Source organism: Manacus candei, unplaced genomic scaffold, assembly GCF_025592945.1.
Source record: "Manacus candei isolate 608988 ecotype Guabito, Panama unplaced genomic scaffold, ASM2559294v1 h1tg000112l, whole genome shotgun sequence".
Taxonomy (NCBI): Eukaryota; Metazoa; Chordata; class Aves; order Passeriformes; family Pipridae; genus Manacus; species Manacus candei.
The window spans coordinates 1,202,927-1,273,685 of NW_026138160.1; the positions used below are offsets into that span (position 1 = coordinate 1,202,927).

At 47.4% G+C, this 70,759-nt stretch overlaps 3 protein-coding genes across 3 annotated transcripts in view; all 3 read left to right on the forward strand.

Moving 5' to 3' along the window:
• The first annotated feature begins 5,908 nt into the window (after positions 1-5,908).
• On the forward strand, positions 5,909-27,645 carry LOC127461775 (ubiquitin carboxyl-terminal hydrolase 42-like). The gene is made up of 13 exons (XM_051769816.1): positions 5,909-6,682; positions 7,262-7,371; positions 22,603-22,803; positions 23,189-23,299; positions 23,375-23,477; positions 23,604-23,671; positions 23,832-23,902; positions 24,451-24,533; positions 24,843-24,954; positions 25,288-25,428; positions 25,637-25,737; positions 26,497-26,635; positions 26,938-27,645. Exons 2-13 carry the CDS (start codon positions 7,347-7,349, stop codon positions 27,643-27,645), a joined length of 1,863 nt encoding a protein of 620 aa, XP_051625776.1. The 5' UTR covers positions 5,909-6,682; positions 7,262-7,346.
• Positions 19,823-56,989, forward strand: LOC127461776 (ubiquitin carboxyl-terminal hydrolase 42-like). The gene is made up of 14 exons (XM_051769817.1): positions 19,823-20,548; positions 20,598-21,330; positions 51,254-51,363; positions 51,947-52,147; positions 52,533-52,643; positions 52,719-52,821; positions 52,948-53,015; positions 53,176-53,246; positions 53,795-53,877; positions 54,187-54,298; positions 54,632-54,772; positions 54,981-55,081; positions 55,841-55,979; positions 56,282-56,989. The coding sequence occupies exons 3-14, from the start codon at positions 51,339-51,341 to the stop codon at positions 56,987-56,989; spliced, it is 1,863 nt and encodes a 620-aa protein (XP_051625777.1). The 5' UTR covers positions 19,823-20,548; positions 20,598-21,330; positions 51,254-51,338.
• A 13,480-nt stretch (positions 56,990-70,469) lies between these two features.
• Positions 70,470-70,759, forward strand: part of LOC127461665 (acrosin-like) — a 2,840-nt gene continuing 2,550 nt past the window's right edge. The window contains exon 1 of the mRNA XM_051769680.1: positions 70,470-70,663. Within this exon, the coding sequence (XP_051625640.1) occupies positions 70,578-70,663 (86 nt within the window). The 5' untranslated portion in view covers positions 70,470-70,577. The remainder of the gene's footprint in view (positions 70,664-70,759) is intronic.

The window sequence follows — 70,759 nt, forward strand, 5'->3', positions numbered from 1 at the left end:
GGACAATCACCTTCAGGATCTGCAGCACAGCTTTCGGGTCTGCACCGGAGGCACTGGATCCCTCCATGCCAGGGAGGGGAGACATCAGAGATGAGCAGACTTTGGAAATCCCTCACCTCTCACTCCGGCCCATTTTTGCGCATTTTATGGGATGGAAGAATACATACCCAAGAATACATACCCCTCCCAGTGTCCTCACTGGAAATCCCCTGAGCTTTGATTCCTTTGCTGACATGCTGCTTCCTCTGGGAAAAGCAGCCAGAAAACCCAAGGCCATTGCTTTGAGTGAAGGTCTTTCTTAGAACACTTTTCCTGAAGTGCACCCAGGAAGGCTGGGCTGCAGCAGCACGTGGCCCCCATGGCTTTGCTTCATCTCATCCAGAACACCTGGAAGCCCTTCTCTCACCATCCAGCCGCTCCCCTGCCCTGTCTTCCCCACCCCACAGGGATGCTGCAGAGGAGTTAACAAACTTCACAGTTCAATCCTGATATCCCACTGCTGACTGGGATGGAGTGAGACCAGGGGCAGTTTTGGCCCCCATCAGCACCAGCTCTTGGGACAGCCAGGCTCTCTCCTGACATGGGGGCTCATCTCTGCAGCTTTGCTGTCCTCCACAGGGCGTTTGCTGAAAAAAACCGTCTTCTAGAAAAGATATAGACACGAGCCCGGGGGTCAGCAGCACCACACGAGAGCTTGGCAAGATGCCCTGAGGACAGCCAGGCCAGGCAGAGAGAGGTGGAAGGACCACAGGGGCTCTCTGAAGCAGCCACATTGTACAACATAGACAATGAGGCTAAATGAACACTGGGATGAAAGATGATAGTGCTCTTACAAGGGAAATTTACAGCTGCTGTACAGGCCTGGGGCTCTTGCCGGAAAGCTTCAGTCTCTGGGCTCCCGGTGCCCAAAGGCATTGCAGATAACTCCTTCACAAGCAATAGCAGGGAGCAGGGTGGAGAAGTCAAGGATGAGGCAGATCAGAAAGACTGGGGCAGCACAGAGAGATCTACAAGGGAGAGAGGCAGCATCTGAAAGGCACTCCTTGCTGACCTATGAGCTGGTGCCGTGGGCTCTACAACTGCTGCCTGCAGTCAGCTTGGAAGCTCTGGCAGTTTTAACAGGAGGTTTGTCTGCAAACAAGATGGAGAGACATTACGATGATGGATGCGGGTATATTCCTGACCTGGGCTCTCCAGAGGGAGATTTGCTGTCTCCTCATGGGCCATAGAGGCTTTTAATATGGGATGAACCTCACTTTGTCTCCCCAAGCTCATGTCCAACCTGTTCCATGGCCTCTGACTGCGATCTGCTGCCCACCTAGCTTCATCCCCCCTCACAACCCTGGGGACTCCTTGGAGATGAATGGCTGCTGTGCCAGCACCTACTGCTCCAGGAAGGGAGTGCAAGGTGAAGATGCTACACTCGCAGGTGCAAAGAAGGTTCGTTTTGCCATGGGATCCCAGGAGGTCACCATGCACATCGTCAATGGGGTCTGAAAAAAGAAAACTTACAGATGTTGAGGCAGCTGAGCTCATCAAGCACATGTAGAAAAGCTCCTGATTTCAGTATGGCTGGCTCTTTTGAAATGCCCCAGGAAGGAAGATTTGGTTTCAGGCCTCATCAGCCTCATTGGCCAGTCTAGAGAGAACTGCCTGGACTTGAATCAGAAGTTTGTGGATAAGAGATTTAGCTTCATTTAGCTAGAAATCTCTCTCCAGTGAGCCAGCTGCTTGCCATTCTGTTAGTCCCTGACCACAAGCAGCACTGAATCTGTGATCTCTCCCCCTCCAGTTTCTCAGAGTCACTGGGTAACCCTGAAAGCACTGCTTCAGTATCAGGTTCTGCAAGAGGCCTTCAAAAAAGCAGCTAGGGGATTAGGTGAGGGGAAGAACCAGAAGGTCGCACACATTCTTCCCTGGATTCGTGAAAGACAATAAGAAAGGAATACAAGACCCCCAAAAGCAAGTCCACTTGATGGGAGCAGCAGGTGAGCATCTCTGGTTCAGTAGTGATACGATGCACTCAACTGCAGCTTGCAGACAAGAATCCTGAAACATTCCTGTAGCCAAGATTGCCACCTGATCCCAAGGTCCCCTGTCCTCTGCCCCATGCATTTCCACGGGACCAAAGCCCCTATGCACAGCAAAAGGAAAGTATGTGAATGTACACACATGGTAACTTGCTCCTGGCTTTTTCAGCCTATGGAGGAAGACAACTTCCCTCATTAGAAAATGAAGCAGGTCTGACCTGGACTTTCTCAAAACACTCTAAAGCCAGAGGCCGGTTTCTCCCATAAGCGACAGCAAAGCCCTCCTCCTGCCCATGTTGTTTGGGAAATGGCACAAGAACCAGGAGAATCACAGAGAGATTCACACCTTCAGAGACACCAGTGAGTGCAGCCCCTCCTGACATCATCTGGGCAGAAGCCTCCAGCCCTTGGGATGACTTTGCCTCCTAACAGAGGTGCCAGAGCATCTGATCTGGATTTACCAGGCCTGCCTTAGTACCATGCCACAATAATTGTTGCAGCATCCCAGCCTTTCCTTGCTCGAGCCAGCCTGTTTATAGGTTGTTTGGATCTCCACCTCCACATTGCAGGGGGATTGAACACCACTGATCACATCCACTTCTACCTCTGACCTGAAGGGAGAGGAAGATTTCCCCGTTTGCTGTTGTGGCAAGTGGCGCCTCTCTGCAAGAGATTTCATCTCCTGCTCGGGGCCCCTCTGCACTGGCCAGGCTCACTCCATGCTGCTGGACCTCTCCCAGCCCCTCTAAGCAGGGCTCTGGTCAAGTCTTTGTAACAACTCCCCATTCCTCAAAATAGCTTGGCACTCCTGCAGCAGTTTGGGTGGGGAATGCCAAACTCACACCAACGAATGGCTCTGTCCAATCCCCTGAGGAGTAGCAGGTACCACCCAGTGCGGAGGTCGGCGCTTGAATAAAGACCTCCACAACTTTTCTGGGTGCAGCTGGTAAGGCGATTTTATTATAAAAGTAGCAGGGCAACTGAACTGCTTAAAGGGAGGAACAAAAGGGCACAAAAAGCACTGCGCAAAATGGCTCCAGCCTTAAATGAGGTGCAGAAAGCATACCTTCCTCCCCCATAGACACAGTTTCCCCTCAGATCAGGGGGATCACACCAAATCTCTGGTGGGAGCTGTTTTATTAAGCTTGTCAGACCTTGAACATCAGGGGAGCTGTGTACAGCTCGTGGCAGCAGGTGCTGGGGCCTTGGTCAGTGTCACCCGGAAGGGGAAAGGAGGAAAGGGGACCAGCACGGATCCCTGCTGCCCTGCATATCCCCTGAGCCAAGGGACACTTATGGACAGTTGTTCTGCACCTCCCCCTGTCCCCTTTTGGTCAGGGCTATCACCTGACACTGCGGTGACAGACGGGTTCATGAGGATAGCCTTGGCAGAATGATGATGGCACTGAGTCATAGTTACAATTAAAGCTTCATTTTTTTTAACGTCATGTTATGATCACTATAGCCCAGAATACCATGATTGGAGTAGCACAAGATTTCTATAAGCAGCACCAGCATAGCAAGATTTTGTAAGCCCTTTAGCACCGAATTGTAGAGCACAGCTCAGCTTATGATGCCTGATCACCTGGACCTGATCACTCTGCAGGCCAGGGCACATCCTAATCCTTGGTTTGTCATGTCAATATAACAATCTTAATCTAGCCTTGAAACACGTTAACAGAACATGAGTGGCCCTTTCAGGGGAGAAGAGTCTGTTTGGTATTAAGATGGGGCTCTGTGTGCTGCTGTGCTGCCCTGTGCTGCTGTGAGGCCATCACAACCTGGCAGGCAGGTGCCTGTGACCTGCAAGGCCTGTGAGGAGCAAAGGAGTCGGCCTGGTGCCTGGAAATGTGAAGGCTGATAGGGAGGGGGAGAAGGGGTCTTCCCGGCGCACTGGACCTTCAGGGACTGACGATGAGGGCAAAGGGGACTCATGTAGGACCCGCTTGGTCACAGAGCACAGCTGTTTACGTCCTAAAATGCCCCCATATGAGCAGGAGGCAGGAGCAGAGGCACTGTTCACGAGTGCCATTGTTGACTGTCTTCATCAGAGGGCTCCTGAAGTGCTACTGGGAGGACGGTAACACAGGACCTAGACATCAGGTTAGGGCAGGGGCATAAAACGTCACCTGAGAGGTGTAATGCAGGAGTAAATGCAGATACTTTGTCTGGGTAAGGGATACAAGGAGCCTCCCCAAGGATGACAGGGATAAAACCAGCGGCTGCAAGACGTGATGAAAAAAGCCATCCAAGCAAAGTCATGCCCTAGCTGGATGCCCCAAGTAGAAAAGAAGAAACACCTCGGAGTGCAGCAGGAGCCATATGAACTGTGCTGAGCTGGGCAGGAGTAAAACCACCTGTCCTGAGAAGAACTGAGTAAAACTGGATGCCCCATTCCAGGCAGGGGCCAAACCAGCCAGTTCAAGTGGTGTTAAATAACAACCAGCTGCATCCTTGGAGCATGAGAAACACTATCTGCCTGCTGAGCAGAGGTTACACCAGGTGTCCAGAGGACTGCCTGTTGCTAAACACCTCTGAAACTGTCGGGATAAATAGGACCCTCTAACAAATTGGCTTTTTAGTGTTAGAAAGCAAGTGATTACTTTTATTTGCAACCCTGGGTGTGCATGTGGCTGACAAAAATCCTGCCTCCATACTGACAGCAAGACATCGCTTTTCACCTATTTATACAGATTTGGCAAACAAAGAAATTAATGTTCATTGCTTCCAAATTACATCACTCACTCCCTTTCATTAATTAGTATTCTATGTGGTATTGGTTATTAATTTCTCACTTTCTACTGTAATAACTTCATATCTTTAATCTTTTTTGTATATTTTCCCTCCCCTAGGCATTTTCTGACACAAATGCTGAGCCTTTGTTAGTCTTCTTCTTTATCTGCTGGCTTCTGCAGAAGGTCCTTGTAGTCCATAAATCTTGTGTTCCAGATCTCCTCCTTCAACAGGACATCTTTCTCTGGCAGGCTTTCTCCACTGAAGCATAACAGGGTTAACTTCAACAAAACTTACAGTTTTAGTACTTTTCCCAGGCTGTGTTCTCACAAAGGAGCTTATGACAATTTTTACTCCATGCTGGCTAAAGTTGATTTAAGGCTGAACGCACCGCCTATGATGTGTGTTAAAAACAACTAATCAAAAAGTTAATCAGGAACACTAAAAAAATTAGAAAAGTTTTATGATTTCCAACAAGCCCAAAACAACATAGGCCAAGTGCAGCACGGACAAAACTGTCTCTATCCATTGATGCCAGGAAAAGGCAACAGCAGTAAAACTCAATAGCCACAGGTGCTATTAAGCTGGTATTTGTTTATTTCGGCGCCGGACGTGCGGGGGATAGCTCCGCCTAACACGCGCGTGCCCTCGCCCATCATAGCTTCCGTTTTATACAATTAGGTCATACAGATTCATTGCACATTTTTACATCTTCATGAACTACCCGAGAGTGGACAGTGTTCTATGTAAATCTCGGGACACGCCTCCTGGAGCCTGCGCGCTTCTCTCTGGTGGTTGTCTCGGGTGGTCGTAAGGGATGAAGGCTCAAAGTCTTCCTCTCTCTGAACTTCTCACCTCACTCAGTCCCTCAGCATCTTCCCCTGGCAACGGTTCCTCATGGGCTGCCCGTCCACTCGGTGTCCCATTGGTTGTCTACGGGTTACCCTTTGCTACACTGCACACTTTCCCACTGGCTGCCCCTTCGCACCATCACACAGCTTTCCCATTGGCTGCCTCTGGGTAACTCCCCATTGGCTGCTCACCAGCACATGGCTGCTGTCTTAGCGACAGCACACGAACCTTAAAATTTCACTTATTGGACTGTGCAGCTTAAAATTTTCCCTTATCAATAGCAGCGTAACATTTTCTCAATAGCAACTTAACATTTTCCCTTATCACCATCCAGAGTGGGAGTCTGGCTAAAGTTGCGGCTGATCAAAACCTAACCAACCCGAGCGGCAGGAGTAAATGTGAAGCTGCTAAAAAGCCATCCAGGAACGTTTTCAGAGCTTGAGGACAAGACAGCAGCTGGGTGGGGGCCAGCAGCCAGCCAAGGTCCTCCCAGCGCAGCCTCTGAAGGGTTCCTTTGGCAGTCCCAGTTCAGGGTCAGCCCACGGTTGTACCCTGGGGGCAGACGAAATTAATTGGAAATGAACCCATAAGAGTCCAGGTGCTTTGCTAAGAGTCTCACTGATAGAAGTGGAAGTGAAACCCTCAGCGTCTTGGGGGCCAGGAAAGCTGTGACCTGGCTCAGTTACAGCCCTGAGCAGGCTTTTACTCATCAGGCCGTGTGGCTCAGGGAAGGCGTGGGAGCTCTGTCAGAGGATGACTAGCCCTTTGCCACCAGCATGGGGGGAGGTCCAGTGGCTTCCACCTGGCGGACGTGCCATGTGGGTTCCTGTGCTCAAGAACCATGTGGTTCCATGAGGTTCCATGTGGTTCCATGGGACCCCATGTCACAAAGGGGCAGAGATGTGGCACCCATCCGGTATCCTGAGGAGCGCGCCAACGAAAATCAGTTGGACAGAGTTGGCCTTCGGGATAACTCAGCTCCTTCCTTTGCTACTTGTGTGCCTGCCTTTTTTGGGTGGTTTATTGTTTACTGACCATTTCTCCTCAACTTTCATCCTCTTTCAAAGGTAATGTTTTGACTTTTGGCACAGATCATAGAGCAGGGTATATGGGATAAAAGTATAGGCTGATTTATACCTTCCTAGCTGTAGGCTGAGCTATAAACGACTTTTATAGGCTGGCCAGGTATGACCTAGGTTAGAATTCCAGTTTGCTGATTCTTGGTTTTTTCCATAGCCTAGGATAGGTAAGCAGGGAGGTGACTGTAGTCTGAGGGGATGGGCTCAGCCCACCTTGATTGCTGTGGGAGGGAGGGAGGCAGAAAAAGGAGAGCAGCAAAGGTAGCAGTTAAAGTAGTGGCTGAAAGATGGTCACTCCTAGGAGGTGGGAAAGCCAGAGGGCTCTGCTGCTGAAGCAGTGTCAGGAGAGCAGCAGGGCCTCTTCAGAGAAGGTAACATACATTGGAGCATTTCAAAAGGGCCTTTGAACCTGCTGTGAGTTGGTGCCCCGCGACTGATCATAAGGGCGTGAGCTGCAGCTCAGCAGCAGTTACAGGCACCACTGAAAGACTTGGTGGTGGATGCCGTTCTGCGTTTATTTAGAGTTTTTATACTTTCGGTGAGCTACAGTAATTTCTTTGCAATTAGGTGACGGGATTGGTGCTGTTCTCTTTCTGGAGAGAAAGACATCCTTGGTCATCTAAAGCATTGCACTCTCTTCCTGAGAGAGGCAATGGCCACAGCAGGGAACGACTCCTGTGAGTAATAGCTTCACCAGCAGGTTTGGACTTTGTGAACTGCCACAGACAAGTGACATGGCTGGTGGTCAAATCCCAGAATGATGTGCTCACAACCTAGAGTGATCTCTGGGATGTTTCCTGAGAGCAGTCAAACTGACCCCCGTGTTTACAATTAGACCCAGGAAAACACCTTTTGTCACTCCTCTGACACTAGGTACAAGACTTTGAAAGCTGCCATTGCTCGTAGAGAGGTCTGCCATCCTTTGGGTTACCTTCCGTGCTCAGTATTTACTTGTTTTCAACAAGTTACAATCAGGAAAAGGGATGGCTTCACTGATAATCCACTCTAGAACTCTACTGAGAAAGGAAGGTAGCCTGCGGCCCAGAAATCAGATTGCGGGTTTGTTGGACTCTCAGCAACGTAAACAGGGGAATGGATTTTTCCAAAACAGTAAATTTAAATGGCACAGTTTAAGCTTCCCCCGATGTTGTTGGGTTGGCAGTTAAAGCAGATGGTCCTGAGTGCTCCTGTAGAGACCTCACTGTTTAAATATGCCTTTGTGCCTCATTTCATCTCTTTTCAAATGGAATTTCCCTGCAGTCATTGCCGAGGGAATGACTCCGCCACAAAGGATCCTCTTTCCCCCAGAGAAGATTTGCATGGTCTGGCAGCAAAGACAGAGTGCTGGAGCAGGACTCCGCAATGTGGGCAACACATGCTTCCTTAATGCTGTCCTGCAATGCCTGACATACACCCCGCCGCTGGCCAACTATCTGCTCTCCCGGGAGCACAGCCAGGCCTGTGAGTACTCTTAGGGACATCTCCTTGTAAATCTGTTAATCAAATCCCAAGGATTCCCAGAACCTGAAATTTGATTTAGGAGAAAAGCAGCCTTTTGCCAGCCCCAGAACTTGTGTTCTTTGTACACTCTGGAGCCACCTGTCCTATCCAGCTGTCTTATTCTTCATGAAGGCACATCTTTCTAGCTCTGGGTCTCTATTCCTGCAAGTTAAAACCTCAGTTTAGCATTCCTCTGAAGAACATTTTCTATGCACTAAAACGTCCCGTGCTTGTTGAAACACTGGGAGGAGTGGCATATTGCACTGGAGTGGGAGTGGAAGAAGAGGAGTATTCCACCATAGGGATATTTTGCTCACCAGAGGACCTTCTCTCCCTCCCTCCTCAGGTCGCCAACAAGGCTTCTGCATGATGTGCATCATGGAAGCGCATGTTAACAAGGTCCTGCATTCCTCAGTCAGTGCCATCCTGCCTTTGGCTGTTCTCCGGGGTTTCAGATGTATGTGATTTCAGGTTCTTTGACAGGTTTTCTTCCCTTCCTGTATGAGACAACTACTAACTTCCTGTTTCTTAGTCATAGGAGAACATTTTCAGCTTGGCAGGGAGGAAGATGCCCATGACTTCTTATGCTGTACTGTCAATGCCATGCAGAGAGCTTGTCTGAGTGCAAGCAACGAGTAAGCACAAGCAAGTTACCTTTACAAAGTTCTGAGCCCTTTGGACTCCTTGATGTGGCCTCATCAAGGAAAACCTACAGCCGGGGCTTGGAGGAAGTAATGCTCTGTCTTACTACTTGTTTCCAGCTTGGACATATCATCTCAATCTACTACCATTGTCCATCAAATATTTGGAGGCTTTCTGAGATCCAGAGGTATGTTTCTACAACTACTGCTCTCCTTGGCACTGCCTGTGCCCTTCTGTCTGCCTGTGCCCAACAGCTGGTCCTGGGACTAGCAGGACAGGTACAATGAACACAGAGCAGTACCATCGTTCAACTCACCATTGCTCGGCATTTTGATTTTTCCTTCCAGTCATCTGCTTCAGCTGCAAAGCCATTTCTGATTCCTATGAGGCCTTCCTGGATGTCCCTTTGGATATCAAAGTAAGAGGTTTTGCCGTTGTGCTTCAAGACATCGCAAGGCTTTTCAGAGTCAACACATTTGCCCCGAAAGCATATACTGCGAACACCAGAGGTCTTGGTCGTGGATGGGAAGGGGAACGGATGTTGTCCTCCTGCAGAGACCATGGCACTGGTCTCTCTGTAGGTGCTGGCTTGAAGCTGGACAAGCACCCATTATGTGCTCTGCACCCTTGACATATCCTCATCCTTCTTCCCTTTGCCCTCCTTCAACACCTGTCTGGCTTCCAGGCTGATGGGTTGGATTGTTTTCGCTGCTGGTGACCCTACACAACATCAGTAGCTCAATGGGAGGTGGTACAGAGAGGGAGCTCTTGATTGCCCCTGAGAACCTCTGGGACAGGGGAAATGTTCAACACCACACTCTCTTTCTGGCTCCTTCTGGATACAGCTTGTAGATTCATGGCGGGTCTCCTCAGCATCAGCTACAGGGGTTTTCTTGTCAGCTCCTGGAAAATGTTTGGGCGAGGGCATTTCCTGTAGCTCAGTGCACCGGTTTCTCAATTCTCCAGGCAGCCTCATCCCTCACTGCAGCTCTGGAGGACTTTGTAAGACCTGAGCGCCTGGATGGTGAAAACTGCTTTAAATGTAGCAAGTAAGATGATTACTATCAACATATTAACACTAGACTCTGTGTGAGGGGGCTACAAGTCATTGAGCAGAAGTCATCTTCTCGTGGAAGTTTACTGCACACTGATGAGACACAGTTTTGTTTGTCTGGGTTTTTTTTTTGGGGGGGGGGGTTGGGGTTTTTCCTTTGTTTGTTTGTTTGTTTGTTTGTTTTAAATATGGCACCAAATTGCCTTAAAATAGCATAAGGATGCACGAGACAAGAAAGGTTGTCTGACTGCCTTGGTGGAAGATAGGGTGCATTTCAGCGCTGTGCTCTGTGCTTGGTTTCAAGGTGTGAGAAGAATGTTGCCGCCACTAAGAGGTTCACTGTCCACTGTGCACCCAAGGTTCTCACTGTGTGTCTGAAGAGGTTTGACTGCTTCACTGGTGGGAAGATCAGCAAGGTTTGTACACTATTGGTGTGCAGCTTTCTCTTCAAGAAGCAGATTTCCTAAAGCAGGATGCTTGTCACAAGCTGCTTGTGTTGGGTTTTTTGTGGTCCCTTCTGGGGAGTGGAAAGTTCCTGTGGGAAGACAGGCAAGCACTGTGCTCTGATAGGGCTGCTTTGACTGAGAACGGTTTCCTGCCACCCAAACGATTATATGTTGCTTTATGAAAAACCAAGTGCTCATGAGCCCCAGAGATGTATTGATACACCTGGACTGGCCCCCGCACTTGGTAGGCTATTTCATGTCACAGACCAGGGTCATTTCTGAGCCCTCTTGGTCTCTCCATAGGTTGTAGAGTATCCGGAGTACTTGGATCTTCGCCCATACATGTCTCAGGCAGATGGAGAACCCCTCCTCTACTCCTTATATGCTGTCCTGGTGCACAGTGGTGTCAGCTGTCATGGAGGACACTATTTCTGCTACACAAAGGTAAAAGAGCAACTTCCTTCCCAATGGGGAAAAATGTGTGCTGGGGAAGATAAACTTTCCTGTCAGTGTTACTGACAGCCAAAGTTTTGGGGCAGAAGGCCTCCTTAGTGGCTGGACTGCATTTGTTTTGACATGCTCTCGGTTTGGCAGTTTTCTACCTGTGTTTTTGGAGAGAAACCATGGAGAGATCCTTGCCTTTTTTTTACAGGCCAGCAATGGATTGTGGTACCGGATGGACGATGAATCTGTGGAGCTGCGTTCCATTGACACAGTTCTCAGGCAGCAAGCCTACCTGCTGTTCTATGCCAGGTAATAACCAGGATTCAAATATGTTCAGAATACATTTCCTTTTCCTCATTTGCAGTTGTGCTTCTCACCTTCCTGAGTGTTTTTCTCATCAAATGAAATTACTACCTGCATCATTCAGTGCTGTCAAATCTGAACTACTCCGTGTCTGTCCTTTACTGGGCTTCAGGCTGCGGCCCGGATGTAATCTGCTACTTGCCTGGTCTCTGATGTTGACTCTTGTAGATAAGAGGACTTAAAGAGGACCTCCAGGAAAGATGGGGAGGCACCATTTGTCAGGGAATGTAGTGACAGGATGAAGGCTATCAGTTTTCAGCTAACAGAGGGCAGGTTTACATTAGATATTGGGAAGGAATTCTTTGCTGTAAGGGTGCTGAGACACTGGCACAGGTTGCCACAGCATCTGTGGGTGCCCCACCCCTGGAAGTGTTCAAGGCCAGGTTGGACAGGGCTTGGAGAAACCTTGGAATAGTGGAGGGTGTTCCTGCCCACCACAGCGGGGTGGAACAAGATAAAGTTAAAGGTCCCTTGCAACCCAAACAAATCTGTGAATTTATGAAATGGAGGCTGTGGGAGGTATAGAGATGAGGTTTTTGTTGGGACAGAGGCAAACTTGGTGGGAAGACCCTAGCTGAGTTTCCCATTAGTGTCCTTGGTTAAGTCTTCTCTCTGTCATAGAAACCTCTCTGAGAAAATGACTGAACCCCAGAGGAGGTTGCAACAACAGCTCTAAACTGAGATCACTCTTTTGTTTTTCTCCAGATGCTCTGATCTGAGAATTGGAGAAAGGACTTCTTCCTCACTGGCACCATCACATGCCCCTTCCTTCCTCAGTCAGTGTGTGGCCAGCAGCAAGCAGGCGGGCTCTGTTGGACCACAGGGTCTGACTGGTAGGACTAAGGTAACTTTGGGGTCGTGGGTCAGGGCATCAGAGGAATAGTGGATTTCTTTCTGGGATCTCAGCATTTCTCTTTTGTCCCTCACACACCGCACCTTTCTTCACAGCCACAACGCTGCTCCCTCTCAAAGCATCCCACCTGGATCCATCCCTTTTGTGCGCCTCTGGCCTTTTGGTCTTAGTAGCCCTCCAAAAGAGCCTTTTGGAGGCCCCAAACCGTCCTGTCCCAGAACTTGTAGGGGTTCCCCACTGCTCTGATCCTTTCAGGAGAAAAGGGCAGGAACTCTCCACAGCTCTCTTTGCAGGGCATGAAGTACACTGGCCGGAAGCGGTGCCGGAGCAGATCCCCTCTGTGGGGCAGGGATCTGCGCAGCTGGTCTGTGGACACCACAGACTATGATGACTCTTCAGAGAGAAGAACTGGTCCTCCAAGTCGTGACCGTGGTCCTAGGGATAGCACAGCTGCAAGGCCTTCCAAGAGGATCTGCCGGTGGGCTCCCGCTCCCAGGGCTGCTCAGGAGCAAACCTTGCTGAGGCAGAGGGAGCCAAGCAGATCTGTGCGGGGAACTTACAACCTTTGCAGCCGTTTTGTGCAGGACACAGACTATGACCGCTCACTGAGGAAGAGAAAGAGGGAGAGAACAAGTCCTCCATGTTGTGACCAAGTCTTAGTGAATACTGCAGTTCCAGGGCCCTCCAAAGCCAGCTCCAAGCAGGCTCTCATGCTCCAGGCTGCTCGGGAGCAAACCCGACAGAGGCAGAGAGAGCAGAGAAGATCAACATGGCGGGGCTATGATTGCCACAGCCAGTTTGTGCAGTACACAGACTACCACCCTTCAGAGAAGAAGAGGAGGGTTTCCATGCCCCAGAGATTCACGTCAGACAAGCATTCAGGGCACTCTGGCAATGATGGCGTTGGATTATGGCCCTGGCTCAAGCAGAACGGAAGACTAGCACTGCGTTTATTAGCAAAGGCATCCTTGTTTTCGACACGCCTTCTCAAACATGAGTGAATGATTTATCTAAGTAGATGATAGTTACAATAATATAGAAATATTATTAGAAATATAGAAATATATATAGAAATATAGAATATAGAGAGAGAGAAATATGGAAATATATATAGAAATATATAGAGAAGTAATATTTTTTAATACATTATTACATGTTTTATATATTCAGCAATAGATAGTAATGTTATAATAAATATTATTAAAATAATAAAATAGTAAATACTAAAATAGTTTAATCAGAGTTATCTATTCCACGTTGTAGATAATTATAGCTAGAAACATAGTGCAGTATTTGGAAGCAGTGTTGAAGCAATTATATTAAAGCTAACAAAACAAATATTAAGTAGAGATTGTGCAGTACACAGACTACCGCCCTTCAGAGAAGAAGAGGAGGGTTTCCATGCCCCAGAGATTCACGTCAGACAAGCATTCAGGGCACTCTGGCAATGATGGCGTTGGATTATGGCCCTGGCTCAAGCAGAACGGAAGACTAGCACTGCGTTTATTAGCGAAGGCATCCTTGTTTTTGACACGCCTTCTCAGACCTGAGTGAATGATTTATCTTAGATGATAGTTATAATAGTATAGAAATATTATTAGAAATATAGAAGTATAGATGGAAATATAGAATATATAGAGAGAGAAGTATATATAGAAATATAGAAATATATATAGAAATATAGAATATATATATGTAGAGATATATATAGAAATAAAGAAATATATATATAAATATATATAGAAATATATATAGAAGTAATATTTTATAATACATTATTACATGTTATATATATTCAGCAATAGATAGTAATGTTATAATAAATGTTATTAAAATAATAAAATAATAAATACTAAAATACTTTAGTCAGAATTATTTATTCCACGTTGTAGACAATTATAGCTACAAACATCTCAGCCTCGGCCATATCAATCAACATAACTGGTCTACTCTGGCCTCAAATCGGGAGGCCTGGAGACACACCATCTATAACGCTGCTGTTTCCTTTGAGAACGCACGCAGAATCACTCTCGAGGAGAAAAGACAAGGGAGAAAGAATCACGTCTTGCAGAATATACCACCTAGGGAGTCTTTCTGCTGTGCCTTTTGCAATCGGATATGTCTATCTCGCATTGGCCTCATAAGCCACCAGCCTGCTTGTAACAAATGTGGATAGAGCCTTCTTAAATCTTCGTTTGCGAAGCCTAGCCACGATGATGTGTTTAAGACGGGTGTTCCATAATTTAGTGTTCTCACTGAAACCATGCAAATCGTGCGCCACTCGCTCACTTCCCACTCCTCCTTCCCTTCCCACTCCCCCTCCATCCTGAGGCAGGCTGGACAGGAGAATTGCAGGCACAAAAGGTAAAGATCGCAGGCTGAGATAAGAACAATTTACTGGAAACGGCAATGAAAAAAGAAAACAGTACAGCAACAGAACAGTAACAGAAACAATACTAATAACAGAGTGTACAAGGGAGGCAAATGACTCACACATGATTGCTCACCTGTTGGTGCCCAACTTTGCCCCCACGCACACAACCTGGAAGAGACCCCTTCCCCCATCCTTGACAAAATGAGGAATAACCTCTATGTCCTGGCTGTGCCCCCTCCTGGATACTGCAAAAATTAACACTGTCCTGACCAGAAGCAGGACAATCACCTTCAGGATCTGCAGCACAGCTTTCGGGTCTGCACCGGAGGCACTGGATCCCTCCATGCCAGGGAGGGGAGACATCAGAGATGAGCAGACTTTGGAAATCCCTCACCTCTCACTCCGGCCCATTTTTGCGCATTTTATGGGATGGAAGAATACATACCCAAGAATACATACCCCTCCCAGTGTCCTCACTGGAAATCCCCTGAGCTTTGATTCCTTTGCTGACATGCTGCTTCCTCTGGGAAAAGCAGCCAGAAAACCCAAGGCCATTGCTTTGAGTGAAGGTCTTTCTTAGAACACTTTTCCTGAAGTGCACCCAGGAAGGCTGGGCTGCAGCAGCACGTGGCCCCCATGGCTTTGCTTCATCTCATCCAGAACACCTGGAAGCCCTTCTCTCACCATCCAGCCGCTCCCCTGCCCTGTCTTCCCCACCCCACAGGGATGCTGCAGAGGAGTTAACAAACTTCACAGTTCAATCCTGATATCCCACTGCTGACTGGGATGGAGTGAGACCAGGGGCAGTTTTGGCCCCCATCAGCACCAGCTCTTGGGACAGCCAGGCTCTCTCCTGACATGGGGGCTCATCTCTGCAGCTTTGCTGTCCTCCACAGGGCGTTTGCTGAAAAAAACCGTCTTCTAGAAAAGATATAGACACGAGCCCGGGGGTCAGCAGCACCACACGAGAGCTTGGCAAGATGCCCTGAGGACAGCCAGGCCAGGCAGAGAGAGGTGGAAGGACCACAGGGGCTCTCTGAAGCAGCCACATTGTACAACATAGACAATGAGGCTAAATGAACACTGGGATGAAAGATGATAGTGCTCTTACAAGGGAAATTTACAGCTGCTGTACAGGCCTGGGGCTCTTGCCGGAAAGCTTCAGTCTCTGGGCTCCCGGTGCCCAAAGGCATTGCAGATAACTCCTTCACAAGCAATAGCAGGGAGCAGGGTGGAGAAGTCAAGGATGAGGCAGATCAGAAAGACTGGGGCAGCACAGAGAGATCTACAAGGGAGAGAGGCAGCATCTGAAAGGCACTCCTTGCTGACCTATGAGCTGGTGCCGTGGGCTCTACAACTGCTGCCTGCAGTCAGCTTGGAAGCTCTGGCAGTTTTAACAGGAGGTTTGTCTGCAAACAAGATGGAGAGACATTACGATGATGGATGCGGGTATATTCCTGACCTGGGCTCTCCAGAGGGAGATTTGCTGTCTCCTCATGGGCCATAGAGGCTTTTAATATGGGATGAACCTCACTTTGTCTCCCCAAGCTCATGTCCAACCTGTTCCATGGCCTCTGACTGCGATCTGCTGCCCACCTAGCTTCATCCCCCCTCACAACCCTGGGGACTCCCTGGAGATGAATGGCTGCTGTGCCAGCACCTACTGCTCCAGGAAGGGAGTGCAAGGTGAAGATGCTACACTCGCAGGTGCAAAGAAGGTTCGTTTTGCCATGGGATCCCAGGAGGTCACCATGCACATCGTCAATGGGGTCTGAAAAAAGAAAACTTACAGATGTTGAGGCAGCTGAGCTCATCAAGCACATGTAGAAAAGCTCCTGATTTCAGTATGGCTGGCTCTTTTGAAATGCCCCAGGAAGGAAGATTTGGTTTCAGGCCTCATCAGCCTCATTGGCCAGTCTAGAGAGAACTGCCTGGACTTGAATCAGAAGTTTGTGGATAAGAGATTTAGCTTCATTTAGCTAGAAATCTCTCTCCAGTGAGCCAACTGCTTGCCATTCTGTTAGTCCCTGACCACAAGCAGCACTGAATCTGTGATCTCTCCCCCTCCAGTTTCTCAGAGTCACTGGGTAACCCTGAAAGCACTGCTTCAGTATCAGGTTCTGCAAGAGGCCTTCAAAAAAGCAGCTAGGGGATTAGGTGAGGGGAAGAACCAGAAGGTCGCACACATTCTTCCCTGGATTCGTGAAAGACAATAAGAAAGGAATACAAGACCCCCAAAAGCAAGTCCACTTGATGGGAGCGGCAGGTGAGCATCTCTGGTTCAGTAGTGATACGATGCACTCAACTGCAGCTTGCAGACAAGAATCCTGAAACATTCCTGTAGCCAAGATTGCCACCTGATCCCAAGGTCCCCTGTCCTCTGCCCCATGCATTTCCACGGGACCAAAGCCCCTATGCACAGCAAAAGGAAAGTATGTGAATGTACACACATGGTAACTTGCTCCTGGCTTTTTCAGCCTATGGAGGAAGACAACTTCCCTCATTAGAAAATGAAGCAGGTCTGACCTGGACTTTCTCAAAACACTCTAAAGCCAGAGGCCGGTTTCTCCCATAAGCGACAGCAAAGCCCTCCTCCTGCCCATGTTGTTTGGGAAATGGCACAAGAACCAGGAGAATCACAGAGAGATTCACACCTTCAGAGACACCAGTGAGTGCAGCCCCTCCTGACATCATCTGGGCAGAAGCCTCCAGCCCTTGGGATGACTTTGCCTCCTAACAGAGGTGCCAGAGCATCTGATCTGGATTTACCAGGCCTGCCTTAGTACCATGCCACAATAATTGTTGCAGCATCCCAGCCTTTCCTTGCTCGAGCCAGCCTGTTTATAGGTTGTTTGGATCTCCACCTCCACATTGCAGGGGGATTGAACACCACTGATCACATCCACTTCTACCTCTGACCTGAAGGGAGAGGAAGATTTCCCCGTTTGCTGTTGTGGCAAGTGGCGCCTCTCTGCAAGAGATTTCATCTCCTGCTCGGGGCCCCTCTGCACTGGCCAGGCTCACTCCATGCTGCTGGACCTCTCCCAGCCCCTCTAAGCAGGGCTCTGGTCAAGTCTTTGTAACAACTCCCCATTCCTCAAAATAGCTTGGCACTCCTGCAGCAGTTTGGGTGGGGAATGCCAAACTCACACCAACGAATGGCTCTGTCCAATCCCCTGAGGAGTAGCAGGTACCACCCAGTGCGGAGGTCGGCGCTTGAATAAAGACCTCCACAACTTTTCTGGGTGCAGCTGGTAAGGCGATTTTATTATAAAAGTAGCAGGGCAACTGAACTGCTTAAAGGGAGGAACAAAAGGGCACAAAAAGCACTGTGCAAAATGGCTCCAGCCTTAAATGAGGTGCAGAAAGCATACCTTCCTCCCCCATAGACACAGTTTCCCCTCAGATCAGGGGGATCACACCAAATCTCTGGTGGGAGCTGTTTTATTAAGCTTGTCAGACCTTGAACATCAGGGGAGCTGTGTACAGCTCGTGGCAGCAGGTGCTGGGGCCTTGGTCAGTGTCACCCGGAAGGGGAAAGGAGGAAAGGGGACCAGCACGGATCCCTGCTGCCCTGCATATCCCCTGAGCCAAGGGACACTTATGGACAGTTGTTCTGCACCTCCCCCTGTCCCCTTTTGGTCAGGGCTATCACCTGACACTGCGGTGACAGACGGGTTCATGAGGATAGCCTTGGCAGAATGATGATGGCACTGAGTCATAGTTACAATTAAAGCTTCATTTTTTTTAACGTCATGTTATGATCACTATAGCCCAGAATACCATGATTGGAGTAGCACAAGATTTCTATAAGCAGCACCAGCATAGCAAGATTTTGTAAGCCCTTTAGCACCGAATTGTAGAGCACAGCTCAGCTTATGATGCCTGATCACCTGGACCTGATCACTCTGCAGGCCAGGGCACATCCTAATCCTTGGTTTGTCATGTCAATATAACAATCTTAATCTAGCCTTGAAACACGTTAACAGAACATGAGTGGCCCTTTCAGGGGAGAAGAGTCTGTTTGGTATTAAGATGGGGCTCTGTGTGCTGCTGTGCTGCCCTGTGCTGCTGTGAGGCCATCACAACCTGGCAGGCAGGTGCCTGTGACCTGCAAGGCCTGTGAGGAGCAAAGGAGTCGGCCTGGTGCCTGGAAATGTGAAGGCTGATAGGGAGGGGGAGAAGGGGTCTTCCCGGCGCACTGGACCTTCAGGGACTGACGATGAGGGCAAAGGGGACTCATGTAGGACCCGCTTGGTCACAGAGCACAGCTGTTTACGTCCTAAAATGCCCCCATATGAGCAGGAGGCAGGAGCAGAGGCACTGTTCACGAGTGCCATTGTTGACTGTCTTCATCAGAGGGCTCCTGAAGTGCTGCTGGGAGGACGGTAACACAGGACCTAGACATCAGGTTAGGGCAGGGGCATAAAACGTCACCTGAGAGGTGTAATGCAGGAGTAAATGCAGATACTTTGTCTGGGTAAGGGATACAAGGAGCCTCCCCAAGGATGACAGGGATAAAACCAGCGGCTGCAAGACGTGATGAAAAAAGCCATCCAAGCAAAGTCATGCCCTAGCTGGATGCCCCAAGTAGAAAAGAAGAAACACCTCGGAGTGCAGCAGGAGCCATATGAACTGTGCTGAGCTGGGCAGGAGTAAAACCACCTGTCCTGAGAAGAACTGAGTAAAACTGGATGCCCCATTCCAGGCAGGGGCCAAACCAGCCAGTTCAAGTGGTGTTAAATAACAACCAGCTGCATCCTTGGAGCATGAGAAACACTATCTGCCTGCTGAGCAGAGGTTACACCAGGTGTCCAGAGGACTGCCTGTTGCTAAACACCTCTGAAACTGTCGGGATAAATAGGACCCTCTAACAAATTGGCTTTTTAGTGTTAGAAAGCAAGTGATTACTTTTATTTGCAACCCTGGGTGTGCATGTGGCTGACAAAAATCCTGCCTCCATACTGACAGCAAGACATCGCTTTTCACCTATTTATACAGATTTGGCAAACAAAGAAATTAATGTTCATTGCTTCCAAATTACATCACTCACTCCCTTTCATTAATTAGTATTCTATGTGGTATTGGTTATTAATTTCTCACTTTCTACTGTAATAACTTCATATCTTTAATCTTTTTTGTATATTTTCCCTCCCCTAGGCATTTTCTGACACAAATGCTGAGCCTTTGTTAGTCTTCTTCTTTATCTGCTGGCTTCTGCAGAAGGTCCTTGTAGTCCATAAATCTTGTGTTCCAGATCTCCTCCTTCAACAGGACATCTTTCTCTGGCAGGCTTTCTCCACTGAAGCATAACAGGGTTAACTTCAACAAAACTTACAGTTTTAGTACTTTTCCCAGGCTGTGTTCTCACAAAGGAGCTTATGACAATTTTTACTCCATGCTGGCTAAAGTTGATTTAAGGCTGAACGCACCGCCTATGATGTGTGTTAAAAACAACTAATCAAAAAGTTAATCAGGAACACTAAAAAAATTAGAAAAGTTTTATGATTTCCAACAAGCCCAAAACAACATAGGCCAAGTGCAGCACGGACAAAACTGTCTCTATCCATTGATGCCAGGAAAAGGCAACAGCAGTAAAACTCAATAGCCACAGGTGCTATTAAGCTGGTATTTGTTTATTTCGGCGCCGGACGTGCGGGGGATAGCTCCGCCTAACACGCGCGTGCCCTCGCCCATCATAGCTTCCGTTTTATACAATTAGGTCATACAGATTCATTGCACATTTTTACATCTTCATGAACTACCCGAGAGTGGACAGTGTTCTATGTAAATCTCGGGACACGCCTCCTGGAGCCTGCGCGCTTCTCTCTGGTGGTTGTCTCGGGTGGTCGTAAGGGATGAAGGCTCAAAGTCTTCCTCTCTCTGAACTTCTCACCTCACTCAGTCCCTCAGCATCTTCCCCTGGCAACGGTTCCTCATGGGCTGCCCGTCCACTCGGTGTCCCATTGGTTGTCTACGGGTTACCCTTTGCTACACTGCACACTTTCCCACTGGCTGCCCCTTCGCACCATCACACAGCTTTCCCATTGGCTGCCTCTGGGTAACTCCCCATTGGCTGCTCACCAGCACATGGCTGCTGTCTTAGCGACAGCACACGAACCTTAAAATTTCACTTATTGGACTGTGCAGCTTAAAATTTTCCCTTATCAATAGCAGCGTAACATTTTCTCAATAGCAACTTAACATTTTCCCTTATCACCATCCAGAGTGGGAGTCTGGCTAAAGTTGCGGCTGATCAAAACCTAACCAACCCGAGCGGCAGGAGTAAATGTGAAGCTGCTAAAAAGCCATCCAGGAACGTTTTCAGAGCTTGAGGACAAGACAGCAGCTGGGTGGGGGCCAGCAGCCAGCCAAGGTCCTCCCAGCGCAGCCTCTGAAGGGTTCCTTTGGCAGTCCCAGTTCAGGGTCAGCCCACGGTTGTACCCTGGGGGCAGACGAAATTAATTGGAAATGAACCCATAAGAGTCCAGGTGCTTTGCTAAGAGTCTCACTGATAGAAGTGGAAGTGAAACCCTCAGCGTCTTGGGGGCCAGGAAAGCTGTGACCTGGCTCAGTTACAGCCCTGAGCAGGCTTTTACTCATCAGGCCGTGTGGCTCAGGGAAGGCGTGGGAGCTCTGTCAGAGGATGACTAGCCCTTTGCCACCAGCATGGGGGGAGGTCCAGTGGCTTCCACCTGGCGGACGTGCCATGTGGGTTCCTGTGCTCAAGAACCATGTGGTTCCATGAGGTTCCATGTGGTTCCATGGGACCCCATGTCACAAAGGGGCAGAGATGTGGCACCCATCCGGTATCCTGAGGAGCGCGCCAACGAAAATCAGTTGGACAGAGTTGGCCTTCGGGATAACTCAGCTCCTTCCTTTGCTACTTGTGTGCCTGCCTTTTTTGGGTGGTTTATTGTTTACTGACCATTTCTCCTCAACTTTCATCCTCTTTCAAAGGTAATGCTTTGACTTTTGGCACAGATCATAGAGCAGGGTATATGGGATAAAAGTATAGGCTGATTTATACCTTCCTAGCTGTAGGCTGAGCTATAAACGACTTTTATAGGCTGGCCAGGTATGACCTAGGTTAGAATTCCAGTTTGCTGATTCTTGGTTTTTTCCATAGCCTAGGATAGGTAAGCAGGGAGGTGACTGTAGTCTGAGGGGATGGGCTCAGCCCACCTTGATTGCTGTGGGAGGGAGGGAGGCAGAAAAAGGAGAGCAGCAAAGGTAGCAGTTAAAGTAGTGGCTGAAAGATGGTCACTCCTAGGAGGTGGGAAAGCCAGAGGGCTCTGCTGCTGAAGCAGTGTCAGGAGAGCAGCAGGGCCTCTTCAGAGAAGGTAACATACATTGGAGCATTTCAAAAGGGCCTTTGAACCTGCTGTGAGTTGGTGCCCCGCGACTGATCATAAGGGCGTGAGCTGCAGCTCAGCAGCAGTTACAGGCACCACTGAAAGACTTGGTGGTGGATGCCGTTCTGCGTTTATTTAGAGTTTTTATACTTTCGGTGAGCTACAGTAATTTCTTTGCAATTAGGTGACGGGATTGGTGCTGTTCTCTTTCTGGAGAGAAAGACATCCTTGGTCATCTAAAGCATTGCACTCTCTTCCTGAGAGAGGCAATGGCCACAGCAGGGAACGACTCCTGTGAGTAATAGCTTCACCAGCAGGTTTGGACTTTGTGAACTGCCACAGACAAGTGACATGGCTGGTGGTCAAATCCCAGAATGATGTGCTCACAACCTAGAGTGATCTCTGGGATGTTTCCTGAGAGCAGTCAAACTGACCCCCGTGTTTACAATTAGACCCAGGAAAACACCTTTTGTCACTCCTCTGACACTAGGTACAAGACTTTGAAAGCTGCCATTGCTCGTAGAGAGGTCTGCCATCCTTTGGGTTACCTTCCGTGCTCAGTATTTACTTGTTTTCAACAAGTTACAATCAGGAAAAGGGATGGCTTCACTGATAATCCACTCTAGAACTCTACTGAGAAAGGAAGGTAGCCTGCGGCCCAGAAATCAGATTGCGGGTTTGTTGGACTCTCAGCAACGTAAACAGGGGAATGGATTTTTCCAAAACAGTAAATTTAAATGGCACAGTTTAAGCTTCCCCCGATGTTGTTGGGTTGGCAGTTAAAGCAGATGGTCCTGAGTGCTCCTGTAGAGACCTCACTGTTTAAATATGCCTTTGTGCCTCATTTCATCTCTTTTCAAATGGAATTTCCCTGCAGTCATTGCCGAGGGAATGACTCCGCCACAAAGGATCCTCTTTCCCCCAGAGAAGATTTGCATGGTCTGGCAGCAAAGACAGAGTGCTGGAGCAGGACTCCGCAATGTGGGCAACACATGCTTCCTTAATGCTGTCCTGCAATGCCTGACATACACCCCGCCGCTGGCCAACTATCTGCTCTCCCGGGAGCACAGCCAGGCCTGTGAGTACTCTTAGGGACATCTCCTTGTAAATCTGTTAATCAAATCCCAAGGATTCCCAGAACCTGAAATTTGATTTAGGAGAAAAGCAGCCTTTTGCCAGCCCCAGAACTTGTGTTCTTTGTACACTCTGGAGCCACCTGTCCTATCCAGCTGTCTTATTCTTCATGAAGGCACATCTTTCTAGCTCTGGGTCTCTATTCCTGCAAGTTAAAACCTCAGTTTAGCATTCCTCTGAAGAACATTTTCTATGCACTAAAACGTCCCGTGCTTGTTGAAACACTGGGAGGAGTGGCATATTGCACTGGAGTGGGAGTGGAAGAAGAGGAGTATTCCACCATAGGGATATTTTGCTCACCAGAGGACCTTCTCTCCCTCCCTCCTCAGGTCGCCAACAAGGCTTCTGCATGATGTGCATCATGGAAGCGCATGTTAACAAGGTCCTGCATTCCTCAGTCAGTGCCATCCTGCCTTTGGCTGTTCTCCGGGGTTTCAGATGTATGTGATTTCAGGTTCTTTGACAGGTTTTCTTCCCTTCCTGTATGAGACAACTACTAACTTCCTGTTTCTTAGTCATAGGAGAACATTTTCAGCTTGGCAGGGAGGAAGATGCCCATGACTTCTTATGCTGTACTGTCAATGCCATGCAGAGAGCTTGTCTGAGTGCAAGCAACGAGTAAGCACAAGCAAGTTACCTTTACAAAGTTCTGAGCCCTTTGGACTCCTTGATGTGGCCTCATCAAGGAAAACCTACAGCCGGGGCTTGGAGGAAGTAATGCTCTGTCTTACTACTTGTTTCCAGCTTGGACATATCATCTCAATCTACTACCATTGTCCATCAAATATTTGGAGGCTTTCTGAGATCCAGAGGTATGTTTCTACAACTACTGCTCTCCTTGGCACTGCCTGTGCCCTTCTGTCTGCCTGTGCCCAACAGCTGGTCCTGGGACTAGCAGGACAGGTACAATGAACACAGAGCAGTACCATCGTTCAACTCACCATTGCTCGGCATTTTGATTTTTCCTTCCAGTCATCTGCTTCAGCTGCAAAGCCATTTCTGATTCCTATGAGGCCTTCCTGGATGTCCCTTTGGATATCAAAGTAAGAGGTTTTGCCGTTGTGCTTCAAGACATCGCAAGGCTTTTCAGAGTCAACACATTTGCCCCGAAAGCATATACTGCGAACACCAGAGGTCTTGGTCGTGGATGGGAAGGGGAACGGATGTTGTCCTCCTGCAGAGACCATGGCACTGGTCTCTCTGTAGGTGCTGGCTTGAAGCTGGACAAGCACCCATTATGTGCTCTGCACCCTTGACATATCCTCATCCTTCTTCCCTTTGCCCTCCTTCAACACCTGTCTGGCTTCCAGGCTGATGGGTTGGATTGTTTTCGCTGCTGGTGACCCTACACAACATCAGTAGCTCAATGGGAGGTGGTACAGAGAGGGAGCTCTTGATTGCCCCTGAGAACCTCTGGGACAGGGGAAATGTTCAACACCACACTCTCTTTCTGGCTCCTTCTGGATACAGCTTGTAGATTCATGGCGGGTCTCCTCAGCATCAGCTACAGGGGTTTTCTTGTCAGCTCCTGGAAAATGTTTGGGCGAGGGCATTTCCTGTAGCTCAGTGCACCGGTTTCTCAATTCTCCAGGCAGCCTCATCCCTCACTGCAGCTCTGGAGGACTTTGTAAGACCTGAGCGCCTGGATGGTGAAAACTGCTTTAAATGTAGCAAGTAAGATGATTACTATCAACATATTAACACTAGACTCTGTGTGAGGGGGCTACAAGTCATTGAGCAGAAGTCATCTTCTCGTGGAAGTTTACTGCACACTGATGAGACACAGTTTTGTTTGTCTGGGTTTTTTTTTTTGGGGGGGGGGTTGGGGTTTTTCCTTTGTTTGTTTGTTTGTTTGTTTGTTTTAAATATGGCACCAAATTGCCTTAAAATAGCATAAGGATGCACGAGACAAGAAAGGTTGTCTGACTGCCTTGGTGGAAGATAGGGTGCATTTCAGCGCTGTGCTCTGTGCTTGGTTTCAAGGTGTGAGAAGAATGTTGCCGCCACTAAGAGGTTCACTGTCCACTGTGCACCCAAGGTTCTCACTGTGTGTCTGAAGAGGTTTGACTGCTTCACTGGTGGGAAGATCAGCAAGGTTTGTACACTATTGGTGTGCAGCTTTCTCTTCAAGAAGCAGATTTCCTAAAGCAGGATGCTTGTCACAAGCTGCTTGTGTTGGGTTTTTTGTGGTCCCTTCTGGGGAGTGGAAAGTTCCTGTGGGAAGACAGGCAAGCACTGTGCTCTGATAGGGCTGCTTTGACTGAGAACGGTTTCCTGCCACCCAAACGATTATATGTTGCTTTATGAAAAACCAAGTGCTCATGAGCCCCAGAGATGTATTGATACACCTGGACTGGCCCCCGCACTTGGTAGGCTATTTCATGTCACAGACCAGGGTCATTTCTGAGCCCTCTTGGTCTCTCCATAGGTTGTAGAGTATCCGGAGTACTTGGATCTTCGCCCATACATGTCTCAGGCAGATGGAGAACCCCTCCTCTACTCCTTATATGCTGTCCTGGTGCACAGTGGTGTCAGCTGTCATGGAGGACACTATTTCTGCTACACAAAGGTAAAAGAGCAACTTCCTTCCCAATGGGGAAAAATGTGTGCTGGGGAAGATAAACTTTCCTGTCAGTGTTACTGACAGCCAAAGTTTTGGGGCAGAAGGCCTCCTTAGTGGCTGGACTGCATTTGTTTTGACATGCTCTCGGTTTGGCAGTTTTCTACCTGTGTTTTTGGAGAGAAACCATGGAGAGATCCTTGCCTTTTTTTTACAGGCCAGCAATGGATTGTGGTACCGGATGGACGATGAATCTGTGGAGCTGCGTTCCATTGACACAGTTCTCAGGCAGCAAGCCTACCTGCTGTTCTATGCCAGGTAATAACCAGGATTCAAATATGTTCAGAATACATTTCCTTTTCCTCATTTGCAGTTGTGCTTCTCACCTTCCTGAGTGTTTTTCTCATCAAATGAAATTACTACCTGCATCATTCAGTGCTGTCAAATCTGAACTACTCCGTGTCTGTCCTTTACTGGGCTTCAGGCTGCGGCCCGGATGTAATCTGCTACTTGCCTGGTCTCTGATGTTGACTCTTGTAGATAAGAGGACTTAAAGAGGACCTCCAGGAAAGATGGGGAGGCACCATTTGTCAGGGAATGTAGTGACAGGATGAAGGCTATCAGTTTTCAGCTAACAGAGGGCAGGTTTACATTAGATATTGGGAAGGAATTCTTTGCTGTAAGGGTGCTGAGACACTGGCACAGGTTGCCACAGCATCTGTGGGTGCCCCACCCCTGGAAGTGTTCAAGGCCAGGTTGGACAGGGCTTGGAGAAACCTTGGAATAGTGGAGGGTGTTCCTGCCCACCACAGCGGGGTGGAACAAGATAAAGTTAAAGGTCCCTTGCAACCCAAACAAATCTGTGAATTTATGAAATGGAGGCTGTGGGAGGTATAGAGATGAGGTTTTTGTTGGGACAGAGGCAAACTTGGTGGGAAGACCCTAGCTGAGTTTCCCATTAGTGTCCTTGGTTAAGTCTTCTCTCTGTCATAGAAACCTCTCTGAGAAAATGACTGAACCCCAGAGGAGGTTGCAACAACAGCTCTAAACTGAGATCACTCTTTTGTTTTTCTCCAGATGCTCTGATCTGAGAATTGGAGAAAGGACTTCTTCCTCACTGGCACCATCACATGCCCCTTCCTTCCTCAGTCAGTGTGTGGCCAGCAGCAAGCAGGCGGGCTCTGTTGGACCACAGGGTCTGACTGGTAGGACTAAGGTAACTTTGGGGTCGTGGGTCAGGGCATCAGAGGAATAGTGGATTTCTTTCTGGGATCTCAGCATTTCTCTTTTGTCCCTCACACACCGCACCTTTCTTCACAGCCACAACGCTGCTCCCTCTCAAAGCATCCCACCTGGATCCATCCCTTTTGTGCGCCTCTGGCCTTTTGGTCTTAGTAGCCCTCCAAAAGAGCCTTTTGGAGGCCCCAAACCGTCCTGTCCCAGAACTTGTAGGGGTTCCCCACTGCTCTGATCCTTTCAGGAGAAAAGGGCAGGAACTCTCCACAGCTCTCTTTGCAGGGCATGAAGTACACTGGCCGGAAGCGGTGCCGGAGCAGATCCCCTCTGTGGGGCAGGGATCTGCGCAGCTGGTCTGTGGACACCACAGACTATGATGACTCTTCAGAGAGAAGAACTGGTCCTCCAAGTCGTGACCGTGGTCCTAGGGATAGCACAGCTGCAAGGCCTTCCAAGAGGATCTGCCGGTGGGCTCCCGCTCCCAGGGCTGCTCAGGAGCAAACCTTGCTGAGGCAGAGGGAGCCAAGCAGATCTGTGCGGGGAACTTACAACCTTTGCAGCCGTTTTGTGCAGGACACAGACTATGACCGCTCACTGAGGAAGAGAAAGAGGGAGAGAACAAGTCCTCCACGTTGTGACCAAGTCTTAGTGAATACTGCAGTTCCAGGGCCCTCCAAAGCCAGCTCCAAGCAGGCTCTCATGCTCCAGGCTGCTCGGGAGCAAACCCGACAGAGGCAGAGAGAGCAGAGAAGATCAACATGGCGGGGCTATGATTGCCACAGCCAGTTTGTGCAGTACACAGACTACCACCCTTCAGAGAAGAAGAGGAGGGTTTCCATGCCCCAGAGATTCACGTCAGACAAGCATTCAGGGCACTCTGGCAATGATGGCGTTGGATTATGGCCCTGGCTCAAGCAGAACGGAAGACTAGCACTGCGTTTATTAGCAAAGGCATCCTTGTTTTCGACACGCCTTCTCAAACATGAGTGAATGATTTATCTAAGTAGATGATAGTTACAATAATATAGAAATATTATTAGAAATATAGAAATATATATAGAAATATAGAATATATAGAGAGAGAAATATGGAAATATATATAGAAATATATAGAGAAGTAATATTTTTTAATACATTATTACATGTTTTATATATTCAGCAATAGATAGTAATGTTATAATAAATATTATTAAAATAATAAAATAGTAAATACTAAAATAGTTTAATCAGAGTTATCTATTCCACGTTGTAGATAATTATAGCTAGAAACATAGTGCAGTATTTGGAAGCAGTGTTGAAGCAATTATATTAAAGCTAACAAAACAAATATTAAGTAGAGATTGTGCAGTACACAGACTACCGCCCTTCAGAGAAGAAGAGGAGGGTTTCCATGCCCCAGAGATTCACGTCAGACAAGCATTCAGGGCACTCTGGCAATGATGGCGTTGGATTATGGCCCTGGCTCAAGCAGAACGGAAGACTAGCACTGCGTTTATTAGCGAAGGCATCCTTGTTTTTGACACGCCTTCTCAGACCTGAGTGAATGATTTATCTTAGATGATAGTTATAATAGTATAGAAATATTATTAGAAATATAGAAGTATAGATGGAAATATAGAATATATAGAGAGAGAAGTATATATAGAAATATAGAAATATATATAGAAATATAGAATATATATATGTAGAGATATATATAGAAATAAAGAAATATATATATAAATATATATAGAAATATATATAGAAGTAATATTTTATAATACATTATTACATGTTATATATATTCAGCAATAGATAGTAATGTTATAATAAATGTTATTAAAATAATAAAATAATAAATACTAAAATACTTTAGTCAGAATTATTTATTCCACGTTGTAGACAATTATAGCTACAAACATCTCAGCCTCGGCCATATCAATCAACATAACTGGTCTACTCTGGCCTCAAATCGGGAGGCCTGGAGACACACCATCTATAACGCTGCTGTTTCCTTTGAGAACGCACGCAGAATCACTCTCGAGGAGAAAAGACAAGGGAGAAAGAATCACGTCTTGCAGAATATACCACCTAGGGAGTCTTTCTGCTGTGCCTTTTGCAATCGGATATGTCTATCTCGCATTGGCCTCATAAGCCACCAGCCTGCTTGTAACAAATGTGGATAGAGCCTTCTTAAATCTTCGTTTGCGAAGCCTAGCCACGATGATGTGTTTAAGACGGGTGTTCCATAATTTAGTGTTCTCACTGAAACCATGCAAATCGTGCGCCACTCGCTCACTTCCCACTCCTCCTTCCCTTCCCACTCCCCCTCCATCCTGAGGCAGGCTGGACAGGAGAATTGCAGGCACAAAAGGTAAAGATCGCAGGCTGAGATAAGAACAATTTACTGGAAACGGCAATGAAAAAAGAAAACAGTACAGCAACAGAACAGTAACAGAAACAATACTAATAACAGAGTGTACAAGGGAGGCAAATGACTCACACATGATTGCTCACCTGTTGGTGCCCAACTTTGCCCCCACGCACACAACCTGGAAGAGACCCCTTCCCCCATCCTTGACAAAATGAGGAATAACCTCTATGTCCTGGCTGTGCCCCCTCCTGGATACTGCAAAAATTAACACTGTCCTGACCAGAAGCAGGACAATCACCTTCAGGATCTGCAGCACAGCTTTCGGGTCTGCACCGGAGGCACTGGATCCCTCCATGCCAGGGAGGGGAGACATCAGAGATGAGCAGACTTTGGAAATCCCTCACCTCTCACTCCGGCCCATTTTTGCGCATTTTATGGGATGGAAGAATACATACCCAAGAATACATACCCCTCCCAGTGTCCTTCTCACTGGAAATCCCCTGAGCTTTGATTCCTTTGCTGACATGCTGCTTCCTCTGGGAAAAGCAGCCAGAAAACCCAAGGCCATTGCTTTGAGTGAAGGTCTTTCTTAGAACACTTTTCCTGAAGTGCACCCAGGAAGGCTGGGCTGCAGCAGCACGTGGCCCCCATGGCTTTGCTTCATCTCATCCAGAACACCTGGAAGCCCTTCTCTCACCATCCAGCCGCTCCCCTGCCGTCTTCCCCACCCCACAGGGATGCTGCAGAGGAGTTAACAAACTTCACAGTTCAATCCTGATATCCCACTGCTGACTGGGATGGGGTGAGACCAGGGGCAGTTTTGGCCCCCATCAGCACCAGCTCTTGGGACAGCCAGGCTCTCTCCTGACATGGGGGCTCATCTCTGCAGCTTTGCTGTCCTCCACAGGGCGTTTGCTGAAAAAAACCGTCTTCTAGAAAAGATATAGACACGAGCCCGGGGGTCAGCAGCACCACACGAGAGCTTGGCAAGATGCCCTGAGGACAGCCAGGCCAGGCAGTGAGAGGTGGAAGGACCACAGGGGCTCTCTGAAGCAGCCACATTGTACAACATAGACAATGAGGCTAAATGAACACTGGGATGAAAGATGATAGTGCTCTTACAAGGGAAATTTACAGCTGCTGTACAGGCCTGGGGCTCTTGCCGGAAAGCTTCAGTCTCTGGGCTCCCGGTGCCCAAAGGTATTGCAGATAACTCCTTCACAAGCAATGGCAGGGAGCAGGGTGGAAAAGTAAAGGATGAGGCAGATCAGAAAGACTGGGGCAGCACAGAGAGATCTACAAGGGAGAGAGGCAGCATCTGAAAGGCACTCCTTGCTGACCTATGAGCTGGTGCCGTGGGCTCTACAACTGCTGCCTGCAGTCAGCTTGGAAGCTCTGGCAGTTTTAACAGGAGGTTTGTCTGCAAACAAGATGGAGAGACATTACGATGATGGATGCGGGTATATTCCTGACCTGGGCTCTCCAGAGGGAGATTTGCTGTCTCCTCATGGGCCATAGAGGCTTTTAATATGGGATGAACCTCACTTTGTCTCCCCAAGCTCATGTCCAACCTGTTCCATGGCCTCTGACTGCGATCTGCTGTCCACCTAGCTTCATCCCCCCTCACAACCCTGGGGACTCCCTGGAGATGAATGGCTGCTGTGCCAGCACCTACTGCTCCAGGAAGGGAGTGCAAGGTGAAGATGCTACACTCGCAGGTGCAAAGAAGGTTCGTTTTGCCATGGGATCCCAGGAGGTCACCATGCACATCGTCAATGGGGTCTGAAAAAAGAAAACTTACAGATGTTGAGGCAGCTGAGCTCATCAAGCACATGTAGAAAAGCTCCTGATTTCAGTATGGCTGGCTCTTTTGAAATGCCCCAGGAAGGAAGATTTGGTTTCAGGCCTCATCAGCCTCATTGGCCAGTCTAGAGAGAACTGCCTGGACTTGAATCAGAAGTTTGTGGATAAGAGATTTAGCTTCATTTAGCTAGAAATCTCTCTCCAGTGAGCCAGCTGCTTGCCATTCCGTTAGTCCCTGACCACAAGCAGCACTGAATCTGTGATCTCTCCCCCTCCAGTTTCTCAGAGTCGCTGGGTAACCCTGAAAGCACTGCTTCAGCATCAGGTTCTGCAAGAGGCCTTCAGAAAAGCAGCTAGGGGATTAGGTGAGGGGAAGAACCAGAAGGTCGCACACATTCTTCCCTGGATTTGTGAAAGACAATAAGAAAGGAATACAAGACCCCCAAAAGCAAGTCCACTGGATGGGAGCGGCAGGTGAGCATCTCTGGTTCAGTAGTGATACGATGCACTCAACTGCAGCTTGCAGACAAGAATCCTGAAACATTCCTGTAGCCAAGATTGTCACCTGATCCCAAGGTCCCCTGTCCTCTGCCCCATGCATTTCCACGGGACCAAAGCCCCTATGCACAGCAAAAGGAAAGTATGTGAATGTACACACATGGTAACTTGCTCCTGGCTTTTTCAGCCTATGGAGGAAGACAACTTCCCTCATTAGAAAATGAAGCAGGTCTGACCTGGACTTTCTCAAAACACTCTAAAGCCAGAGGCCGGTTTCTCCCATAAGCGACAGCAAAGCCCTCCTCCTGCCCATGTTGTTTGGGAAATGGCACAAGAACCAGGAGAATCACAGAGAGATTCACACCTTCAGAGACACCAGTGAGTGCAGCCCCTCCTGACATCATCTGGGCAGAAGCCTCCAGCCCTTGGGATGACTTTGCCTCCTAACAGAGGTGCCAGAGCATCTGATCTGGATTTACCAGGCCTGCCTTAGTACCATGCCACAATAATTGTTGCAGCATCCCAGCCTTTCCTTGCTCGAGCCAGCCTGTTTATAGGTTGTTTGGATCTCCACCTCCACATTGCAGGGGGATTGAACACCACTGATCACATCCACTTCTACCTCTGACCTGAAGGGAGAGGAAGATTTCCCCGTTTGCTGTTGTGGCAAGTGGCGCCTCTCTGCAAGAGATTTCATCTCCTGCTCGGGGCCCCTCTGCACTGGCCAGGCTCACTCCATGCTGCTGGACCTCTCCCAGCCCCTCTAAGCAGGGCTCTGGTCAAGTCTTTGTAACAACTCCCCATTCCTCAAAATAGCTTGGCACTCCTGCAGCAGTTTGGGTGGGGAATGCCAAACTCACACCAACGAATGGCTCTGTCCAATCCCCTGAGGAGTAGCAGGTACCACCCAGTGCGGAGGTCGGCGCTTGAATAAAGACCTCCACAACTTTTCTGGGTGCAGCTGGTAAGGCGATTTTATTATAAAAGTAGCAGGGCAACTGAACTGCTTAAAGGGAGGAACAAAAGGGCACAAAAAGCACTGCGCAAAATGGCTCCAGCCTTAAATGAGGTGCAGAAAGCATACCTTCCTCCCCCATAGACACAGTTTCCCCTCAGATCAGGGGGATCACACCAAATCTCTGGTGGGAGCTGTTTTATTAAGCTTGTCAGACCTTGAACATCAGGGGAGCTGTGTACAGCTCGTGGCAGCAGGTGCTGGGGCCTTGGTCAGTGTCACCCGGAAGGGGAAAGGAGGAAAGGGGACCAGCACGGATCCCTGCTGCCCTGCATATCCCCTGAGCCAAGGGACACTTATGGACAGTTGTTCTGCACCTCCCCCTGTCCCCTTTTGGTCAGGGCTATCACCTGACACTGCGGTGACAGACGGGTTCATGAGGATAGCCTTGGCAGAATGATGATGGCACTGAGTCATAGTTACAATTAAAGCTTCATTTTTTTTAACGTCATGTTATGATCACTATAGCCCAGAATACCATGATTGGAGTAGCACAAGATTTCTATAAGCAGCACCAGCATAGCAAGATTTTGTAAGCCCTTTAGCACCGAATTGTAGAGCACAGCTCAGCTTATGATGCCTGATCACCTGGACCTGATCACTCTGCAGGCCAGGGCACATCCTAATCCTTGGTTTGTCATGTCAATATAACAATCTTAATCTAGCCTTGAAACACGTTAACAGAACATGAGTGGCCCTTTCAGGGGAGAAGAGTCTGTTTGGTATTAAGATGGGGCTCTGTGTGCTGCTGTGCTGCCCTGTGCTGCTGTGAGGCCATCACAACCTGGCAGGCAGGTGCCTGTGACCTGCAAGGCCTGTGAGGAGCAAAGGAGTCGGCCTGGTGCCTGGAAATGTGAAGGCTGATAGGGAGGGGGAGAAGGGGTCTTCCCGGCGCACTGGACCTTCAGGGACTGACGATGAGGGCAAAGGGGACTCATGTAGGACCCGCTTGGTCACAGAGCACAGCTGTTTACGTCCTAAAATGCCCCCATATGAGCAGGAGGCAGGAGCAGAGGCACTGTTCACGAGTGCCATTGTTGACTGTCTTCATCAGAGAGCTCCTGAAGTGCTGCTGGGAGGACGGTAACACAGGACCTAGACATCAGGTTAGGGCAGGGGCATAAAACGTCACCTGAGAGGTGTAATGCAGGAGTAAATGCAGATACTTTGTCTGGGTAAGGGATACAAGGAGCCTCCCCAAGGATGACAGGGATAAAACCAGCGGCTGCAAGACGTGATGAAAAAAGCCATCCAAGCAAAGTCATGCCCTAGCTGGATGCCCCAAGTAGAAAAGAAGAAACACCTCGGAGTGCAGCAGGAGCCATATGAACTGTGCTGAGCTGGGCAGGAGTAAAACCACCTGTCCTGAGAAGAACTGAGTAAAACTGGATGCCCCATTCCAGGCAGGGGCCAAACCAGCCAGTTCAAGTGGTGTTAAATAACAACCAGCTGCATCCTTGGAGCATGAGAAACACTATCTGCCTGCTGAGCAGAGGTTACACCAGGTGTCCAGAGGACTGCCTGTTGCTAAACACCTCTGAAACTGTCAGGATAAATAGGACCCTCTAACAAATTGGCTTTTTAGTGTTAGAAAGCAAGTGATTACTTTTATTTGCAGCCCTGGGTGTGCATGTGGCTGACAAAAATCCTGCCTCCATACTGACAGCAAGACACTGCTTTTCACCTATTTATACAGATTTGGCAAACAAAGAAATTAATGTTCATTGCTTCCAAATTACATCACTCACTCCCTTTCATTAATTAGTATTCTATGTGGTATTGGTTATTAATTTCTCACTTTCTACTGTAATAACTTCATATCTTTAATCTTTTTTGTATATTTTCCCTCCCCTAGGCATTTTCTGACACAAATGCTGAGCCTTTGTTAGTCTTCTTCTTTATCTGCTGGCTTCTGCAGAAGGTCCTTGTAGTCCATAAATCTTGTGTTCCAGATCTCCTCCTTCAACAGGACATCTTTCTCTGGCAGGCTTTCTCCACTGAAGCATAACAGGGTTAACTTCAACAAAACTTACAGTTTTAGTACTTTTCCCAGGCTGTGTTCTCACAAAGGAGCTTATGACAATTTTTACTCCATGCTGGCTAAAGTTGATTTAAGGCTGAACGCACCGCCTATGATGTGTGTTAAAAACAACTAATCAAAAAGTTAATCAGGAACACTAAAAAAATTAGAAAAGTTTTATGATTTCCAACAAGCCCAAAACAACATAGGCCAAGTGCAGCACGGACAAAACTGTCTCTATCCATTGATGCCAGGAAAAGGCAACAGCAGTAAAACTCAATAGCCACAGGTGCTATTAAGCTGGTATTTGTTTATTTCGGCGCCGGACGTGCGGGGGATAGCTCCGCCTAACACGCGCGTGCCCTCGCCCATCATAGCTTCCGTTTTATACAATTAGGTCATACAGATTCATTGCACATTTTTACATCTTCATGAACTACCCGAGAGTGGACAGTGTTCTATGTAAATCTCGGGACACGCCTCCTGGAGCCTGCGCGCTTCTCTCTGGTGGTTGTCTCGGGTGGTCGTAAGGGATGAAGGCTCAAAGTCTTCCTCTCTCTGAACTTCTCACCTCACTCAGTCCCTCAGCATCTTCCCCTGGCAACGGTTCCTCATGGGCTGCCCGTCCACTCGGTGTCCCATTGGTTGTCTACGGGTTACCCTTTGCTACACTGCACACTTTCCCACTGGCTGCCCCTTCGCACCATCACACAGCTTTCCCATTGGCTGCCTCTGGGTAACTCCCCATTGGCTGCTCACCAGCACATGGCTGCTGTCTTAGCGACAGCACACGAACCTTAAAATTTCACTTATTGGACTGTGCAGCTTAAAATTTTCCCTTATCAATAGCAGCGTAACATTTTCTCAATAGCAACTTAACATTTTCCCTTATCACCATCCAGAGTGGGAGTCTGGCTAAAGTTGCGGCTGATCAAAACCTAACCAACCCGAGCGGCAGGAGTAAATGTGAAGCTGCTAAAAAGCCATCCAGGAACGTTTTCAGAGCTTGAGGACAAGACAGCAGCTGGGTGGGGGCCAGCAGCCAGCCAAGGTCCTCCCAGCGCAGCCTCTGAAGGGTTCCTTTGGCAGTCCCAGTTCAGGGTCAGCCCACGGTTGTACCCTGGGGGCAGACGAAATTAATTGGAAATGAACCCATAAGAGTCCAGGTGCTTTGCTAAGAGTCTCACTGATAGAAGTGGAAGTGAAACCCTCAGCGTCTTGGGGGCCAGGAAAGCTGTGACCTGGCTCAGTTACAGCCCTGAGCAGGCTTTTACTCATCAGGCCGTGTGGCTCAGGGAAGGCGTGGGAGCTCTGTCAGAGGATGACTAGCCCTTTGCCACCAGCATGGGGGGAGGTCCAGTGGCTTCCACCTGGCGGACGTGCCATGTGGGTTCCTGTGCTCAAGAACCATGTGGTTCCATGAGGTTCCATGTGGTTCCATGGGACCCCATGTCACAAAGGGGCAGAGATGTGGCACCCATCCGGTATCCTGAGGAGCGCGCCAACGAAAATCAGTTGGACAGAGTTGGCCTTCGGGATAACTCAGCTCCTTCCTTTGCTACTTGTGTGCCTGCCTTTTTTGGGTGGTTTATTGTTTACTGACCATTTCTCCTCAACTTTCATCCTCTTTCAAAGGTAATGCTTTGACTTTTGGCACAGATCATAGAGCAGGGTATATGGGATAAAAGTATAGGCTGATTTATACCTTCCTAGCTGTAGGCTGAGCTATAAACGACTTTTATAGGCTGGCCAGGTATGACCTAGGTTAGAATTCCAGTTTGCTGATTCTTGGTTTTTTCCATAGCCTAGGATAGGTAAGCAGGGAGGTGACTGTAGTCTGAGGGGATGGGCTCAGCCCACCTTGATTGCTGTGGGAGGGAGGGAGGCAGAAAAAGGAGAGCAGCAAAGGTAGCAGTTAAAGTAGTGGCTGAAAGATGGTCACTCCTAGGAGGTGGGAAAGCCAGAGGGCTCTGCTGCTGAAGCAGTGTCAGGAGAGCAGCAGGGCCTCTTCAGAGAAGGTAACATACATTGGAGCATTTCAAAAGGGCCTTTGAACCTGCTGTGAGTTGGTGCCCCGCGACTGATCATAAGGGCGTGAGCTGCAGCTCAGCAGCAGTTACAGGCACCACTGAAAGACTTGGTGGTGGATGCCGTTCTGCGTTTATTTAGAGTTTTTATACTTTCGGTGAGCTACAGTAATTTCTTTGCAATTAGGTGATGGGATTGGTGCTGTTCTCTTTCTGGAGAGAAAGACATCCTTGGTCATCTAAAGCATTGCACTCTCTTCCTGAGAGAGGCAATGGCCACAGCAGGGAACGACTCCTGTGAGTAATAGCTTCACCAGCAGGTTTGGACTTTGTGAACTGCCACAGACAAGTGACATGGCTGGTGGTCAAATCCCAGAATGATGTGCTCACAACCTAGAGTGATCTCTGGGATGTTTCCTGAGAGCAGTCAAACTGACCCCCGTGTTTACAATTAGACCCAGGAAAACACCTTTTGTCACTCCTCTGACACTAGGTACAAGACTTTGAAAGCTGCCATTGCTCGTAGAGAGGTCTGCCATCCTTTGGGTTACCTTCCGTGCTCAGTATTTACTTGTTTTCAACAAGTTACAATCAGGAAAAGGGATGGCTTCACTGATAATCCACTCTAGAACTCTACTGAGAAAGGAAGGTAGCCTGCGGCCCAGAAATCAGATTGCGGGTTTGTTGGACTCTCAGCAACGTAAACAGGGGAATGGATTTTTCCAAAACAGTAAATTTAAATGGCACAGTTTAAGCTTCCCCCGATGTTGTTGGGTTGGCAGTTAAAGCAGATGGTCCTGAGTGCTCCTGTAGAGACCTCACTGTTTAAATATGCCTTTGTGCCTCATTTCATCTCTTTTCAAATGGAATTTCCCTGCAGTCATTGCCGAGGGAATGACTCCGCCACAAAGGATCCTCTTTCCCCCAGAGAAGATTTGCATGGTCTGGCAGCAAAGACAGAGTGCTGGAGCAGGACTCCGCAATGTGGGCAACACATGCTTCCTTAATGCTGTCCTGCAATGCCTGACATACACCCCGCCGCTGGCCAACTATCTGCTCTCCCGGGAGCACAGCCAGGCCTGTGAGTACTCTTAGGGACATCTCCTTGTAAATCTGTTAATCAAATCCTAAGGATTCCCAGAACCTGAAATTTGATTTAGGAGAAAAGCAGCCCTTTGCCAGCCCCAGAACTTGTGTTCTTTGTACACTCTGGAGCCACCTGTCCTATCCAGCTGTCTTATTCTTCATGAAGGCACATCTTTCTAGCTCTGGGTCTCTATTCCTGCAAGTTAAAACCTCAGTTTAGCATTCCTCTGAAGAACATTTTCTATGCACTAAAACGTCCCGTGCTTGTTGAGACACTGGGAGGAGTGGCATATTGCACTGGAGTGGGAGTGGAAGAAGAGGAGTATTCCACCATAGGGATATTTTGCTCACCAGAGGACCTTCTCTCCCTCCCTCCTCAGGTCGCCAACAAGGCTTCTGCATGATGTGCATCATGGAAGCGCATGTTAACAAGGTCCTGCATTCCTCAGTCAGTGCCATCCTGCCTTTGGCTGTTCTCCGGGGTTTCAGATGTATGTGATTTCAGTTTCTTTGACAGGTTTTCTTCCCTTCCTGTATGAGACAACTACTAACTTCCTGTTTCTTAGTCATAGGAGAACATTTTCAGCTTGGCAGGGAGGAAGACGCCCATGACTTCTTATGCTGTACTGTCAATGCCATGCAGAGAGCTTGTCTGAGTGCAAGCAACGAGTAAGCACAAGCAAGTTACCTTTACAAAGTTCTGAGCCCTTTGGACTCCTTGATGTGGCCTCATCAAGGAAAACCTACAGCCGGGGCTTGGAGGAAGTAATGCTCTGTCTTACTACTTGTTTCCAGCTTGGACATATCATCTCAATCTACTACCATTGTCCATCAAATATTTGGAGGCTTTCTGAGATCCAGAGGTATGTTTCTACAACTACTGCTCTCCTTGGCACTGCCTGAGCCCTTCTGTCTGCCTGTGCCCAACAGCTGGTCCTGGGACTAGCAGGACAGGTACAATGAACACAGAGCAGTACCATCGTTCAACTCACCATTGCTCGGCATTTTGATTTTTCCTTCCAGTCATCTGCTTCAGCTGCAAAGCCATTTCTGATTCCTATGAGGCCTTCCTGGATGTCCCTTTGGATATCAAAGTAAGAGGTTTTGCCGTTGTGCTTCAAGACATCGCAAGGCTTTTCAGAGTCAACACATTTGCCCCGAAAGCATATACTGCGAACACCAGAGGTCTTGGTCGTGGATGGGAAGGGGAACGGATGTTGTCCTCCTGCAGAGACCATGGCACTGGTCTCTCTGTAGGTGCTGGCTTGAAGCTGGACAAGCACCCATTATGTGCTCTGCACCCTTGACATATCCTCATCCTTCTTCCCTTTGCCCTCCTTCAACACCTGTCTGGCTTCCAGGCTGATGGGTTGGATTGTTTTCGCTGCTGGTGACCCTACATAACATCAGTAGCTCAATGGGAGGTGGTACAGAGAGGGAGCTCTTGATTGCCCCTGAGAACCTCTGGGACAGGGGAAATGTTCAACACCACACTCTCTTTCTGGCTCCTTCTGGATACAGCTTGTAGATTCATGGCGGGTCTCCTCAGCATCAGCTACAGGGGTTTTCTTGTCAGCTCCTGGAAAATGTTTGGGCGAGGGCATTTCCTGTAGCTCAGTGCACCGGTTTCTCAATTCTCCAGGCAGCCTCATCCCTCACTGCAGCTCTGGAGGACTTTGTAAGACCTGAGCGCCTGGATGGTGAAAACTGCTTTAAATGTAGCAAGTAAGATGATTACTATCAACATATTAACACTAGACTCTGTGTGAGGGGGCTACAAGTCATTGAGCAGAAGTCATCTTCTCGTGGAAGTTTACTGCACACTGATGAGACACAGTTTTGTTTGTCTGGGTTTTTTTTTTTGGGGGGGGGGGTTGGGGTTTTTCCTTTGTTTGTTTGTTTGTTTGTTTGTTTTAAATATGGCACCAAATTGCCTTAAAATAGCATAAGGATGCACGAGACAAGAAAGGTTGTCTGACTGCCTTGGTGGAAGATAGGGTGCATTTCAGCGCTGTGCTCTGTGCTTGGTTTCAAGGTGTGAGAAGAATGTTGCCGCCACTAAGAGGTTCACTGTCCACTGTGCACCCAAGGTTCTCACTGTGTGTCTGAAGAGGTTTGACTGCTTCACTGGTGGGAAGATCAGCAAGGTTTGTACACTATTGGTGTGCAGCTTTCTCTTCAAGAAGCAGATTTCCTAAAGCAGGATGCTTGTCACAAGCTGCTTGTGTTGGGTTTTTTGTGGTCCCTTCTGGGGAGTGGAAAGTTCCTGTGGGAAGACAGGCAAGCACTGTGCTCTGATAGGGCTGCTTTGACTGAGAACGGTTTCCTGCCACCCAAACGATTATATGCTGCTTTATGGAAAACCAAGTGCTCATGAGCCCCAGAGATGTATTGATACACCTGGACTGGCCCCCGCACTTGGTAGGCTATTTCATGTCACAGACCAGGGTCATTTCTGAGCCCTCTTGGTCTCTCCATAGGTTGTAGAGTATCCGGAGTACTTGGATCTTCGCCCATACATGTCTCAGGCAGATGGAGAACCCCTCCTCTACTCCTTATATGCTGTCCTGGTGCACAGTGGTGTCAGCTGTCATGGAGGACACTATTTCTGCTACACAAAGGTAAAAGAGCAACTTCCTTCCCAATGGGGAAAAATGTGTGCTGGGGAAGATAAACTTTCCTGTCAGTGTTACTGACAGCCAAAGTTTTGGGGCAGAAGGCCTCCTTAGTGGCTGGACTGCATTTGTTTTGACATGCTCTCGGTTTGGCAGTTTTCTACCTGTGTTTTTGGAGAGAAACCATGGAGAGATCCTTGCCTTTTTTTTACAGGCCAGCAATGGATTGTGGTACCGGATGGACGATGAATCTGTGGAGCTGCGTTCCATTGACACAGTTCTCAGGCAGCAAGCCTACCTGCTGTTCTATGCCAGGTAATAACCAGGATTCAAATATGTTCAGAATACATTTCCTTTTCCTCATTTGCAGTTGTGCTTCTCACCTTCCTGAGTGTTTTTCTCATCAAATGAAATTACTACCTGCATCATTCAGTGCTGTCAAATCTGAACTACTCCGTGTCTGTCCTTTACTGGGCTTCAGGCTGCGGCCCGGATGTAATCTGCTACTTGCCTGGTCTCTGATGTTGACTCTTGTAGATAAGAGGACTTAAAGAGGACCTCCAGGAAAGATGGGGAGGCACCATTTGTCAGGGAATGTAGTGACAGGATGAAGGCTATCAGTTTTCAGCTAACAGAGGGCAGGTTTACATTAGATATTGGGAAGGAATTCTTTGCTGTAAGGGTGCTGAGACACTGGCACAGGTTGCCACAGCATCTGTGGGTGCCCCACCCCTGGAAGTGTTCAAGGCCAGGTTGGACAGGGCTTGGAGAAACCTTGGAATAGTGGAGGGTGTTCCTGCCCACCACAGCGGGGTGGAACAAGATAAAGATAAAGGTCCCTTGCAACCCAAACAAATCTGTGAATTTATGAAATGGAGGCTGTGGGAGGTATAGAGATGAGGTTTTTGTTGGGACAGAGGCAAACTTGGTGGGAAGACCCTAGCTGAGTTTCCCATTAGTGTCCTTGGTTAAGTCTTCTCTCTGTCATAGAAACCTCTCTGAGAAAATGACTGAACCCCAGAGGAGGTTGCAACAACAGCTCTAAACTGAGATCACTCTTTTGTTTTTCTCCAGATGCTCTGATCTGAGAATTGGAGAAAGGACTTCTTCCTCACTGGCACCATCACATGCCCCTTCCTTCCTCAGTCAGTGTGTGGCCAGCAGCAAGCAGGCGGGCTCTGTTGGACCACAGGGTCTGACTGGTAGGACTAAGGTAACTTTGGGGTCGTGGGTCAGGGCATCAGAGGAATAGTGGATTTCTTTCTGGGATCTCAGCATTTCTCTTTTGTCCCTCACACACCGCACCTTTCTTCACAGCCACAACGCTGCTCCCTCTCAAAGCATCCCACCTGGATCCATCCCTTTTGTGCGCCTCTGGCCTTTTGGTCTTAGTAGCCCTCCAAAAGAGCCTTTTGGAGGCCCCAAACCGTCCTGTCCCAGAACTTGTAGGGGTTCCCCACTGCTCTGATCCTTTCAGGAGAAAAGGGCAGGAACTCTCCACAGCTCTCTTTGCAGGGCATGAAGTACACTGGCCGGAAGCGGTGCCGGAGCAGATCCCCTCTGTGGGGCAGGGATCTGCGCAGCTGGTCTGTGGACACCACAGACTATGATGACTCTTCAGAGAGAAGAACTGGTCCTCCAAGTCGTGACCGTGGTCCTAGGGATAGCACAGCTGCAAGGCCTTCCAAGAGGATCTGCCGGTGGGCTCCCGCTCCCAGGGCTGCTCAGGAGCAAACCTTGCTGAGGCAGAGGGAGCCAAGCAGATCTGTGCGGGGAACTTACAACCTTTGCAGCCGTTTTGTGCAGGACACAGACTATGACCGCTCACTGAGGAAGAGAAAGAGGGAGAGAACAAGTCCTCCACGTTGTGACCAAGTCTTAGTGAATACTGCAGTTCCAGGGCCCTCCAAAGCCAGCTCCAAGCAGGCTCTCCTGCTCCAGGCTGCTCGGGAGCAAACCCGACAGAGGCAGAGAGAGCAGAGAAGATCAACATGGCGGGGCTATGATTGCCACAGCCAGTTTGTGCAGTACACAGACTACCACCCTTCAGAGAAGAAGAGGAGGGTTTCCATGCCCCAGAGATTCACGTCAGACAAGCATTCAGGGCACTCTGGCAATGATGGCGTTGGATTATGGCCCTGGCTCAAGCAGAACGGAAGACTAGCACTGCGTTTATTAGCAAAGGCATCCTTGTTTTCGACACGCCTTCTCAAACATGAGTGAATGATTTATCTAAGTAGATGATAGTTACAATAATATAGAAATATTATTAGAAATATAGAAATATATATAGAAATATAGAATATATAGAGAGAGAAATATGGAAATATATATAGAAATATATAGAGAAATATTGAAATATATAGAGAAATATAATATAGAAATATATAGAGAAGTAATATTTTTTAATACATTATTACATGTTTTATATATTCAGCAATAGATAGTAATGTTATAATAAATATTATTAAAATAATAAAATAGTAAATACTAAAATAGTTTAATCAGAGTTATCTATTCCACGTTGTAGATAATTATAGCTAGAAACATAGTGCAGTATTTGGAAGCAGTGTTGAAGCAATTATATTAAAGCTAACAAAACAAATATTAAGTAGAGATTGTGCAGTACACAGACTACCGCCCTTCAGAGAAGAAGAGGAGGGTTTCCATGCCCCAGAGATTCACGTCAGACAAGCATTCAGGGCACTCTGGCAATGATGGCGTTGGATTATGGCCCTGGCTCAAGCAGAACGGAAGACTAGCACTGCGTTTATTAGCGAAGGCATCCTTGTTTTTGACACGCCTTCTCAGACCTGAGTGAATGATTTATCTTAGATGATAGTTATAATAGTATAGAAATATTATTAGAAATATAGAAGTATAGATGGAAATATAGAATATATAGAGAGAGAAGTATATATAGAAATATAGAAATATATATAGAAATATAGAATATATATATGTAGAGATATATATAGAAATAAAGAAATATATATATAAATATATATAGAAATATATATAGAAGTAATATTTTATAATACATTATTACATGTTATATATATTCAGCAATAGATAGTAATGTTATAATAAATGTTATTAAAATAATAAAATAATAAATACTAAAATACTTTAGTCAGAATTATTTATTCCACGTTGTAGACAATTATAGCTACAAACATCTCAGCCTCGGCCATATCAATCAACATAACTGGTCTACTCTGGCCTCAAATCGGGAGGCCTGGAGACACACCATCTATAACGCTGCTGTTTCCTTTGAGAACGCACGCAGAATCACTCTCGAGGAGAAAAGACAAGGGAGAAAGAATCACGTCTTGCAGAATATACCACCTAGGGAGTCTTTCTGCTGTGCCTTTTGCAATCGGATATGTCTATCTCGCATTGGCCTCATAAGCCACCAGCCTGCTTGTAACAAATGTGGATAGAGCCTTCTTAAATCTTCGTTTGCGAAGCCTAGCCACGATGATGTGTTTAAGACGGGTGTTCCATAATTTAGTGTTCTCACTGAAACCATGCAAATCGTGCGCCACTCGCTCACTTCCCACTCCTCCTTCCCTTCCCACTCCCCCTCCATCCTGAGGCAGGCTGGACAGGAGAATTGCAGGCACAAAAGGTAAAGATCGCAGGCTGAGATAAGAACAATTTACTGGAAACGGCAATGAAAAAAGAAAACAGTACAGCAACAGAACAGTAACAGAAACAATACTAATAACAGAGTGTACAAGGGAGGCAAATGACTCACACATGATTGCTCACCAGTTGGTGCCCAACTTTGCCCCCACGCACACAACCTGGAAGAGACCCCTTCCCCCATCCTTGACAAAATGAGGAATAACCTCTATGTCCTGGCTGTGCCCCCTCCTGGATACTGCAAAAATTAACACTGTCCTGACCAGAAGCAGGACAATCACCTTCAGGATCTGCAGCACAGCTTTCGGGTCTGCACCGGAGGCACTGGATCCCTCCATGCCAGGGAGGGGAGACATCAGAGATGAGCAGACTTTGGAAATCCCTCACCTCTCACTCCGGCCCATTTTTGCGCTTTTTATGGGATGGAAGAATACATACCCAAGAATACATACCCCTCCCAGTGTCCTTCTCACTGGAAATCCCCTGAGCTTTGATTCCTTTGCTGACATGCTGCTTCCTCTGGGAAAAGCAGCCAGAAAACCCAAGGCCATTGCTTTGAGTGAAGGTCTTTCTTAGAACACTTTTCCTGAAGTGCACCCAGGAAGGCTGGGCTGCAGCAGCACGTGGCCCCCATGGCTTTGCTTCATCTCATCCAGAACACCTGGAAGCCCTTCTCTCACCATCCAGCCGCTCCCCTGCCGTCTTCCCCACCCCACAGGGATGCTGCAGAGGAGTTAACAAACTTCACAGTTCAATCCTGATATCCCACTGCTGACTGGGATGGGGTGAGACCAGGGGCAGTTTTGGCCCCCATCAGCACCAGCTCTTGGGACAGCCAGGCTCTCTCCTGACATGGGGGCTCATCTCTGCAGCTTTGCTGTCCTCCACAGGGCGTTTGCTGAAAAAAACCGTCTTCTAGAAAAGATATAGACACGAGCCCGGGGGTCAGCAGCACCACACGAGAGCTTGGCAAGATGCCCTGAGGACAGCCAGGCCAGGCAGTGAGAGGTGGAAGGACCACAGGGGCTCTCTGAAGCAGCCACATTGTACAACATAGACAATGAGGCTAAATGAACACTGGGATGAAAGATGATAGTGCTCTTACAAGGGAAATTTACAGCTGCTGTACAGGCCTGGGGCTCTTGCCGGAAAGCTTCAGTCTCTGGGCTCCCGGTGCCCAAAGGTATTGCAGATAACTCCTTCACAAGCAATGGCAGGGAGCAGGGTGGAAAAGTAAAGGATGAGGCAGATCAGAAAGACTGGGGCAGCACAGAGAGATCTACAAGGGAGAGAGGCAGCATCTGAAAGGCACTCCTTGCTGACCTATGAGCTGGTGCCGTGGGCTCTACAACTGCTGCCTGCAGTCAGCTTGGAAGCTCTGGCAGTTTTAACAGGAGGTTTGTCTGCAAACAAGATGGAGAGACATTACGATGATGGATGCGGGTATATTCCTGACCTGGGCTCTCCAGAGGGAGATTTGCTGTCTCCTCATGGGCCATAGAGGCTTTTAATATGGGATGAACCTCACTTTGTCTCCCCAAGCTCATGTCCAACCTGTTCCATGGCCTCTGACTGCGATCTGCTGCCCACCTAGCTTCATCCCCCCTCACAACCCTGGGGACTCCCTGGAGATGAATGGCTGCTGTGCCAGCACCTACTGCTCCAGGAAGGGAGTGCAAGGTGAAGATGCTACACTCGCAGGTGCAAAGAAGGTTCGTTTTGCCATGGGATCCCAGGAGGTCACCATGCACATCGTCAATGGGGTCTGAAAAAAGAAAACTTACAGATGTTGAGGCAGCTGAGCTCATCAAGCACATGTAGAAAAGCTCCTGATTTCAGTATGGCTGGCTCTTTTGAAATGCCCCAGGAAGGAAGATTTGGTTTCAGGCCTCATCAGCCTCATTGGCCAGTCTAGAGAGAACTGCCTGGACTTGAATCAGAAGTTTGTGGATAAGAGATTTAGCTTCATTTAGCTAGAAATCTCTCTCCAGTGAGCCAGCTGCTTGCCATTCTGTTAGTCCCTGACCACAAGCAGCACTGAATCTGTGATCTCTCCCCCTCCAGTTTCTCAGAGTCGCTGGGTAACCCTGAAAGCACTGCTTCAGCATCAGGTTCTGCAAGAGGCCTTCAGAAAAGCAGCTAGGGGATTAGGTGAGGGGAAGAACCAGAAGGTCGCACACATTCTTCCCTGGATTCGTGAAAGACAATAAGAAAGGAATACAAGACCCCCAAAAGCAAGTCCACTTGATGGGAGCGGCAGGTGAGCATCTCTGGTTCAGTAGTGATACGATGCACTCAACTGCAGCTTGCAGACAAGAATCCTGAAACATTCCTGTAGCCAAGATTGTCACCTGATCCCAAGGTCCCCTGTCCTCTGCCCCATGCATTTCCACGGGACCAAAGCCCCTATGCACAGCAAAAGGAAAGTATGTGAATGTACACACATGGTAACTTGCTCCTGGCTTTTTCAGCCTATGGAGGAAGACAACTTCCCTCATTAGAAAATGAAGCAGGTCTGACCTGGACTTTCTCAAAACACTCTAAAGCCAGAGGCCGGTTTCTCCCATAAGCGACAGCAAAGCCCTCCTCCTGCCCATGTTGTTTGGGAAATGGCACAAGAACCAGGAGAATCACAGAGAGATTCACACCTTCAGAGACACCAGTGAGTGCAGCCCCTCCTGACATCATCTGGGCAGAAGCCTCCAGCCCTTGGGATGACTTTGCCTCCTAACAGAGGTGCCAGAGCATCTGATCTGGATTTACCAGGCCTGCCTTAGTACCATGCCACAATAATTGTTGCAGCATCCCAGCCTTTCCTTGCTCGAGCCAGCCTGTTTATAGGTTGTTTGGATCTCCACCTCCACATTGCAGGGGGATTGAACACCACTGATCACATCCACTTCTACCTCTGACCTGAAGGGAGAGGAAGATTTCCCCGTTTGCTGTTGTGGCAAGTGGCGCCTCTCTGCAAGAGATTTCATCTCCTGCTCGGGGCCCCTCTGCACTGGCCAGGCTCACTCCATGCTGCTGGACCTCTCCCAGCCCCTCTAAGCAGGGCTCTGGTCAAGTCTTTGTAACAACTCCCCATTCCTCAAAATAGCTTGGCACTCCTGCAGCAGTTTGGGTGGGGAATGCCAAACTCACACCAACGAATGGCTCTGTCCAATCCCCTGAGGAGTAGCAGGTACCACCCAGTGCGGAGGTCGGCGCTTGAATAAAGACCTCCACAACTTTTCTGGGTGCAGCTGGTAAGGCGATTTTATTATAAAAGTAGCGGGGCAACTGAACTGCTTAAAGGGAGGAACAAAAGGGCACAAAAAGCACTGCGCAAAATGGCTCCAGCCTTAAATGAGGTGCAGAAAGCATACCTTCCTCCCCCATAGACACAGTTTCCCCTCAGATCAGGGGGATCACACCAAATCTCTGGTGGGAGCTGTTTTATTAAGCTTGTCAGACCTTGAACATCAGGGGAGCTGTGTACAGCTCGTGGCAGCAGGTGCTGGGGCCTTGGTCAGTGTCACCCGGAAGGGGAAAGGAGGAAAGGGGACCAGCACGGATCCCTGCTGCCCTGCATATCCCCTGAGCCAAGGGACACTTATGGACAGTTGTTCTGCACCTCCCCCTGTCCCCTTTTGGTCAGGGCTATCACCTGACACTGCGGTGACAGACGGGTTCATGAGGATAGCCTTGGCAGAATGATGATGGCACTGAGTCATAGTTACAATTAAAGCTTCATTTTTTTTAACGTCATGTTATGATCACTATAGCCCAGAATACCATGATTGGAGTAGCACAAGATTTCTATAAGCAGCACCAGCATAGCAAGATTTTGTAAGCCCTTTAGCACCGAATTGTAGAGCACAGCTCAGCTTATGATGCCTGATCACCTGGACCTGATCACTCTGCAGGCCAGGGCACATCCTAATCCTTGGTTTGTCATGTCAATATAACAATCTTAATCTAGCCTTGAAACACGTTAACAGAACATGAGTGGCCCTTTCAGGGGAGAAGAGTCTGTTTGGTATTAAGATGGGGCTCTGTGTGCTGCTGTGCTGCCCTGTGCTGCTGTGAGGCCATCACAACCTGGCAGGCAGGTGCCTGTGACCTGCAAGGCCTGTGAGGAGCAAAGGAGTCGGCCTGGTGCCTGGAAATGTGAAGGCTGATAGGGAGGGGGAGAAGGGGTCTTCCCGGCGCACTGGACCTTCAGGGACTGACGATGAGGGCAAAGGGGACTCATGTGGGACCCGCTTGGTCACAGAGCACAGCTGTTTACGTCCTAAAATGCCCCCATATGAGCAGGAGGCAGGAGCAGAGGCACTGTTCACGAGTGCCATTGTTGACTGTCTTCATCAGAGAGCTCCTGAAGTGCTGCTGGGAGGACGGTAACACAGGACCTAGACATCAGGTTAGGGCAGGGGCATAAAACGTCACCTGAGAGGTGTAATGCAGGAGTAAATGCAGATACTTTGTCTGGGTAAGGGATACAAGGAGCCTCCCCAAGGATGACAGGGATAAAACCAGCGGCTGCAAGACGTGATGAAAAAAGCCATCCAAGCAAAGTCATGCCCTAGCTGGATGCCCCAAGTAGAAAAGAAGAAACACCTCGGAGTGCAGCAGGAGCCATATGAACTGTGCTGAGCTGGGCAGGAGTAAAACCACCTGTCCTGAGAAGAACTGAGTAAAACTGGATGCCCCATTCCAGGCAGGGGCCAAACCAGCCAGTTCAAGTGGTGTTAAATAACAACCAGCTGCATCCTTGGAGCATGAGAAACACTATCTGCCTGCTGAGCAGAGGTTACACCAGGTGTCCAGAGGACTGCCTGTTGCTAAACACCTCTGAAACTGTCAGGATAAATAGGACCCTCTAACAAATTGGCTTTTTAGTGTTAGAAAGCAAGTGATTACTTTTATTTGCAGCCCTGGGTGTGCATGTGGCTGACAAAAATCCTGCCTCCATACTGACAGCAAGACACTGCTTTTCACCTATTTATACAGATTTGGCAAACAAAGAAATTAATGTTCATTGCTTCCAAATTACATCACTCACTCCCTTTCATTAATTAGTATTCTATGTGGTATTGGTTATTAATTTCTCACTTTCTACTGTAATAACTTCATATCTTTAATCTTTTTTGTATATTTTCCCTCCCCTAGGCATTTTCTGACACAAATGCTGAGCCTTTGTTAGTCTTCTTCTTTATCTGCTGGCTTCTGCAGAAGGTCCTTGTAGTCCATAAATCTTGTGTTCCAGATCTCCTCCTTCAACAGGACATCTTTCTCTGGCAGGCTTTCTCCACTGAAGCATAACAGGGTTAACTTCAACAAAACTTACAGTTTTAGTACTTTTCCCAGGCTGTGTTCTCACAAAGGAGCTTATGACAATTTTTACTCCATGCTGGCTAAAGTTGATTTAAGGCTGAACGCACCGCCTATGATGTGTGTTAAAAACAACTAATCAAAAAGTTAATCAGGAACACTAAAAAAATTAGAAAAGTTTTATGATTTCCAACAAACCCAAAACAACATAGGCCAAGTGCAGCACGGACAAAACTGTCTCTATCCATTGATGCCAGGAAAAGGCAACAGCAGTAAAACTCAATAGCCACAGGTGCTATTAAGCTGGTATTTGTTTATTTCGGCGCCGGACGTGCGGGGGATAGCTCCGCCTAACACGCGCGTGCCCTCGCCCATCATAGCTTCCGTTTTATACAATTAGGTCATACAGATTCATTGCACATTTTTACATCTTCATGAACTACCCGAGAGTGGACAGTGTTCTATGTAAATCTCGGGACACGCCTCCTGGAGCCTGCGCGCTTCTCTCTGGTGGTTGTCTCGGGTGGTCGTAAGGGATGAAGGCTCAAAGTCTTCCTCTCTCTGAACTTCTCACCTCACTCAGTCCCTCAGCATCTTCCCCTGGCAACGGTTCCTCATGGGCTGCCCGTCCACTCGGTGTCCCATTGGTTGTCTACGGGTTACCCTTTGCTACACTGCACACTTTCCCACTGGCTGCCCCTTCGCACCATCACACAGCTTTCCCATTGGCTGCCTCTGGGTAACTCCCCATTGGCTGCTCACCAGCACATGGCTGCTGTCTTAGCGACAGCACACGAACCTTAAAATTTCACTTATTGGACTGTGCAGCTTAAAATTTTCCCTTATCAATAGCAGCGTAACATTTTCTCAATAGCAACTTAACATTTTCCCTTATCACCATCCAGAGTGGGAGTCTGGCTAAAGTTGCGGCTGATCAAAACCTAACCAACCCGAGCGGCAGGAGTAAATGTGAAGCTGCTAAAAAGCCATCCAGGAACGTTTTCAGAGCTTGAGGACAAGACAGCAGCTGGGTGGGGGCCAGCAGCCAGCCAAGGTCCTCCCAGCGCAGCCTCTGAAGGGTTCCTTTGGCAGTCCCAGTTCAGGGTCAGCCCACGGTTGTACCCTGGGGGCAGACGAAATTAATTGGAAATGAACCCATAAGAGTCCAGGTGCTTTGCTAAGAGTCTCACTGATAGAAGTGGAAGTGAAACCCTCAGCGTCTTGGGGGCCAGGAAAGCTGTGACCTGGCTCAGTTACAGCCCTGAGCAGGCTTTTACTCATCAGGCCGTGTGGCTCAGGGAAGGCGTGGGAGCTCTGTCAGAGGATGACTAGCCCTTTGCCACCAGCATGGGGGGAGGTCCAGTGGCTTCCACCTGGCGGACGTGCCATGTGGGTTCCTGTGCTCAAGAACCATGTGGTTCCATGAGGTTCCATGTGGTTCCATGGGACCCCATGTCACAAAGGGGCAGAGATGTGGCACCCATCCGGTATCCTGAGGAGCGCGCCAACGAAAATCAGTTGGACAGAGTTGGCCTTCGGGATAACTCAGCTCCTTCCTTTGCTACTTGTGTGCCTGCCTTTTTTGGGTGGTTTATTGTTTACTGACCATTTCTCCTCAACTTTCATCCTCTTTCAAAGGTAATGCTTTGACTTTTGGCACAGATCATAGAGCAGGGTATATGGGATAAAAGTATAGGCTGATTTATACCTTCCTAGCTGTAGGCTGAGCTATAAACGACTTTTATAGGCTGGCCAGGTATGACCTAGGTTAGAATTCCAGTTTGCTGATTCTTGGTTTTTTCCATAGCCTAGGATAGGTAAGCAGGGAGGTGACTGTAGTCTGAGGGGATGGGCTCAGCCCACCTTGATTGCTGTGGGAGGGAGGGAGGCAGAAAAAGGAGAGCAGCAAAGGTAGCAGTTAAAGTAGTGGCTGAAAGATGGTCACTCCTAGGAGGTGGGAAAGCCAGAGGGCTCTGCTGCTGAAGCAGTGTCAGGAGAGCAGCAGGGCCTCTTCAGAGAAGGTAACATACATTGGAGCATTTCAAAAGGGCCTTTGAACCTGCTGTGAGTTGGTGCCCCGCGACTGATCATAAGGGCGTGAGCTGCAGCTCAGCAGCAGTTACAGGCACCACTGAAAGACTTGGTGGTGGATGCCGTTCTGCGTTTATTTAGAGTTTTTATACTTTCGGTGAGCTACAGTAATTTCTTTGCAATTAGGTGACGGGATTGGTGCTGTTCTCTTTCTGGAGAGAAAGACATCCTTGGTCATCTAAAGCATTGCACTCTCTTCCTGAGAGAGGCAATGGCCACAGCAGGGAACGACTCCTGTGAGTAATAGCTTCACCAGCAGGTTTGGACTTTGTGAACTGCCACAGACAAGTGACATGGCTGGTGGTCAAATCCCAGAATGATGTGCTCACAACCTAGAGTGATCTCTGGGATGTTTCCTGAGAGCAGTCAAACTGACCCCCGTGTTTACAATTAGACCCAGGAAAACACCTTTTGTCACTCCTCTGACACTAGGTACAAGACTTTGAAAGCTGCCATTGCTCGTAGAGAGGTCTGCCATCCTTTGGGTTACCTTCCGTGCTCAGTATTTACTTGTTTTCAACAAGTTACAATCAGGAAAAGGGATGGCTTCACTGATAATCCACTCTAGAACTCTACTGAGAAAGGAAGGTAGCCTGCGGCCCAGAAATCAGATTGCGGGTTTGTTGGACTCTCAGCAACGTAAACAGGGGAATGGATTTTTCCAAAACAGTAAATTTAAATGGCACAGTTTAAGCTTCCCCCGATGTTGTTGGGTTGGCAGTTAAAGCAGATGGTCCTGAGTGCTCCTGTAGAGACCTCACTGTTTAAATATGCCTTTGTGCCTCATTTCATCTCTTTTCAAATGGAATTTCCCTGCAGTCATTGCCGAGGGAATGACTCCGCCACAAAGGATCCTCTTTCCCCCAGAGAAGATTTGCATGGTCTGGCAGCAAAGACAGAGTGCTGGAGCAGGACTCCGCAATGTGGGCAACACATGCTTCCTTAATGCTGTCCTGCAATGCCTGACATACACCCCGCCGCTGGCCAACTATCTGCTCTCCCGGGAGCACAGCCAGGCCTGTGAGTACTCTTAGGGACATCTCCTTGTAAATCTGTTAATCAAATCCTAAGGATTCCCAGAACCTGAAATTTGATTTAGGAGAAAAGCAGCCCTTTGCCAGCCCCAGAACTTGTGTTCTTTGTACACTCTGGAGCCACCTGTCCTATCCAGCTGTCTTATTCTTCATGAAGGCACATCTTTCTAGCTCTGGGTCTCTATTCCTGCAAGTTAAAACCTCAGTTTAGCATTCCTCTGAAGAACATTTTCTATGCACTAAAACGTCCCGTGCTTGTTGAGACACTGGGAGGAGTGGCATATTGCACTGGAGTGGGAGTGGAAGAAGAGGAGTATTCCACCATAGGGATATTTTGCTCACCAGAGGACCTTCTCTCCCTCCCTCCTCAGGTCGCCAACAAGGCTTCTGCATGATGTGCATCATGGAAGCGCATGTTAACAAGGTCCTGCATTCCTCAGTCAGTGCCATCCTGCCTTTGGCTGTTCTCCGGGGTTTCAGATGTATGTGATTTCAGGTTCTTTGACAGGTTTTCTTCCCTTCCTGTATGAGACAACTACTAACTTCCTGTTTCTTAGTCATAGGAGAACATTTTCAGCTTGGCAGGGAGGAAGACGCCCATGACTTCTTATGCTGTACTGTCAATGCCATGCAGAGAGCTTGTCTGAGTGCAAGCAACGAGTAAGCACAAGCAAGTTACCTTTACAAAGTTCTGAGCCCTTTGGACTCCTTGATGTGGCCTCATCAAGGAAAACCTACAGCCGGGGTTTGGAGGAAGTAATGCTCTGTCTTACTACTTGTTTCCAGCTTGGACATATCATCTCAATCTACTACCATTGTCCATCAAATATTTGGAGGCTTTCTGAGATCCAGAGGTATGTTTCTACAACTACTGCTCTCCTTGGCACTGCCTGAGCCCTTCTGTCTGCCTGTGCCCAACAGCTGGTCCTGGGACTAGCAGGACAGGTACAATGAACACAGAGCAGTACCATCGTTCAACTCACCATTGCTCGGCATTTTGATTTTTCCTTCCAGTCATCTGCTTCAGCTGCAAAGCCATTTCTGATTCCTATGAGGCCTTCCTGGATGTCCCTTTGGATATCAAAGTAAGAGGTTTTGCCGTTGTGCTTCAAGACATCGCAAGGCTTTTCAGAGTCAACACATTTGCCCCGAAAGCATATACTGCGAACACCAGAGGTCTTGGTCGTGGATGGGAAGGGGAACGGATGTTGTCCTCCTGCAGAGACCATGGCACTGGTCTCTCTGTAGGTGCTGGCTTGAAGCTGGACAAGCACCCATTATGTGCTCTGCACCCTTGACATATCCTCATCCTTCTTCCCTTTGCCCTCCTTCAACACCTGTCTGGCTTCCAGGCTGATGGGTTGGATTGTTTTCGCTGCTGGTGACCCTACACAACATCAGTAGCTCAATGGGAGGTGGTACAGAGAGGGAGCTCTTGATTGCCCCTGAGAACCTCTGGGACAGGGGAAATGTTCAACACCACACTCTCTTTCTGGCTCCTTCTGGATACAGCTTGTAGATTCATGGTGGGTCTCCTCAGCATCAGCTACAGGGGTTTTCTTGTCAGCTCCTGGAAAATGTTTGGGCGAGGGCATTTCCTGTAGCTCAGTGCACCGGTTTCTCAATTCTCCAGGCAGCCTCATCCCTCACTGCAGCTCTGGAGGACTTTGTAAGACCTGAGCGCCTGGATGGTGAAAACTGCTTTAAATGTAGCAAGTAAGATGATTACTATCAACATATTAACACTAGACTCTGTGTGAGGGGGCTACAAGTCATTGAGCAGAAGTCATCTTCTCGTGGAAGTTTACTGCACACTGATGAGACACAGTTTTGTTTGTCTGGGTTTTTTTTTTTGGGGGGGGGGTTGGGGTTTTTCCTTTGTTTGTTTGTTTGTTTGTTTGTTTTAAATATGGCACCAAATTGCCTTAAAATAGCATAAGGATGCACGAGACAAGAAAGGTTGTCTGACTGCCTTGGTGGAAGATAGGGTGCATTTCAGCGCTGTGCTCTGTGCTTGGTTTCAAGGTGTGAGAAGAATGTTGCCGCCACTAAGAGGTTCACTGTCCACTGTGCACCCAAGGTTCTCACTGTGTGTCTGAAGAGGTTTGACTGCTTCACTGGTGGGAAGATCAGCAAGGTTTGTACACTATTGGTGTGCAGCTTTCTCTTCAAGAAGCAGATTTCCTAAAGCAGGATGCTTGTCACAAGCTGCTTGTGTTGGGTTTTTTGTGGTCCCTTCTGGGGAGTGGAAAGTTCCTGTGGGAAGACAGGCAAGCACTGTGCTCTGATAGGGCTGCTTTGACTGAGAACGGTTTCCTGCCACCCAAACGATTATATGTTGCTTTATGAAAAACCAAGTGCTCATGAGCCCCAGAGATGTATTGATACACCTGGACTGGCCCCCGCACTTGGTAGGCTATTTCATGTCACAGACCAGGGTCATTTCTGAGCCCTCTTGGTCTCTCCATAGGTTGTAGAGTATCCGGAGTACTTGGATCTTCGCCCATACATGTCTCAGGCAGATGGAGAACCCCTCCTCTACTCCTTATATGCTGTCCTGGTGCACAGTGGTGTCAGCTGTCATGGAGGACACTATTTCTGCTACACAAAGGTAAAAGAGCAACTTCCTTCCCAATGGGGAAAAATGTGTGCTGGGGAAGATAAACTTTCCTGTCAGTGTTACTGACAGCCAAAGTTTTGGGGCAGAAGGCCTCCTTAGTGGCTGGACTGCATTTGTTTTGACATGCTCTCGGTTTGGCAGTTTTCTACCTGTGTTTTTGGAGAGAAACCATGGAGAGATCCTTGCCTTTTTTTTACAGGCCAGCAATGGATTGTGGTACCGGATGGACGATGAATCTGTGGAGCTGCGTTCCATTGACACAGTTCTCAGGCAGCAAGCCTACCTGCTGTTCTATGCCAGGTAATAACCAGGATTCAAATATGTTCAGAATACATTTCCTTTTCCTCATTTGCAGTTGTGCTTCTCACCTTCCTGAGTGTTTTTCTCATCAAATGAAATTACTACCTGCATCATTCAGTGCTGTCAAATCTGAACTACTCCGTGTCTGTCCTTTACTGGGCTTCAGGCTGCGGCCCGGATGTAATCTGCTACTTGCCTGGTCTCTGATGTTGACTCTTGTAGATAAGAGGACTTAAAGAGGACCTCCAGGAAAGATGGGGAGGCACCATTTGTCAGGGAATGTAGTGACAGGATGAAGGCTATCAGTTTTCAGCTAACAGAGGGCAGGTTTACATTAGATATTGGGAAGGAATTCTTTGCTGTAAGGGTGCTGAGACACTGGCACAGGTTGCCACAGCATCTGTGGGTGCCCCACCCCTGGAAGTGTTCAAGGTCAGGTTGGACAGGGCTTGGAGAAACCTTGGAATAGTGGAGGGTGTTCCTGCCCACCACAGCGGGGTGGAACAAGATAAAGATAAAGGTCCCTTGCAACCCAAACAAATCTGTGAATTTATGAAATGGAGGCTGTGGGAGGTATAGAGATGAGGTTTTTGTTGGGACAGAGGCAAACTTGGTGGGAAGACCCTAGCTGAGTTTCCCATTAGTGTCCTTGGTTAAGTCTTCTCTCTGTCATAGAAACCTCTCTGAGAAAATGACTGAACCCCAGAGGAGGTTGCAACAACAGCTCTAAACTGAGATCACTCTTTTGTTTTTCTCCAGATGCTCTGATCTGAGAATTGGAGAAAGGGCTTCTTCCTCACTGGCACCATCACATGCCCCTTCCTTCCTCAGTCAGTGTGTGGCCAGCAGCAAGCAGGCGGGCTCTGTTGGACCACAGGGTCTGACTGGTAGGACTAAGGTAACTTTGGGGTCGTGGGTCAGGGCATCAGAGGAATAGTGGATTTCTTTCTGGGATCTCAGCATTTCTCTTTTGTCCCTCACACACCGCACCTTTCTTCACAGCCACAACGCTGCTCCCTCTCAAAGCATCCCACCTGGATCCATCCCTTTTGTGCGCCTCTGGCCTTTTGGTCTTAGTAGCCCTCCAAAAGAGCCTTTTGGAGGCCCCAAACCGTCCTGTCCCAGAACTTGTAGGGGTTCCCCACTGCTCTGATCCTTTCAGGAGAAAAGGGCAGGAACTCTCCACAGCTCTCTTTGCAGGGCATGAAGTACACTGGCCGGAAGCGGTGCCGGAGCAGATCCCCTCTGTGGGGCAGGGATCTGCGCAGCTGGTCTGTGGACACCACAGACTATGATGACTCTTCAGAGAGAAGAACTGGTCCTCCAAGTCGTGACCGTGGTCCTAGGGATAGCACAGCTGCAAGGCCTTCCAAGAGGATCTGCCGGTGGGCTCCCGCTCCCAGGGCTGCTCAGGAGCAAACCTTGTTGAGGCAGAGGGAGCCAAGCAGATCTGTGCGGGGAACTTACAACCTTCGCAGCCGGTTTGTGCAGGACACAGACTATGACCGCTCACTGAGGAAGAGAAAGAGGGAGAGAACAAGTCCTCCACGTTGTGACCAAGTCTTAGTGAATACTGCAGTTCCAGGGCCCTCCAAAGCCAGCTCCAAGCAGGCTCTCCTGCTCCGGGCTGCTCGGGAGCAAACCCGACAGAGGCAGAGAGAGCAGAGAAGATCAACATGGCGGGGCTATGATTGCCACAGCCAGTTTGTGCAGTACACAGACTACCACCCTTCAGAGAAGAAGAGGAGGGTTTCCATGCCCCAGAGATTCACGTCAGACAAGCATTCAGGGCACTCTGGCAATGATGGCGTTGGATTATGGCCCTGGCTCAAGCAGAACGGAAGACTAGCACTGCGTTTATTAGCAAAGGCATCCTTGTTTTCGACACGCCTTCTCAAACATGAGTGAATGATTTATCTAAGTAGATGATAGTTACAATAATATAGAAATATTATTAGAAATATAGAAATATATATAGAAATATAGAATATATTGAGAGAAATATAGAAATATATATAGAAATATATTATAGAAATATATATAGAAGTAATATTTTTTAATACATTATTACATGTTATATATATTCAGCAATAGATAGTAATGTTATAATAAATATTATTAAAATAATAAAATAGTAGATACTAAAATACTTGTATCAGATTTATCTATTCCACGTTGTAGATAATTATAGCTAGAAACATAGTGCAGTATTTGGAAGCAGTGTTGAAGCAATTATATTAAAGCTAACAAAACAAATATTAAGTAGAGATTGTGCAGTACACAGACTACCGCCCTTCAGAGACGAAGAGGAGGGTTTCCATGCCCCAGAGATTCACATCAGACAAGCATTCAGGGCACTCTGGCAATGATGGCGTTGGATTATGGCCCTGGCTCAAGCAGAACGGAAGACTAGCACAGCATTTATTAGCGAAGGCATCCTTGTTTTCGACACGCCTTCTCAGACCTGAGTGAATGATTTATCTAAGTAGATGATAGTTATAATAGTATAGAAATATTATTAGAAATATAGAAATATATATGGAAATATAGAATATATATAGAGAGAAATATATAGAGAAATATAGAAATATATATAGAAATTTAGAATATATATAGAGAGAAATATATAGAGAAATATAGAAATATATATAGAAATATAATATAGAAATATATATAGAAGTAATATTTTATAATACATTATTACATGTTATATATATTCAGCAATAGATAGTAATGTTATAATAAATGTTATTAAAATAATAAAATAATAAATACTAAAATACTTTAGTCAGAATTATTTATTCCACGTTGTAGAGAATTATAGCTACAAACATAGTGCAGTATTTGGAAGCAGTGTTGAAACAATTATATTAAAGCGAACAAAACAAATATTAAGTAGAGATTGATGGTGCCCCTGCCAAGGGCCATGGGCAAATCGCTTTCTCTCAGGCTCAAGGAGTAACCTTGATGGCTGTCCTCACTCAAGGGAGGAATCCCCACACACACTCCAAGACGGAGCTGTTAGAAGTCCCTCCCATTAAAATCTGGGAACAGGGCTTTTCTAGTGTAGTGACGGAGTGCCAGTCAAGTGTTGCTCGGGGAGCTGTGCCAGCTGGAGCTGGATGCTCTGCCTAAGCAGGGATATAGCAGCTCCAGCTGTGTCTTGTTTATGACTTGTCAGTGATGGCTTGAGCAAGGATCGTCTGCTGATCACTGATAGGAGTGAGCAAGGAGGGTCTGCTGTTTTTAGTGTTGAAGAATGCTGAGACCAGCTTGGCCAAACTATCAGACCCACTACTGGAGCCCAAAATGTCAGGCAGGATAAATCAAACTCTCAAATACTATTTTTAGTACTAGGAAGCAGGTAATACTTTATTTCATGGGGGATCACTCCTCTAAAGATGCGCGTGCAAGTTCAAAACTTTTCACAATTTACACATTTTATCAAACAAAGAAATTAATGTTCATGGGCTATAAATTGCATAGTTCAGTTCATTAATTAGTATTCTATCTTAGTTATTGATTTCTTGCTTCTCATGCTATTAGTCCATGTTTTAGGCGCTTTCATTATTTCTCCCAGATAGACAGGGTTTCAGTACAATTGCCAAATTGTCTTTGTTAGTTCCTTCTTTGTCTCGGGGTTCTGCAAAATTTATGTCCTTTTGGTACATAAATTCTGCATTCCTTGTGTCCCATTTCAGCAATATCTCTCTTCCCCAGGTCTGAGACCATTGAAGCATATCAAGGTTGATTATAGTTTTTTTTAACAAAACTCAAAGTTTCAGTAATTTTCCCAAGCTGCATTCCCACTATAGAAGCTTATGATAAAACCTTACTAAATGCTGGCTATAGTGGGGTATCACAGGGTGGAAAATAAGAGTACTTAAAAAAATTAATTAGGAAAGTTAAGTAAAATTACTGAGTAAGCCTGAAACACATAATCTAAAGATGTATATGACTGATAGTCAATCACTTTATACGATAAAAGTCCAGTCCCACTTTTGCATACCGAGGACTTCTAGCATACCTCCCTAAGGTGTTTGAAGATCCTTCCTTTGAGTGGGGAAGCCCCTCAAGGTCACTCCTCAAGGCTGAGCAAAATAGATTTGCCCACGGTTGTTGGTAGGAGTGAGTAACATCGATCTGTAATAAGATCTAATCTCTTAATAACTGTTTTGCTAGCTTTAATATAATTGCTTCAATATAATTGTTCACTGACAAAGCTCCCCAAGAATGGGCTATGCCTTCTACTGGCAACATTCCATCATGGGGCTCCAGGACTCCCTGGGCAGGCTGAAGGCCCGGATGCAGCCCAGTGCTGTGCTCAGCTCGGGCACCGCTATGGTGCGTGCTGCCCTCAGGAAGGCCCCATTCACTGTAGAAACAGGATCCCCATAGTCCCTCATCCTGGGCCCCCCCATCCCTGGCCTTACACCTTTGTGTCCAGGGCAGGCCCTGCTATGGAGAGCAGAGAGGCTCTGCTGCCACTCTGGGAGTGCCCATGAGCTGTGGAACAGCTCTAGTGGCCAAGTGCAGGGCTGAGCTCTCCATGGGACTGTGGCCTCAGGCAGATCCATTTTCCTTTCCTTGTCTCTTTTCCACTCATGTCCCAAGAGTGCAATTCAGGTATTAGTCAAGATATGATTTTCAAAGATCTTTAAAATCTGCTACCTGTCCTTACTTTATCGTTAGTAAGTTTATTATAAGGAAATTTCTACTGAAGAATCAAACCTAACTTTCTCACTACATGGGACAAGAATTAGATTTCCCATTTTATACTAATGCCCAGTACTTGGAAGAAAAAGGTTTCCTGGTTCTTATTTGCTCTGATGTTGATTTGGTTATCCACTAGTAGAAAGGAACAAACAGGCTGTCTACCTACTGTACTGCAGTAACTTATTTTACACCCCGGATATTTATGTCTATTTATTTATAAAAATCTGATGATACTCACTGCACTGGAAATATTTAGACCTGACAAAGCAAGGCAATGACATTCAATATTTATCTATAAGAAATATCTCTAATATTCTGGGCCATTGATAAGACCTATGAATCTCTCCTGTAAACTGTTCCAAACCAAAAGAATACTGTAATTCTGTGCTTTATGAATGCATTTCCTTTCTGTTTCCTTCTCTCCAGAAGGTAGTGCAACAACAAACATTTCATGGCACTGAAGATCTCCCTGTTCCTCAGGGTGTAGATCATGGGGGTGATAAGGGGAAAAACCATGGTGTGGAACACAGCCACTACCTTGCCCAGAGGGAACGTGTAGAAAGGCCAGCAGTAAATATATATACAGCTAGTACAAGCATAACAAAGACAATAATGATGTGGGTAGCGCAGGTAGTTGCTGCTTTGCTCTCCCCTCTGGAGATCGAGTGTTTTCAGACAGATTAGTAGGACATTGTAGCAAATCAGCAGAAAAATGAAACATATAAAGATGACTAGGTCATTGTTGACAAACATAATAAACTCCAATATGTAAGTGTTGGTACATTCTAACTTAATCACTTGTGTAACATCACAAAAGAAATTGTTGAGTTCATTTGGGCCACAGAAGGGAAGATGAACAACAAATACAACCTGGATGAATTTGTGAATCCAACAGCCCATGCTGTCCCCACCAAGACCCAAAAGAGTGTTTTCCTCATTAAGGTTGCGTAATGAAGATAGCCACAAGTAGAATAGCAATGGAACAGGCTAAGGTCTCACTGGTTAGGAGAGAATTTTGCAGAAAAACATCTGGGGGCATCCAAGTGGACAAAGTGAATGAACAAAATGCCTTTGCAGAAAAGGGCAGCTGTATCCTGGGCCATGCTAGCAGCAGTGATGCCACCATGACAAGTGAAGGGATTCTTTCCTTTTATTCAATACTTCTGAGATCTCATCTGAAGCATGGTGTCCTGTTTTTCTGCTCCCTAGAACAAAGAAGATACGCCTATACTTGAGTGAGTCCAGAGGAAGGCCATAAAGATGGTGAGGAGCTGGTGCACAAAATGCACAAGGGAAGACTGAGAAAGGTGTGTTTTGCAGGTTTGAAAGGAAAAGGGTCAGGGAGATTTTATCACAGAATCACAGAATATGCTGAGTTGGAAGGGACCCACAAGAATTATTGATTGAGTCCAGCTCCTGGCCATGCACAGGACCATCCTGAAGAGTTGGACCATGTGTCTGAGAGTATCATCTAAATGCTTCTTGAGCTCTCTCAGGCTTAGGGCTGTGACCACTGCCCTGAGGAGCCTATTCCAGCATCCAACCACCCTCTGGGTAAAGAACCTCTTTCTGGTATCCAATCTAAACTTTCCCTGACACAACTTCAGGCCACTCCCTAGGCTCCCGTTACTAGTCCTCACAGAGAAGAGATCAGTGTCTAGTCCTCCTCTTCCCCTCCCGAGGAAGTTGTAACTGCAATGACATCTCCCCTCAGTCTCCTCTTCTCCAGCTGAACAGACCAAGTGCCCTCAGCTGCTCCTCACATGGCTTCCCCTCAAGGTCCTTCCCCATACTCGTTGCCCTCCTTTGGATGCTGTCAAATGGCTGGATGTCATTTTTTTATTGTGGTGCCCAAAACTGCCCCAATATTGCAGGTGAGGCCATCCCAGGTCAGAGCAGAGTGGGACAATCCCCTCCCTGGACCAGCCAGTGATACTTGGCCTGATGCCCCCCAGGACACACGGTTGGCCCTCCTGGCTGCCAGAGCACTGTTGGCTCGTATTGAACTTGCCATCAACCAGGACCCTCAGGTCCCTTTCCGCAGCACTGCTTTCTCATTCCCGAGTCTCTCTGTGCATCCTGGGTTGCCCCATCCCTGCTGCAGAATCGATCACTTGCTGTTAAACATCATACAGTTTGTGAAGTCCTCAAGTGAAGTCCCAGCCCTCTAATTTGCCAAGATCTCTCTGCAGGGCCTTTCTGCCTTCGAGGGAGTCAACAGCTCCTTCCAATTTTGTATCATCTGCAAACTTACTTAGTATCCCTTCCAGTCCTGCATCCAAGTTTATGAAGGTGTTTGTGCTGGTTTAAAGGTAAACTGGCAAGGCAAATGAACTCAACTTAAAAGAGACTATGTCAGAATAACAATTTAATAAAAATAATACAATAAATACAATTATACAGATGAACAATTGGTTTTAACCCACAAACCCCCCAGCACCCTGGGGTACGAACGGAGCGGTGTTCGTTGGGCCCCCCTGAGTCCAAAGTAAAAGGAAAGGGAAAAACCTGTTAGTGAGAGTGCTGGTCACAGTCCGGTCAAGGGTGGTGACCGCAGTCTGGTCGAGGTTCTGGTCCTCCTTTGGATCCAACGAATGGTACCAGAAGTCCCAAGACCCCAATATTATATGCACTCAAGTTCAGGTAGGAATGCCCAGTATTTCCCCCAGGGTGGGGAGTTCCACAATGGGTGAGATATTTTTGGAATCCTTGGTGGCCCGTTAGCAGACCTGACCCCTCCGGCTGGGTGTGGAGGTGCTAATGACTCCCTGGAGGGGAGTTAACATCACCCATAACTATAGCCTGAGGAGTCAGGTGTGCTCTGGGCAGCTGCTGCAAATGGTCTATTGTTAACAGTTTCTGGGAAATTACATGGAGGGTGTAGAATACACAGTGGATGTTACACCCACACAGTGATGAACTGGTCCTAGCTGTTCTAACGAGGACAGTGTTGAAAAGCACTGGGCCTAAGATGGAGCCCTGTGGAACTCCACTATGGGTAGGTCACCAGTCTGATGTCACCCCGTTCACTATTACCCTCTGTACTTCACCCATGAGCCAATTGCTTACTTATTATATGATGTGTTTATCCAGCTGTCGGCTGGACATTTTGCCCAGAAAGATCCTGTGAGAAACAGTATCAAAAGCTTTAGTGAAATCCAAAAAGATTACATCAGCTGACTTCCCTTGGTCAACTAGGTGACTCCATGCTGGCTGTGACTGATGACTGCATTGTCCTTCAGGTGTTTTTCAATACCTCCTAGTGTCCCAGTGTACAGGTTCCCAGAATCTGAAGTGATGCAATTTTATCTTTATTATCCTCTTCTTTATGGTGTAAACTCTACTAAATCACTTGACACAACCTTTGTGTCTGTCTTATTGGGATCAAAATGAACTAGCAATTCCTGGTGCAAAACACCCTTGCATGCTTCTCCCATTTGAATGACTAATTCCACATCCACTGTCTTAGCTTAGCAAAGAAAAAGTGAAGAGTGAAGAGGTAAACTAGGATCCCATGAATCCTCCAAGTGAGTACATAGTAAAACCAGAAGAAAAAAAAAGGAAAAATAATTAAAGTTTTAGTCTCACTTTTAAAAATTTCATGTCTCAAATCAGCTTCCCTATGACCATCCATTTCCTTGACACTCAAGTAGTTTCTGTCATTCCACAGTCAACCTTTTTTTTTTACACAAAAAGAGACATTGTTTTCTGTTTTCAATTCAGAAGCCTAAGATATACATATAGAATAGAATCATAGAATCATAGAATCATAGAATCATAGAATCATAGAATCGATTGGGTTGGAAAAGACCTCCGAGATCATCGAGTCCAACCCTTGGTCCAAATCCAGTCCATTTACTAGATCATGGCACTCAGTGCCACGTCCAATCTGCATTTAAAAATCTCCAGGGATGGTGAATCCACCACCTCTCTGGGCAGCCCATTCCAATGCCTGATTACTCCCTCTGTAAAGAATTTTCTCCTGATATCCAACTTAAATTTCCCCTGGCGGAGCTTAAGCCCGTACCCCCTTGTCCTATTGCTGAGTGCCAACCCCCACCTGGCTAGAACTTCCCTTCAGGTAGTTATAGATGGTGATGAGGTCACCTCTGAGCCTCCTCTTCTTCAGGCTAAACAACCCCAGCTCCCTCAGCCTCTCCCCATAGGACTTATGCTCCAGTCCCTTCACCAGCCTTGTTGCTCTTCTCTGGACCCGCTCCAGCACCTCAATATCCTTTCTGAACTGAGGGGCCCAGAACTGAACACAATACTCAAAGTGTGGTCTCTTCTCCCAGGCAGCTATCAGCAAGACAAGAGGACATGGTCTGGAACTCTGCCAGGGGAGGTTTAGGTTAGCTATTAGGAAGAAATTCTTTACAGAGGTTAATCAGACATTGAAATGGGCTGCCCAGGGAAGTGGTGGATTCTCTGTCCCTGGAGGTTTTTAAGATGAGACTGGATGTGGCATCACTGCCATGGTCTAGTAACCACGGTGGTAGCAAATTAAGGGTTGGACTTGATGATCTCAGAGCTCCTTTCCAACCCAGCTGATTCTATGATTCTATGAAAAATTCCAGTGATTTTTCTAATTTCTACCAAATCAGTTTGAATTCTTAAAGTCTGGTCTGCATATACACAGCAACTGGTGTTAATGACTGTGCACACACCACCTTTGGAAGCCAGAATCAGACCTAGAGCTGTTCAGTTTTGTTTAACTACTTTTGAAAGGCTGATAACTTCTTGCTGCAAAGCTCTAATTACATTTGTTTAGTTTTCTATTTGTTTAATTACTCTGGGTATGTAACTACATCTTTCTGCAATTCAGATACTCCTAACCATGGTAAAAGTCCTCTCACAAACTGGTGGAATCCAGAGGACCTCTCAAGGGATTTAAATTTCATTTGTGGCTTGTTGTAAAAGATTGCTGATGTTCTCTGAGGAATTCTGATTTATCAATGACACCTATTTTTGGTACTACAGGTCCAGAGGTGCGTATTCCTTGCCATGCAGGAGATAGAGCTTTTCTAGCTTGGTTTCTGCAAAGCAAGTAGTATCCTATGTTATCTGGAATACACCACCAACGTGTATTTAAAATTCTTGTTCCTGTCACATGTAAATATGAATGACATTTGGGATAATCTTCCACCATCATTCCTTGGTGATTCCATTTTCTGGTGAGGGGCTACACCTGGTCCTCCTTCTAGGTATCTTTGAATACAAGAAGGCTCAGTAACTGCCATTTTACTGACAAAATTTTTTAATCTATGGGGGTTTGGTCTGCTTTTCTGTCCAAAAGTAACATCATTCCAGTTGGAGAAAGAGCATTGGAAAATACACCTGATGTTGGAAGGCCCATCATCTGAATACTTTCATCTGAATGAGTGGAAAGTTGAGAACAAACAACACAACACAAAGATAAACCATTTAACATCTCTCATTTTAGAGTCTGTGATTCTGTTGCGCCTTTATCTGTAGCAGATTTGCTGTTTGCTGCACTGTCCAGTGGGGTCCTTCTGGGTCCAGAATTGGCTTGATTCATGTGTAGTGAATCCAGGAGTCTCCACCCATCATTTTCACAGCTATGTGAGTAGTCAGGAGAACTTGAAATTGTTGTTCCCACCTGCGTGAGTGGTTCCTTACACCATGTCCAGACATACATCCAGTCTCCCGGCTGGTGAGGTTGTGCATGAATATCCAAGGTTTCCAGTGAGGCTAAAACAACAAACTCATGCAGTAATAAAAGTATTTTTCCCAAAGAGATTACATATTCTCTTAAACTGTGATTATCTGTCACATGCTTCTCTCCAGGAATAGTTACAGTTTGATATGGTCTCCTGTGGTGGGGAAAAAGTGTTTTCCCCCTGGAGTTAAAAAATGGTAACCCCCAAGGGGGTGGTGTCACTTGATGTTAACCCAATCAGTGCCCCTGCAAAATTTAAACATATCACACCAGACTGGAAAAGAAGGATGATGATGTAGTTGGAAGAGAAGTGGCCATATTCTGAGACCACAAAGAGAGAGAGAGAGAGAGAGAGAGAGAGAGAGAGAGAGAGAGAGGACTAAGCTCAACAAAGACAGTTTTGGGGTAAGACTGAATTGAATCTCCCCAAAATCCCTTTGAGACCCCTCCTGGGAGTAGGGGGTGGACTCCTACTTGATGGAAGTCCTAAAATGCAGCATGCGACAGAGAGAGGAGCTGAAAAGCTCATAGACATCCTGGAAGCTGGACTGGAACGGCCAGACGGAATGTGGAGGAGGTGGCCTTGCCCCTCTGCTGCTGCCAGGCTGGCAGTTTTGAGACAGAGCAAAGGAGCTATGATAGGACGTTTAGGGCAAAGACTGAACTGAAAGCTACCCTAAACGTTGTGACTCAGGGGGAGCTTAAATCCCCTGAGGAAGGGACTTTCACAAAGATACCCCTGCACTTCATGATATGATGTGATGAGGTGAGCCTTGTCCTGGCTATCGCAGTCCATGGGAGAGAGACCCTCGATTGGACCCAAAGGGCCAAGAGGGGTGAGAGAAGACCCCCTTGTGTGTAATGGAGAGAGAGATCCAGCTACAATCTAGCTACGACTGCTGCATTGAAGAGGAGAGACACTGCTGCCCTGAAAGTGGAAAGGATCTTTCCTTCTTCCCTTCTGGACTTTTATTGGAGGGAAAAGAGATTTGATCCAATGTAAATACTGCTTTATCATAGGAGAGATACTTAAGATTATGTATATAATGTATTATAATATTTATTTGTGTAATAATTGTAATATAATTCCCTTCCCCCCATATTGAGTCTTGTGTTGTGTCTGGAAAACCCCTCTCACACTGGGGTGAGTTGTGGGAGGGGGGCTTGGACTTGGGAGTTGGATTTTTGGGGGGTCTCAAATCACAACATCTCCCATAAAAGATTTCACATGGGCTTACCTTTTCCTTGCAGCTTGACTGGATTCTAGTTTTTAACAATGCCAGAGGAAGAGCATGTGTCCATTTAAGTGAAGTTTCTTGACAGATTTTGTGTATTTGCCTTTTTAGGCTTTGGTTCATTCTCTTAACCTCCCAATTAAATTGTAGTCTCCTAGGAGTACACAAATCCTATTTGATTCCTAATATTTTAGATAATTTTTGCACAAATTCTGCTACAAACTGAGGTCCCCTTCCTGAGGACATTCACAATGGAATTCCAAGTCAGGGGATTATTTCTTCTAACTATACCTTTGTAATTTCCCTTGCTTTGTTGGTGTGACAGGGTAAAGCTTCAATTTGTCATTTTTCCATCCTTTAAAATTCAAGATAGGTAAACAGTGGTTAACACATCAATTCCTACATATGCCTGAATGCTCAATGCCTTTGTTAGGAAAGAGAGAATATTTGAAAATAAACAAATACAAGTATGTAATTTCTGATAGTGAGATCCTGGAGGTCAAGTTTTTTATGTTGTTACAGCAACCAAACATTACAGAGGAAATCCCAGAGGAGGTGGAAAAAGCTGTGTCATGGTTTGAGATAGCCCAAAATCCAATTCCCTAGTCCTAGCCCCCTCCCCCATCTCAACCTAATGTGTGATGGGCTTTCCAGACAAAACACGCCAGACTCAGAGTAGGGGAAAGGGAATATATTACAATGACTGTACAAATAAATATTATAACACATTATACACACGATCACAACTATCTCTACCATGACATATAGTATTTACAATGGATCAGATCTCTTCTCCCCTCCAAATAAAAGTCCAGGAGGGAAAGAAGGACAGATCCCTTCTTCAGAGCAGCAGGATCTTCTACAGCAGCAGTCATCTGTCCTCTCCACATACATGCAGCAGCTGATAGCTGGATTTCTGCCAGCACTCACGAGGGAGGCCTCCAAGCCTCTCTCGGCCCCCTTGATGCAGGCAAAGGGGTCTTCCGTGGGCTACGTTCACCCCAGACAAGGTCGTTCCACCATGGTCATATCACGAAGACACAGGGGGTCTTTGTGATGGTCTGGTATCTTCAGGAGATTCAAGCTCCTTGCAGGACCTCTGTGCCACTGCCTCAGGCTGCCACCTTGGCAGCAGTGCAAGGGGGGAGCCAAGGTCACCCCCTCTGCATTCCTCTTGGAGCTCTCTAACTCCTTTCTGCAGTGCATGTCTCACTTCAAGGCTCTTTCAAGCAAGAGTCCATCATCTTCCTCCTTCCAGGAGGTCTCAAAGGAGTTTGGGGGGCATGGTATCAGTTCTTACCCCCAGAACTCTGTAGCTCTGCTGCCAGCTCTCTCTCTCTCTCTCTCTCTCTCTCTCTCTCTCTCTTTCCAGGAGTTCCCTCCTGCTTGGCTGTAATGCCTTTGCTGCTTCGTCTTATCTGTCCTGGCTCTTAGCCAGAATCTCCGGACGCTGCATCTGCCGCTGCTGTCTCTGCTTTCTGCTCTGTCTCCGCTGCCCGGGATGGAGAGAAACATCTCCCAGCTTAACCACAAACACTTAGTCCAGTCTAACACTGTTCCAAGTCTCTGCAGTCCCCCCCCAGCCAGGGGCTGGGAGGCCCCAAAGGCCCTGAGGGGCTCAGAGCCCCTTCCTCGTGGCTCTACAACATGGTCACCTCTCCTCCCAACAACCAAAACTACAACTCATCTCTTCCGGTGCTTGTGATATGTTTACATTTTTGCAGGAGCGCCCATTGGGCCAAACTTCAAAACTTCCAGGGGTTTCCACCCCTTGGGGTCTACCACTTTTCTTAGCCTCTGGTGGAAAACAAGATTCAAACCACTACAAGCTGTTACTCTGTTGGTGGAACTCCAGGGTAATCAAGGGCAGCAAAAGCAGTAAGAATACCATTGAAACCAGACTCCAAACTGGTAAGGCAAAACTAATATCCTTTAGAATGAAAAGCTAGGTAAGCGTTAGAGGAATTAATTACTAAACTTGTGCAACATGGATTACTAAAGGAATGTGAATCAGAATAAAATACTCCTATCGATAAAGAACACACCCAGTGGTAGCAAATCATTATACACTTTTAACTACAATTAAGGATTCTGATTAGTGGTTTACTGTTTTGGACCTTAAGGATGCTTTCTTCTGCATACTCCTTGAAACTGAAAGTCAATCCTTGCTTGCTTTTGAACAGGAAGGTCCCCCAACAGGCTGTAAAACCCAATTAACATGAACTATTCTCCCACAAGGGTTCAAAAATAGCCCCACTTTGGGAACCAAGTGGCAAAAGAATTGGAAATATGGAAAAAGGAAAGTGAAGAAATCACATTGCTGCAGAATGTAGTTGATAGCTACAGAAACTCAAACTGGATGCATTGAAATGACTATTAGTTTACTAAACTCTCTCGGACAAACTGGTTACAGGGTATCCAATAAGAAGGCCCAAATTGGCAGAAAGGAGGTTACATATCTGAGATTCACCATTTTTAAGGGATTCAAAGCCTCAGAATTGAAATGAAGGAGACGATTCGTCAAACTCCAGAGCCAAGGTCTGTATTTGAATTAGGGACGTTTTTAGGAATAATTGATTGATATCAGCTATGGATTCCTAATTATGGACTGTTGGTAAGACCTTTATATGAGACCCTGAGAAACCCTGAGGAGATACTACGGTGGACTCCAGAATACCAGACAGCTTTCAGAGACTTGGAGAGAGCTCTAATGTCAGCCCTGCTTTGGGATTACCTGACCTGACAAAACCTTCCATGCTGTTTGTGCATGAATGCTCACACCTTGCATTAGGTGTGCTGGTTCAGAGGTTAGGGGCATGGAGAAGGGCTGTGGCGTGCTTTTCCAAACAACTGGTCACTGGTTATTCCCAAATCAAAGTCACAAATATCAAATTGTCCTGTTGGAACAGGACGATGCAGAACTGAAAACAACCACTGCCTTGAACCCAGATATGTTCCTCGAATCTGTGCCAGAATGCCAAGAGACTCACAACATGACTGTCTTCTAACTGTTGAGCAGGTTTACTCCTACAGGGAAGATTTAAGGGACATTCCAGTAGAAGATCCAGGCTGGGAACTGTTCACAGATGGGAGCGGTTTTATGTGCAGAGCAGAAATCTGGGTGTGCAGTAGTGACCCAAATCAAGGCAATCAAAGCTGATCCGTTACCTGTTCACATCTCTGCACAAAAGGCTAAATTCATTGCTCTGCAGCAAGCTCTAGAATTGTCTGCAGGTAAGAAGGTCAACATATGGACTGATTCCAACTATGTTTTCGGAGTGGTACATACCCATGGGGCTATCTGGAAAGAAAGAGGGCTCCTTTCAGCACAAGGAACTCCTGTCAAGTATGAAGATGTCATTAAACAATTACTGGCAAATGTTCAGTTACCAATCAGAGTGGCTCTCATGCATTGTAAAGCTCATCAATTTGGAAACACACTAACTAATGTTGGAAATCAATTAGCAGATATGACTGCTAGAGAGGTAGCAGAGAAAAGCATCCTAGTAGTTACTCTGTCACTATGAGTACCCTCCTCTCTGACTAAGCACTGCCTTTGGAGTCACTCTTTCCCACTGTGCCCAAATTGACTTCCCACAGTAGACCCATTTTGCAGGTGCTGGGCATGGAACCCCTTTTTCCTTACATGATCTTTAAGGTCCCTTCCAACCCAAACCATTCTATGGTTCTATAAGACTGTGTTACCCCTCCCCCATCCCCTGAGGGCTCCATGCTCAGAACCTGGAAGAACACTTTGTGACATCAGCCCTGAGGCTGCAGGTGCCATGGGCAACATGAGTGCTGTGGGCACTTGGGTCAGTGGTGACACTGGAGGAGACAACCTTTTGTTTCTTTCAGTTGACACATGCCACTGGCAGTGATGAATTTGCTGTACCTCCTCATCCTGCTGGCCATATTCAGGCCTGCACATGGCACCTGGGACACCTGTGGGTAAGTGGCCCCAGACTCTGGGAGGGAGCTTGGGCAACCCTTAGGTGGTTCCCTGGAGGGGGCCCACTTGTCCCACATCACCACATCACAACTTCC

Bases quoted from the DNA above. Each gene is read 5' to 3' on its own strand.
- LOC127461776 (XM_051769817.1), top strand. From the start codon at position 51,339: ATGGCCACAGCAGGGAACGACTCCT. The intron at 53,878-54,186 runs GTAAGATGATTA...CTTGGTTTCAAG, and splicing joins AACTGCTTTAAATGTAGCAA to GTGTGAGAAGAATGTTGCCG. The intron at 55,980-56,281 runs GTAACTTTGGGG...CTCTCTTTGCAG, and splicing joins GTCTGACTGGTAGGACTAAG to GGCATGAAGTACACTGGCCG.
- LOC127461775 (XM_051769816.1), top strand. From the start codon at position 7,347: ATGGCCACAGCAGGGAACGACTCCT. The intron at 24,955-25,287 runs GTTTGTACACTA...GTCTCTCCATAG, and splicing joins CTGGTGGGAAGATCAGCAAG to GTTGTAGAGTATCCGGAGTA. The intron at 25,429-25,636 runs GTAAAAGAGCAA...TTTTTTTTACAG, and splicing joins ACTATTTCTGCTACACAAAG to GCCAGCAATGGATTGTGGTA.